This window comes from Staurois parvus, unplaced genomic scaffold, assembly GCF_062004578.1.
Source record: "Staurois parvus isolate SC_StPar_1 unplaced genomic scaffold, SC_StPar_1.0 ptg000827l, whole genome shotgun sequence".
In the NCBI taxonomy this organism is placed as follows: Eukaryota; Metazoa; Chordata; class Amphibia; order Anura; family Ranidae; genus Staurois; species Staurois parvus.
The window spans coordinates 8,146,803-8,218,891 of record NW_028318623.1 but is presented as its reverse complement, the minus strand read 5'-3'; the positions used below and the strand labels follow the sequence as shown (position 1 = coordinate 8,218,891).

Sequence of the window (72,089 nt, the reverse complement as noted above, 5' to 3'; positions counted from 1 at the left end):
TAATGAAAGGTGGTGTCCTGGTCTGATGAATTGCAGAATGGTTTGAGGAACACAACGAGTTCAAGTTGTTGACTTGGCCTCCAAATTCTCTATATCTCAATCCAATTGAGTGTCTGTGCTGGAAAAATAAGTCCTATCCATGGAGGCCCCACCTCACAACCTACAGGACTTAAAGGATCTGCTACTGATGGCTCGGTGCCAGATACCACAGCATAGCTTCAGAGGTCTGGTGGCATCCATGCCTCAACGGGTTGTGGTGGGTAGTCATAATGGTATGGCTGATTGGTGTATGTATTTATTATTATGTTTGCTATTCTCCATATGACCATGGAGTGGCTGCTCATATCCTTAAGTACATTAAGCCCTTCTGCTATAGTTCCTTTCTGTCTGAAGCAATTAAAATGAAAAAACACAAGCCCATTTCAGGTAAATTTGTCTGAAGATTTTCTGATGCATTACTCACCATAGATGTTTAAGTGTGCATGTGTATCGATGACTTTATCTGCTTGTATCCTCACTATGTAATGTCCCTCATCAGTGATATTTAGATTGGAGATCTGTAGTGATCCGTTGGGGAAAGTTGACATCCTACTATGGAACAGAGCCCCAGGATATAGTGGGGATGTATCATCAGGGATATATGTAAGGATTGTATAATTTATGAAGGAGATTGGTCCTTTATACCAAACAAAATAATTCATTATCCCGGTATCCCCAGAAACTCTCAGAGTGACAGATCCCCCGATGACCGGATACGGAGGGATCACCTCAATACTTATCATTCCACTAGACACATCCACCAACACACCGAGGAGAACTGCAAGAGAAAGTGACAGATAAGAAAGTCAGTAATCTTATGTTTAAAAAATAACTTTTTAAAAAGCAAAATGTGGATACTATAGTAGTGCTAGATCTACTTAAAATAACCAATCATTTTAAGATGTCAGTTTATTGTAGGTTAGGATGACAGATCCCTTTTTTCTTTCATGCAAGTCTTTATTTATTATTTATTTACTTTGCAAGAAGATAACTGAAAAGTGCACAGAGCAAAGCTGTGGGAGGGACCCAAGTGATCCTCCCACTACAGGAGGGGGGCGGAGAAAAGACCAGTCACCACACACAAGGAGAGAGAGCTGCATTGACTGGTCTTAAAAGTGAAGTTCCAATTGATTTAAAAAAAAAATAAAAATTTAAGTCAGCAGCTACAAAAACTGTAGCTGCTGATTTTTTAAATACAGACACTTACCTGTCCCTCTGTCCAGCGGTGTCCTCACCATGGCTGGTTTCTCCAGCCATCTTCTCTCCCTTGCGCCAGCATCTTCAGTTTAGGCATCTGGTTGTGACAGCTTGCAGCTTCACAGCCGCATGCTCATTGCGCATTCACGAGTAGCACTGTGCTTTGTGAATGGTCCTGTAGTCTTCTGGGACTTGTCACTAGAGATGAGCGAAGAAATGAAAAATTCGATTCGACTGATTCGGCGAATTCGTGGACAATATTCGATTCGAGTCGAATAAATTCGCTGTGAATTTAACTTAAAAAAGGGTGTTTCTAGGCTTCAGAGAGACTTAATATTAGTGCAGAACACTGTACCTTTAATTTAAATGCCCTTGGAGTCTGCTGGGGAAGAGAAATAATACTGTCAGTCAGTATGACATGCAGATGAGTGCCGTCGATCTTAGAATCACCGCACACTTCACTCATTTGGGCAGTCACGGGGCCAAAACCAGAGTGTGGAGCCACAGTGTGGCGGTGGAGGCAGCAGCAATGGGAGGCCATACAGCACCCTATGACAAAAATGGAAACCACCAGCAGTGTGAGGAGACCTGAAAGTGGCACATGGCAGAGTGTGGCGATAGAGACAGCAGCAATGGGAGGCCGTACAGGGACCCATGACACACTCTGGACCTGGCAGCAGCATGAGGAGGCGGTACAGGGGCCCATGACAGATTACGGGCCTGGCAGCAGCATGAGGAGTCGGTACAGGGGCCCATGGCAGATTACGGGCCTGGCAGCAGCAATGGGAGGCCGTACAGGGACCCATGACACACTCTGGACCTGGCAGCAGCATGGGGAGGCGGTACAGGGGCCCATGACAGATTACGGGCCTGGCAGCAGCATGAGGAGTCGGTACGGGGGCCCATGACACACTCTGGACCTGGCAGCAGCATGAGGAGGCGGTACAGGGGCGCATGACAGATTACGAGCCTGGCAGCAGCAACTTGGACAGGAGGACGTTCAGCTTCTGCACCGTCGGGTGCGTGCTCGCAAACTGTTGTCTCTTGGAAACGGATTCCAAGAAAGACTGCTGACGGAATCCGTGAAGAGGAGTAGCAGGAGAAGGAGCATCTGAACGAGCGGAATATGCCAACAAGCGACAACAGTGGCCCATGACAGATTACGGGCCTGGCAGCAGCATGAGGAGTCGGTACGGGGGCCCATGGCAGATTACGGGCCTGGCAGCAGCTATGGGAGGCCCGTAATCTGCCAGCACCCTATGACAAAAAATGGAACCCACCAGCAGTGTGAGGAGACCTGAAAGTGGCACATGGCAGAGTGTGGCGATGGAGACAGCAGCAATGGGAGGCCGTACAGGGACCCATGAGAGACTCTGGACCTGGCAGCAGCATGAGGAGGCGGTATAGGGGCCCATGGCAGATTAGGGGCCTGGCAGCAGCTATGGGAGGCCCGTAATCTGCCAGCACCCTATGACAAAAAATGGAACACACCAGCAGTGTGAGGAGACCTGAAAGTGGCACATGGCAGAGTGTGGCGATGGAGGCAGCAGCAATGGGAGGCCGTACAGGGACCCATGAGAGACTCTGGACTTGGCAGCAGCATGAGGAGGCGGTATAGGGGCCTATGGCAGATTAGGGGCCTGGCAGCAGCTATGGGAGGCCCGTAATCTGCCAGCACCCTATGACAAAAAATGGAACACACCAGCAGTGTGAGGAGACCTGAAAGTGGCACATGTTTGGGGCATGATTCATGGCGGATTTAGTCAGTTGTGTCAGGAACTGGTGGTTTGAAATCCAGACTAATCCACGCCTGATTCATTTTCACAAACGTGAGTCTCTCCACACTTTGGGTGGACAGTCGTGTCCTCCGCGGAGTTGCAATACCTCCTGCCGCACTAAACACGCGCTCCGATGCCACGCTACTGGCCGGGCATGACAGCCTTTCAAGGGCAAATTCAGCTAGTTGGGGCCAAAGGTCAAGTTTCGTTGCCCAGTAGTCAAGGGGATTGTCTACCTCGGTTGGCAGGGTGCTGTCCAAGTAGGCCTAAGCCTGTTGTTTGAGGTCCTGCTCCAGGTCCACCTGATGCTGCTGCTGCTGCTGCGGCTGGTTAGTAGTTTCCTCACTGCGCTGGTGAAGAAAGCTACTCATCATCGACTGCAGACTGAGGCAGCCGCTGCTGGTGGAGCTGCCACTGCTCCTACCACCCCACCCCTCCCCTGCTGCCATGGCAGCGGAACACGAGCGCACAGGGCCCACAGTGTCTGAGGATGGACGTTGGCGCAGACAGGCAGAGACCAGCTGACTACATAGGTGTTTTTTATAGTACGTTATTTTGGCCTCCCTCTCAGCAGGTGTGAAAAAGGCCACCATTTTTGAACGGTAGCGAGGGTCCAACAAGGTGGACAGCCAAAAGTCATCCCTCTGTCTGATGGTTATTATTCGGCTGTCGCTACGCAAGCAACCGAGCATGCTATGGGCCATTTGTGCCAAGGAATGCGAGGGACTCCCTGCCTCCATCTCCACAGCATACTGCCACGGTGCGTCTAGGTCCTCTGTCTCCTCTTCCTCCTCCTCTACCAGATGCTCCTGCTCCTCCACTCCTGTCCGCTGAGTGGAAAAACCACCCATTTCACTCAATAATTCCTGAGCACCAATGTCCTCCTCTACCTCCTCCTCTTCTTCCAGTCCTGCCCCCACAGGGGCCATGTGGCGTTGAGATCTGTGCGCCACGTCTACCGCACCCTGACCAGCCATTGTTAACAGCATTTGTTCCAGGACGTGCAACAGAGGAATGACGTCGTTCATCCCATAGTCCTGCCGACTCACGAATAGCGTGGCCTCCTCAAAGGGCCTGAGCAAGCGCAGGTGTCACGCATGAGCTGCCAATGGCTGACATCTAAGTTACACAGGGAGTACCTTTATCTGCTTTTAACATCAGGAAATCTGTGATGGCCTTTTGCTGTTCGTAAAGGCGGTCTAACATATGTAGGGTTGAATTCCACCTTGTTGCAACGTCACAGCATGAGGAGTCGGTATAGGGGCCCATGGCAGATTAGGGGCCTGGCAGCAGTTATGGGAGGCCCATAATCTGCCAGCACCCTATGACAAAAAATGGAACACACCAGCAGTGTGAGGAGACCTGAAAGTGGCACATGGCAGAGTGTGGCGATGGAGACAGCAGCAATGGGAGGCCGTACAGGGACCATGACAGACTCTGGACTTGGCAGCAGCATGAGGAGGCGGTATATAGGGGCCCATGGCAGATTAGGGGCCTGGCAGCAGCTATGTGAGGCCCGTAATCTGCCTGCACCCTATGTCAAAAAATTTAACACACCAGCAGTGTGAAGAGACCTGAAAGTGGCACATGGCAGCAGAGTGTGGCGATGGAGACAGCAGCAATGGGAGGCCGTACAGGGACCCATGACAGACTCTGGACTTGGCAGCAGCATGAGGAGGCGGTATATAGGGGCCCATGGCAGATTAGGGGCCTGGCAGCAGCTATGGGAGGCCCGTAATCTGCCAGCACCCTATGTCAAAAAATTCTACACACCAGCAGTGTGTGAGGAGACCTGAAAGTGGCACATGGCAGAGTGTGGCGATGGAGACAGCAGCAATGGGAGGCCGTACAGGGACCCATGACAGACTCTGGACTTGGCAGCAGCATGAGGAGGCGGTATATAGGGGCCCATGGCAGATTAGGGGCCTGGCAGCAGCTATGGGAGGCCCGTAATCTGCCAGCACCCTATGTCAAAAAATTCAACACACCAGCAGTGTGTGAGGAGACCTGAAAGTGGCACATGGCAGAGTGTGGCGATGGAGAAAGCAGCAATGGGAGGCCGTACAGGGACCCATGAGAGACTCTGGACCTGGCAGCAGCATGAGGAGGCGGTATATAGGGGCCTATGGCAGATTAGGGGCCTGGCAGCAGCTATGTGAGGCCCGTAATCTGCCTGCACCCTATGTCAAAAAATTAAACACACCAGCAGTGTGAAGAGACCTGAAAGTGGCACATGGCAGAGTGTGGCGATGGAGACAGCAGCAATGGGAGGCCGTACAGGGACCATGACAGACTCTGGACTTGGCAGCAGCATGAGGAGGCGGTATATAGGGGCCCATGGCAGATTAGGGGCCTGGCAGCAGCTATGTGAGGCCCGTAATCTGCCTGCACCCTATGTCAAAAAATTTAACACACCAGCAGTGTGAAGAGACCTGAAAGTGGCACATGGCAGCAGAGTGTGGCGATGGAGACAGCAGCAATGGGAGGCCGTACAGGGACCCATGAGAGACTCTGGACTTGGCAGCAGCATGAGGAGGCGGTATATAGGGGCCCATGGCAGATTAGGGGCCTGGCAGCAGCTATGTGAGGCCCGTAATCTGCCTGCACCCTATGTCAAAAAATTAAACACACCAGCAGTGTGAAGAGACCTGAAAGTGGCACATGGCAGCAGAGTGTGGCGATGGAGACAGCAGCAATGGGAGGCCGTACAGGGACCATGACAGACTCTGGACTTGGCAGCAGCATGAGGAGGCGGTATATAGGGGCCCATGGCAGATTAGGGGCCTGGCAGCAGCTATGTGAGGCCCGTAATCTGCCTGCACCCTATGTCAAAAAATTTAACACACCAGCAGTGTGAAGAGACCTGAAAGTGGCACATGGCAGCAGAGTGTGGCGATGGAGACAGCAGCAATGGGAGGCCGTACAGGGACCCATGAGAGACTCTAGACTTGGCAGCAGCATGAGGAGGCGGTATATAGGGGCCCATGGCAGATTAGGGGCCTGGCAGCAGCTATGTGAGGCCCGTAATCTGCCTGCACCCTATGTCAAAAAATTAAACACACCAGCAGTGTGAAGAGACCTGAAAGTGGCACATGGCAGCAGAGTGTGGCGATGGAGACAGCAGCAATGGGAGGCCGTACAGGGACCATGACAGACTCTGGACTTGGCAGCAGCATGAGGAGGCGGTATATAGGGGCCCATGGCAGATTAGGGGCCTGGCAGCAGCTATGTGAGGCCCGTAATCTGCCTGCACCCTATGTCAAAAAATTTAACACACCAGCAGTGTGAAGAGACCTGAAAGTGGCACATGGCAGCAGAGTGTGGCGATGGAGACAGCAGCAATGGGAGGCCGTACAGGGACCATGACAGACTCTGGACTTGGCAGCAGCATGAGGAGGCGGTATATAGGGGCCCATGGCAGATTAGGGGCCTGGCAGCAGCTATGTGAGGCCCGTAATCTGCCTGCACCCTATGTCAAAAAATTTAACACACCAGCAGTGTGAAGAGACCTGAAAGTGGCACATGGCAGCAGAGTGTGGCGATGGAGACAGCAGCAATGGGAGGCCGTACAGGGACCCATGAGAGACTCTAGACTTGGCAGCAGCATGAGGAGGCGGTATATAGGGGCCCATGGCAGATTAGGGGCCTGGCAGCAGCTATGTGAGGCCCGTAATCTGCCTGCACCCTATGTCAAAAAATTAAACACACCAGCAGTGTGAAGAGACCTGAAAGTGGCACATGGCAGCAGAGTGTGGCGATGGAGACAGCAGCAATGGGAGGCCGTACAGGGACCATGACAGACTCTGGACTTGGCAGCAGCATGAGGAGGCGGTATATAGGGGCCCATGGCAGATTAGGGGCCTGGCAGCAGCTATGTGAGGCCCGTAATCTGCCTGCACCCTATGTCAAAAAATTTAACACACCAGCAGTGTGAAGAGACCTGAAAGTGGCACATGGCAGCAGAGTGTGGCGATGGAGACAGCAGCAATGGGAGGCCGTACAGGGACCCATGAGAGACTCTGGACTTGGCAGCAGCATGAGGAGGCGGTATATAGGGGCCCATGGCAGATTAGGGGCCTGGCAGCAGCTATGTGAGGCCCGTAATCTGCCTGCACCCTATGTCAAAAAATTAAACATACCAGCAGTGTGAAGAGACCTGAAAGTGGCACATGGCAGCAGAGTGTGGCGATGGAGACAGCAGCAATGGGAGGCCGTACAGGGACCATGACAGACTCTGGACTTGGCAGCAGCATGAGGAGGCGGTATATAGGGGCCCATGGCAGATTAGGGGCCTGGCAGCAGCTATGTGAGGCCCGTAATCTGCCTGCACCCTATGTCAAAAAATTTAACACACCAGCAGTGTGAAGAGACCTGAAAGTGGCACATGGCAGCAGAGTGTGGCGATGGAGACAGCAGCAATGGGAGGCCGTACAGGGACCCATGAGAGACTCTAGACTTGGCAGCAGCATGAGGAGGCGGTATATAGGGGCCCATGGCAGATTAGGGGCCTGGCAGCAGCTATGTGAGGCCCGTAATCTGCCTGCACCCTATGTCAAAAAATTAAACACACCAGCAGTGTGAAGAGACCTGAAAGTGGCACATGGCAGCAGAGTGTGGCGATGGAGACAGCAGCAATGGGAGGCCGTACAGGGACCATGACAGACTCTGGACTTGGCAGCAGCATGAGGAGGCGGTATATAGGGGCCCATGGCAGATTAGGGGCCTGGCAGCAGCTATGTGAGGCCCGTAATCTGCCTGCACCCTATGTCAAAAAATTTAACACACCAGCAGTGTGAAGAGACCTGAAAGTGGCACATGGCAGCAGAGTGTGGCGATGGAGACAGCAGCAATGGGAGGCCGTACAGGGACCATGACAGACTCTGGACTTGGCAGCAGCATGAGGAGGCGGTATATAGGGGCCCATGGCAGATTAGGGGCCTGGCAGCAGCTATGTGGGGCCCGTAATCTGCCTGCACCCTATGTCAAAAAATTTAACACACCAGCAGTGTGAAGAGACCTGAAAGTGGCACATGGCAGCAGAGTGTGGCGATGGAGACAGCAGCAATGGGAGGCCGTACAGGGACCCATGAGAGACTCTAGACTTGGCAGCAGCATGAGGAGGCGGTATATAGGGGCCCATGGCAGATTAGGGGCCTGGCAGCAGCTATGTGAGGCCCGTAATCTGCCTGCACCCTATGTCAAAAAATTAAACACACCAGCAGTGTGAAGAGACCTGAAAGTGGCACATGGCAGCAGAGTGTGGCGATGGAGACAGCAGCAATGGGAGGCCGTACAGGGACCCATGAGAGACTCTGGACTTGGCAGCAGCATGAGGAGGCGGTATATAGGGGCCCATGGCAGATTAGGGGCCTGGCAGCAGCTATGTGAGGCCCGTAATCTGCCTGCACCCTATGTCAAAAAATTTAACACACCAGCAGTGTGAAGAGACCTGAAAGTGGCACATGGCAGCAGAGTGTGGCGATGGAGACAGCAGCAATGGGAGGCCGTACAGGGACCCATGAGAGACTCTGGACTTGGCAGCAGCATGAGGAGGCGGTATATAGGGGCCCATGGCAGATTAGGGGCCTGGCAGCAGCTATGTGAGGCCCGTAATCTGCCTGCACCCTATGTCAAAAAATTTAACACACCAGCAGTGTGAAGAGACCTGAAAGTGGCACATGGCAGCAGAGTGTGGCGATGGAGACAGCAGCAATGGGAGGCCGTACAGGGACCCATGAGAGACTCTGGACCTGGCAGCAGCAGGAGGAGGTGGTATATAGGGGCCTATGGCAGATTAGGGGCCTGGCAGCAGCTATAGGAGGCCCGTAATCTGCCAGCACCCTATGTCAAAAAATTCAACACACCAGCAGTGTGAGGAGACCTGAAAGTGGCACATGTTTGAGGCATGATTCATGGCGGATTTAGTCAGTTGTGTCAGGAACTGGTGGTTTGAAATCCAGACTAATCCACGCCTGATTCATTTTCACAAACGTGAGTCTCTCCACACTTTGGGTGGACAGTCGTGTCCTCCGCGGAGTTACAATACCTCCTGCCGCACTAAACACGCGCTCCGATGCCACGCTACTGGCCGGGCATGACAGCCTTTCAAGGGCAAATTCAGCTAGTTGGGGCCAAAGGTCAAGTTTCGTTGCCCAGTAGTCAAGGGGATTGTCTACCTCGGTTGGCAGGGTGCTGTCCAAGTAGGCCCAAGCCTGTTGTTTGAGCTCCTGCTCCAGGTCCACCTGATGCTGCTGCTGCTGCTGCGGCTGGTTAGTAGTTTCCTCACTGCGCTGGTGAAGAAAGCTACTCATCATCGACTGCAGACTGAGGCAGCCGCTGCTGGTGGAGCTGCCACTGCTCCTACCACCCCACCCCTCCCCTGCTGCCATGCCAGCGGAACGCGAGCGCACAGGGCCCACAGTGTCTGAGGATGGACGATGGCGCACAAAGGCAGAGACCAACTGACTACATAGGTGGTTTTTATAGTACGTAATTTTGGCCTCCCTCTCAGCAGGTGTGAAAAAGGCCACCATTTTGGACCGGTAGCGAGGGTCCAACAAGGTGGACAGCCAAAAGTCATCCCTCTGTCTGATGGTTATTATTCGGCTGTCGCTACGCAAGCAACCGAGCATGCTATGGGCCATTTGTGCCAAGGAATGCGAGGGACTCCCTGCCTCCATCTCCACAGCATACTGCCACGGTGCGTCTGGGTCCTCTGTCTCCTCCTCCTCCTCCTCTACCAGATGCTCCTGCTCCTCCACTCCTGTCCGCTGAGTGGAAAAACCACCCATTTCACTCAATAATTCCTGAGCACAAATGTCCTCCTCTACCTCCTCCTCTTCTTCCTGTCCTGCCCCCACAGGGGTCATGTGGCGTTGAGATCTGTGCGCCACGTCTACCGCACCCTGACCAGCCATTGTTAACAGCATTTGTTCCAGGACGTGCAACAGAGGAATGACGTCGTTCATCCCATAGTCCTGCCGACTCACGAATAGCGTGGCCTCCTCAAAGGGCCTGAGCAAGCGGCAGGTGTCACGCATGAGCTGCCAATGGCTGACATCTAAGTTACACAGGGGAGTACCTTTATCCGCTTGTAACATCAGGAAATCGGTGATGGCCTTTCGCTGCTCGTAAAGGCGGTCTAACATGTGTAGGGTTGAATTCCACCTTGTTGCAACGTCGCAGATCAGGCGATGCTGTGGAATTCCGTTCTGCCGCTGCAGCTCAATGAGGGTGTTCTTTGCGGTGTAGGAATGGCTGAAATGCATGCACAGTTTACGTGACATTTTAAGGATGTCTTGCAGTGGGATGGTGGATTTTAGGAACCGCTTGACAACCAGATTGAACACGTGAGCCATGCATGGCGCATGGCACAACCTTCCTTGACGCAGAGCAGACACCATGTTCTTTCCGTTGTCAGTCAACATGGTTCCGATTTTTAGTTTGCGCGGAGACAGCCATCTGTCGATTTCTCTGTTCATTACACTCAGCAGTTCCTCCCCTGTGTGACTACGTTCGCCAAGGCATACCAGGTGCAGCACAGCGTGACACCGTTGCGCCCTGCACATGTGATATGCCGGTCGGGTAATGGGACTTGGCACGGGGGTGGCGGCTGAGGACACGGCGGAAAAAGAGGTGGTAGAGGCGGACATGCTTGCTGGACCAAGGACGTGCAAACGTGGAGGCAAAAGCGTCGTGACCTGTCCAAGTTGCTGGTGCGGCTGTGCCGGCACCACGTTCACCCAGTGGGCCGTAAATGACATGTACTGTCCCTGACCGTAGTTACAGCTCCACACGTCGGCGCTGCCGTGCACTTTGGCAGAGACCGACATGCTCAAAGACTGGCCCACCATCTCTTCTACATGTGAATGCAGGGCTGGCACTGCCTTTTGGGCAAAGAAATGACGGCTTGGCACTCTCCACCGCGGCGCGGCACAAGCCATCATTTCTCGGAAAGGTGCTGAGTCCACCAGTTGGAAAGGGAGGGACTGCAGCACCAGCAACTTGGACAGGAGGACGTTCAGCTTTTGCACCGTCGGGTGCGTGCTCGCAAACTGTTGTCTCTTGGATACGGATTCCAAGAAAGACTGTTGACGGAATCCGAGAAGAGGAGTAGCAGGAGAAGGAGCATCTGAACGAGCGGAAGATGCCAATGAGCGACAACTCCCCTCAGCAGAGGTGTTGGAGCCTTGACTGGCTGATAGAGGGCGATTGACGACGTCGGGTGACGGAGCAAGTAACGGAGCGGGTGATGGAGCGGGGGCTGGGGCAGGCAGAACCGCCGTATGTTTATCACGGTTTTCCCAGGCCACCGAATGGTGACGCTGCATATGCTGACGCAACGCTGTAGTCCCAACATGGGCCCCCTGGCCACGCTTGCATTTCTGGCCACATAGTCGACATACGGCTACGTTTACTTCCTCGGGCGGCTTGAGGAAAAATTGCCACACCACCGAGTAGGAAACTTTGCCCCCGCTACTCTTCACTGGCTGACTGCTACTTCCTCCGTGCGCACCGGCACCACTACTGGCCGTGGTGGTAGGCTGCAGTGGAGCTGGTGCTCTACTCCGTGGACGTTTGGCTCCACTGACACTGATGCGACCCTGCTGCTGTCTCCTGGGCAACCCACCGACTGTTTTGCTCGCTGCCAAGCTGCCACCCTCTTCTCCTGATGATGCGGAAGAAATTGCCTGATGACGACGAGGCTGCCAAGTGCGATCAACCTCCTCATCATCAAGTAGGGTCTCCGCCTCACTACTAGCCCCCTCGGCTGCGTCTGGGTCAGGAGACAGACCTGTCTCTAGACCGGCTACCGAGCCACTCTCCTCGCCAGTACTTGTTCGCTTGGCTGCTGAAAAGGCCGATGTCTCCCCCCGTTCCTGACCGCCCTCTGTTAGCTCTTCCTCACTGTACAGTGGGGCTGAGCCCACAGCATGCGATACTTCGCTTGGTGAGGGAACAGCAAAGGACAGGGGCAGGTAGAGGACACGTGATTTCAGTGGGCTTGGTCCCGGGCCATGCCAACTAACGGTTGTGTCTGACGTACCCACCGACCGTTGGCTGTAGGTGTCAGAGGTGACCTGGGAAGAGGAAGACGACCGAGCCAACCAATCAATGACGGCAGGGTTGTCGGTGGAGACACGACCGCTGGATGACACCGGGAGCACTGGCCTCTGGCTGCGAATACTGCTGCCTCGACCCCTTCCTCTGCTGCCACGTCTGCTCGCTCCTAAAACATTGCCTCCTCTGCCACTCCTCTGCATGTTGTCTGACATACTATTTAATTCAACGATTAGGTGTCCCTGAGTAACAATTCTCTGGCACTCAGTAACAATTCTGTCTGTCCCTGAGTATGAATTCTGTGGCCCTGAGTAACAATTCTGTGTCTGTGCGAGTAACAATTCTGTGTCTGTGCGAGTAACAATTCTGTGTCTGTGCAAGTAACAATTTTGTGTCTGTGCGAGTAACAATTCTCTGGCACTCAGTAACAATTCTGTCTGTCCCTGAGTAACAATTCTCTGGCACTCAGTAACAATTCTGTCTGTCCCTGAGTAACAATTCTCTGGCACTCAGTAACAATTCTGTCTGTCCCTGAGTATGAATTCTGTGGCCCTGAGTAACAATTCTGTGTCTGCGCGAGTAACAATTCTGTGTCTGTGCAAGTAACAATTTTGTGTCTGTGCGAGTAACAATTCTCTGGCACTCAGTAACAATTCTGTCTGTCCCTGAGTAACAATTCTCTGGCACTCAGTAACAATTCTGTCTGTCCCTGAGTAACAATTCTCTGGCACTCAGTAACAATTCTGTCTGTCCCTGAGTAACAATTCTCTGGCACTCAGTAACAATTCTGTCTGTCCCTGAGTAACAATTCTCTGGCGCTCAGTAACAATTCTGTCTGTCCCTGAGTATGAATTCTGTGGCCCTGAGTAACAATTCTGTGTCTGTGCGAGTAACAATTCTGTGTCTGTGCAAGTAACAATTTTGTGTCTGTGCGAGTAACAATTCTCTGGCACTCAGTAACAATTCTGTCTGTCCCTGAGTAACAATTCTCTGGCACTCAGTAACAATTCTGTCTGTCCCTGAGTAACAATTCTCTGGCACTCAGTAACAATTCTGTCTGTCCCTGAGTATGAATTCTGTGGCCCTGAGTAACAATTCTGTGTCTGCGCGAGTAACAATTCTGTGTCTGTGCAAGTAACAATTTTGTGTCTGTGCGAGTAACAATTCTCTGGCACTCAGTAACAATTCTGTCTGTCCCTGAGTAACAATTCTCTGGCACTCAGTAACAATTCTGTCTGTCCCTGAGTAACAATTCTCTGGCACTCAGTAACAATTCTGTCTGTCCCTGAGTATGAATTCTGTGGCCCTGAGTAACAATTCTGTGTCTGCGCGAGTAACAATTCTGTGTCTGTGCAAGTAACAATTTTGTGTCTGTGCGAGTAACAATTCTCTGGCACTCAGTAACAATTCTGTCTGTCCCTGAGTAACAATTCTCTGGCACTCAGTAACAATTCTGTCTGTCCCTGAGTAACAATTCTCTGGCACTCAGTAACAATTCTGTCTGTCCCTGAGTATGAATTCTGTGGCCCTGAGTAACAATTCTGTGTCTGTGCGAGTAACAATTCTGTGTCTGTGCAAGTAACAATTTTGTGTCTGTGCGAGTAACAATTCTCTGGCACTCAGTAACAATTCTGTCTGTCCCTGAGTAACAATTCTCTGGCACTCAGTAACAATTCTGTCTGTCCCTGAGTAACAATTCTCTGGCACTCAGTAACAATTCTGTCTGTCCCTGAGTAACAATTCTCTGGCACTCAGTAACAATTCTGTCTGTCCCTGAGTAACAATTCTCTGGCGCTCAGTAACAATTCTGTCTGTCCCTGAGTATGAATTCTGTGGCCCTGAGTAACAATTCTGTGTCTGTGCGAGTAACAATTCTGTGTCTGTGCAAGTAACAATTTTGTGTCTGTGCGAGTAACAATTCTCTGGCACTCAGTAACAATTCTGTCTGTCCCTGAGTAACAATTCTCTGGCACTCAGTAACAATTCTGTCTGTCCCTGAGTAACAATTCTCTGGCACTCAGTAACAATTCTGTCTGTCCCTGAGTATGAATTCTGTGGCCCTGAGTAACAATTCTGTGTCTGCGCGAGTAACAATTCTGTGTCTGTGCAAGTAACAATTTTGTGTCTGTGCGAGTAACAATTCTCTGGCACTCAGTAACAATTCTGTCTGTCCCTGAGTAACAATTCTCTGGCACTCAGTAACAATTCTGTCTGTCCCTGAGTAACAATTCTCTGGCACTCAGTAACAATTCTGTCTGTCCCTGAGTATGAATTCTGTGGCCCTGAGTAACAATTCTGTGTCTGTGCGAGTAACAATTCTGTGTCTGTGCAAGTAACAATTTTGTGTCTGTGCGAGTAACAATTCTCTGGCACTCAGTAACAATTCTGTCTGTCCCTGAGTAACAATTCTCTGGCACTCAGTAACAATTCTGTCTGTCCCTGAGTAACAATTCTCTGGCACTCAGTAACAATTCTGTCTGTCCCTGAGTAACAATTCTCTGGCACTCAGTAACAATTCTGTCTGTCCCTGAGTAACAATTCTCTGGCGCTCAGTAACAATTCTGTCTGTCCCTGAGTATGAATTCTGTGGCCCTGAGTAACAATTCTGTGTCTGTGCGAGTAACAATTCTGTGTCTGTGCAAGTAACAATTTTGTGTCTGTGCGAGTAACAATTCTCTGGCACTCAGTAACAATTCTGTCTGTCCCTGAGTAACAATTCTCTGGCACTCAGTAACAATTCTGTCTGTCCCTGAGTAACAATTCTCTGGCACTCAGTAACAATTCTGTCTGTCCCTGAGTATGAATTCTGTGGCCCTGAGTAACAATTCTGTGTCTGCGCGAGTAACAATTCTGTGTCTGTGCAAGTAACAATTTTGTGTCTGTGCGAGTAACAATTCTCTGGCACTCAGTAACAATTCTGTCTGTCCCTGAGTAACAATTCTCTGGCACTCAGTAACAATTCTGTCTGTCCCTGAGTAACAATTCTCTGGCACTCAGTAACAATTCTGTCTGTCCCTGAGTAACAATTCTCTGGCACTCAGTAACAATTCTGTCTGTCCCTGAGTAACAATTCTCTGGCACTCAGTAACAATTCTGTCTGTCCCTGAGTAACAATTCTCTGGCACTCAGTAACAATTCTGTCTGTCCCTGAGTAACAATTCTGTCTGTCCCTGAGAATGAATTCTGTGGCCCTGAGTAAGAATTCTCTGGCACTCAGTAACAATTCTGTCTGTCCCTGAGTAACAATTCTCTGGCACTCAGTAACAATTCTGTCTGTCCCTGAGTAAAAATTCTGTGGCCCTAATAACGTTTCTGTGGCCCTAAGTAACAATTCTCTGGCACTGAGTAACAATTCTGTCTGTCCCTGAGTATGAATTCTGTGGCCCTAACTAGCGTTTCTTTGTCCCTAAATAACGATTCTGTGGCCCTCATTAACAAGTCTGTGTCCCTGAGTAATGGTTCTCTGTCCCTAAGTAACTTCTCTCTGTCCCCAATTCTCGTTTCTGTGGCCCTAACTCTGTCCCTGTCCCTAGTACAGAGCGGTCTGCCTCTGTTCAATGACTGCAGGCAAATGAAGATTTCCAAAATGGCCGCTATATATACCTCGACCATTACACAGTGCTGGCTGGCTGGCTGCTGATTGGCTGATGCGATCACATGTCGTTGAGGAATGCATTATGGGGCAGCGCGCCTTGTCTGCGCGCCTTCCCCGACATCCCCGCTCCGTCGCCGCACATGTCAGCCGCCATTTTCGGAAAAATTTCGATTCGCGCGTCCGAATTAGGCTGTTTTTCGGATTCGGCACGAATCGAAATTTTTCCGATATTCGACTCGAATTCCACTTCGGATACTTCGATTCGCTCATCTCTACTTGTCACATGTCTCAGAGGACTATGGGGAGGGGGAGGACAGCTTCTGCTTATAATCGCCTTAGGCGCCAATCCTTAATGGGTAGCGGGGGGATGAGGGCTTAAAGAGGAACTTCCCCTTTTGGGTGGAACTCCGCTTTAATACAGGAAGCTCTTTCACAGAGGCCTTGAGTGGTTTCATGCTGGATTACAGCATTATCTATTTTTTTCTATTGGTTGAACTAGATGGATTTTTTTTTTTGCTTGTTTTTTATTCAACCTTACTATTTCGTTATATACTGCACATACATGGAAGAACTACAAAATCACACTAACATTTCTCAAAATTATAACAGAACTTTACTTATTTTAGGAAGGTTCTCATCCCTTCCCTCTTCCTTCTTACACATTTGGCCATTAAATTTATTTAAAAAGTATAAAGGTATTCTTTTTTTTTTTTCCTTGCTAAATCCTGGCCAGGCCAGGTTAACATCTCTGGGCCAGACATACATGCAGACAAGAGCCAGATCTCTTGCACATTCTTGCCACTGCCTTCTGGGATGTGTGAAATAGACATTACTCTAGATATACACTATATTGCCAAAAGTATTGGGATACCCCTCCAAATCATTGGATTCAGGTGTATACAATCAAGCCCCTAGGCATGCAGACTGCTTCTACAAACATTTGTGAAAGAATGGGTCGCTCTCAGGAGCTCAGTGACTCCAAGCGTGGTCCCGTGATAGGTTGCCACTAGAGATGAGCGAATTTCTCAAAAATTCGATTCGGCTGATTCGGCGAATTCCAGTGTGAAATTCGATTCGATGCGAATTTCTTCGCTACGAAGATGACATATAAAAAGGGTTTCTAGGCTTCAGAGAGCCTTTAAATTAGTGCAGAACACTGTACCTTTAATTTAAATGCCCTTGGAGATGAGGAAAGAGAAGGAGAAGGAGAAGGATGAGAAGAAGGAGAAGGAGAAGGATGAGAAGAAGGAGAAGGAGAAGGATGAGAAGAAGGAGAAGGAGAAGGATGAGAAGAAGGAGAAGGAGAAGGATGAGAAGAAGGAGAAGGAGAAGGATGAGGAGAAGGAGAAGGATGAGAAGAAGAAGGATGAGAAGGAGAAGGAGAAGGATGAGAAGAAGGAGAAGGATGAGAAGAAGGAGAAGGAGAAGGATGAGAAGATGGAGAAGGAGAAGGATGAGAAGAAGGAGAAGGAGAAGGATGAGAAGAAGGAGAAGGAGAAGGATGAGAAGAAGGAGAAGGATGAGGAGAAGGAGAAGGATGAGAAGAAGGAGAAGGATGAGAAGAAGGAGAAGGATGAGAAGAAGGAGAAGGATGAGAAGAAGGAGAAGGATGAGAAGAAGGAGAAGGAGAAGGAGAAGCAGAAGGAGAAGGATGAGAAGAAGGAAAAGGAGAAGGATGAGAAGATGGAGAAGGAGAAGGATGAGAAGAAGGAGAAGGATGAGAAGAAGGAGAAGGAGAAGGATGAGAAGATGGAGAAGGAGAAGGATGAGAAGAAGGAGAAGGAGAAGGATGAGAAGAAGGAGAAGGAGAAGGATGAGAAGAAGGAGAAGGAGAAGGATGAGAAGAAGGAGAAGGATGAGAAGAAGGAGAAGGAGAAGGATGAGAAGAAGGAGAAGGAGAAGGATGAGAAGAAGGAGAAGGAGAAGGATGAGAAGAAGGAGAAGGAGAAGGATGAGAAGAAGGAGAAGGATGAGAAGAAGGAGAAGGATGAGGAGAAGGAGAAGGATGAGGAGAAGGAGAAGGATGAGAAGAAGGAGAAGGATGAGAAGAAGGAGAAGGATGAGAAGAAGGAGAAGGAGAAGGATGAGAAGAAGGAGAAGGATGAGAAGAAGGAGAAGGAGAAGGATGAGAAGATGGAGAAGGAGAAGGATGAGAAGAAGGAGAAGGAGAAGGATGAGAAGAAGGAGAAGGAGAAGGATGAGAAGAAGGAGAAGGATGAGGAGAAGGAGAAGGATGAGAAGAAGGAGAAGGATGAGAAGAAGGAGAAGGATGAGAAGAAGGAGAAGGATGAGAAGAAGGAGAAGGATGAGAAGAAGGAGAAGGATGAGAAGAAGGAAAAGGAGAAGGATGAGAAGATGGAGAAGGAGAAGGATGAGAAGAAGGAGAAGGAGAAGGATGAGAAGAAGGAGAAGGAGAAGGATGAGAAGATGGAGAAGGAGAAGGATGAGAAGAAGGAGAAGGAGAAGGATGAGAAGAAGGAGAAGGAGAAGGATGAGAAGAAGGAGAAGGAGAAGGATGAGAAGAAGGAGAAGGAGAAGGATGAGAAGAAGGAGAAGGAGAAGGATGAGAAGAAGGAGAAGGATGAGAAGAAGGAGAAGGAGAAGGATGAGAAGAAGGAGAAGGAGAAGGATGAGAAGAAGGAGAAGGATGAGAAGAAGGAGAAGGATGAGAAGAAGGATGAGAAGAAGGATGAGAAGAAGGATGAGAAGAAGGAGAAGGATGAGAAGAAGGACAGTTCTGTGACAGTTTCTGTCTATTTCTGACAGTTCTGGGACATTCACTCCATACAGCTGTTTCAACCGCTGTATGGAGGGAATGTCATGGAACTGTCAGAAATAGTCTATTTCTGACAGTTCTGGGACATTCACTCCATACAGCTGTTTCAACCGCTGTATGGAGGGAATGTCATGGAACTGTCAGAAATAGACTATTAATGACAGTTCTGGGACTCTGACAGTTCCATGACATTCCCTTCATACAGCGGTTGAAACAGCTGTATGGAGTGAATGTCCCAGAACTGTCATTAATAGTCTATTTCTGACAGTTCCATGACATTCCCTCCATACAGCGGTTGAAACAGCTGTATGGAGTGATTGTCCCAGAACTGTCAGAAATAGTCTATTTCTGACAGTTCTGGGACATTCACTCCATACAGCTGTTTCAACCGCTGTATGGAGGGAATGTCATGGAACTGTCAGAGTCCCAGAACTGTCATTAATAGTCTATTTCTGACAGTTCCATGACATTCCCTCCATACAGCGGTTGAAACAGCTGTATGGAGTGAATGTCCCAGAACTGTCAGAAATAGACTATTTATGACAGTTCTGGGACATTCACTCCATACAGCGGTTGAAACATTGTATCTATTTTTTTCCATAAATGACATTCTGCAGATACACTTAGAGGAGCGCTGCAGATACACTTTTTGCCGGCTTGGAATTATTCTTATTTTCATCCTACTTCTTCTTTTTCTTCTTATGAGGATGAGGATGAGGATGAAGAAGAAGAAGTAGGATGAAAATAAGATTAATTCCAAGCCGGCAAAAAGTGTATCTGCAGCGCTCCTCTAAGTGTATTTGCAGAATGTCATTTATGGAAAAAAATAGATACAACGTTTCAACCGCTGTATGGAGTGAATGTCCCAGAACTGCCATAAATAGTCTATTTCTGACAGTTCTGGGACATTCACTCCATACAGCTGTTTCAACCGCTGTATGGAGGGAATGTCATAGAACTGTCAGAAATAGACTATTAATGACAGTTCTGGGACTGTCCTTCCATACAGCGGTTGAAACATTGTATCTATTTGTTTCCATAAATGGATCCATTTATGGAAACAAATAGATACAATGTTTCAACCGCTGTATGGAAGGACAGTCCCAGAACTGTCATTAATAGTCTATTTCTGACAGTTCTATGACATTCCCTCCATACAGCGGTTGAAACAGCTGTATGGAGTGAATGTCCCAGAACTGTCAGAAATAGACTATTTCTGACAGTTCTGGGACTGTCCTTCCATACAGCGGTTGAAACATTGTATGTATTTGTTTCCATAAATGGATCCATTTATGGAAACAAATACATACAATGTTTCAACCGCTGTATGGAAGGACAGTCCCAGAACTGTCAGAAATAGTCTATTTCTGACAGTTCTGGGACATTCACTCCATACAGCTGTTGAAACATTGTATCTATTTTTTTCCATAAATGACATTCTGCAAATACACTTAGAGGAGCGCTGCAGATACACTTTTTGCCGGCTTGGAATTAATCTTATTTTCATCCTACTTCTTCTTCTTCATCCTCATCCTCATAAGAAGAAAAAGAAGAAGTAGGATGAAAATAAGAATAATTCCAAGCCGGCAAAAAGTGTATCTGCAGCGCTCCTCTAAGTGTATCTGCAGAATGTCATTTATGGAAAAAAATAGATACAATGTTTCAACCGCTGTATGGAGTGAATGTCCCAGAACTGTCATAAATAGTCTATTTCTGACAGTTCTGGGACATTCACTCCATACAGCTGTTTCAACCGCTGTATGGAGGGAATGTCATAGAACTGTCAGAAATAGAATGTTTCAACCGCTGTATGGAAGGACAGTCCCAGAACTGTCATTAATAGTCTATTTCTGACAGTTCTATGACATTCCCTCCATACAGCGGTTGAAACAGCTGTATGGAGTGAATGTCCCAGAACTGTCAGAAATAGACTATTTATGACAGTTCTGGGACATTCCCTCCATACAGCGGTTTCCGGCAAAAAGTGTATGTGCAGAGTTCCTCTATTCTGCAGATACACTTAGAGGAGCTCTGCAGATACACTTAGAGGAGCTCTGCACATACACTTTTTGCCGGCTTGGAATTATTCTTATTTTCATCCTACTTCTTCTTCTTCTTCTTCTTCATCCTCATCCTCATCCTCTTCTTCTTCTTCTGAGGATGAGGATGAAGAAGAAGAAGAAGAAGAAGAAGAAGAAGTAGGATGAAAATAAGATTAATTCCAAGCCGGCAAAAAGTGTATGTGCAGAGCTCCTCTAAGTGTATCTGCAGAATAGAGGAACTCTGCACATACACTTTTTGCCGGCTTGCAATTATTCTTATTTTCATCCTACTTCTTCTTCTTCTTCTTCTTCTTCTTCATCCTCTTCTTCTTCTTCTGAGGATGAGGATAAAGAAGAAGAAGAAGAAGAAGAAGTAGGATGAAAATAAGATTAATTCCAAACAGGCAAAAAGTGTTGTAATAGAGGAACTCTGCAATACACTTTTTGCCGGCTTTTCATCCTACTGCTTCTTCTTCTTCTTCATCCTCATCCTCATCCTCAGAAGAAGAGGATGAGGATGAGGATGAAGAAGAAGAAGAAGAAGAAGAAGTAGGATGAAAAGAAGAATAATTCCAAGCCGGCAAAAAGTGTATGTGCAGAGTTCCTCTATTTCTGACAGTTCTCTCACAGCTTCTTCACATGAACAGTGGTTGAAACATCTGTATCCTAAATGTAACTAATAGATACAATGTTTCAACCGCTAAACATGTGTTCCTTCTGTCAGAGAACTGTCAGAAATAGCGGAGCTCACTGCAGGGACACTTTTGCCGGCTGATCGGGAAATGTTCGATTCGCGCACCCGAAGTAGGCAACCGGCTGATCGGGAAATGTTCGATTCGCGCACCCGAAGTAGGCAAAATTTCGGTTTCGCCGCGAATCGAATATTTCCTGAAATTCGACTCGAATTCCGGTTCGCCTGGTTCGATTCGCTCATCTCTAGTTGCCACCTGTGCAATAAGTCTATCCGTGACATTTCCTGGCTACTAAATATTCCACGCTCAACTGTTAGTGGGATTATAACAAAGTGGAAGCAACTGGGAACAACAGCAACTCAGCCATGAAGTGGTAGGCCACGTAAAATGACAGAGCGGGGTCAGCGCATGCTGAAGCGCATAGTGCTCAGAAGTTGCCAATTATCTACAAAGTCAATAGCGAAAGACCTCCAAACTTGGTGTGGCATTCAGATTAGCACAACAATGTGTAGAGGGCTTCATGGAATGGGTTTCAATGGCCGAGCATCTGCATCCAAGCTTTATGTCACCAAATGCAATGCAAAGCGTCGGATGCAGTGGTGTAAAGCACACTGCCACTGGACTCTGGAAGCAGTGGGGACATGTTCTTTGGAGTAATGAATCACGCTGCCCTGTCTGGCAATCCGATGGAAATGTCTGGGTTTGGCAGTTGCCAGGAGAACAGTACTTGCCTGACTACATTGTGCCAAGTGTAAAGTTTGGTGGAGGGGGATTATGGGGTTGTTTTTCAGGGGTTGGGCTTGGCCCCCTAGTTCCAGTGAAGGGAACTCTTAATGCGTCAGCATACCAAGATATTTTGGACAATTTCATGCTCCCAACTTTGTGGGAACAGTTTGGGGGTGGCCCCCTCCTGTTTCAACATGACTGCGCACCAGTGCACAAAGAAAGGTCCATAAAGACATGAAGGAGCCAGTTTAGGATGGAGGAACTTGACTGGCCTGCACAGAGTCCTGACCTCAACTCGATAGAACACCTTTGGGAAGAATTAGAGCGGAGACTGTGAGCCAGGCCTTCTTGTCCGACATCAGTGCCTGACCTCATAAATGCACTTCTGGAAGAATGGTCAAACCTTCCCATAGACACCCTCCTAAACCTTGTGGACGGCCTTCCCAGGGGAGTTGAAGCTGTTATAGCTGCAAAGGGTGGGGCCAACTCAATATTGAATACTAACGGACTAAGACTGGGATGTCATTAAAGTTCATGTGCGCATAAAGGCAGGCGGCCCAATACATTTGGCAATATAGTGCATTTTATACATTAATTTGGGCTAGCTAATGGACTAAAATACACAAAAAAAAAGGTATGTGCTGTGGGGGTGTAATACCATGCGTTTTGGTGCAACGCAATCAATATCCATTGGCATGGTGCACTGTGGTGTCTTTAAGAATATATGACAACCTAGCACACAAGATGCAAAATATAAATTTAATGCAGCACAGCCGTATGAACCCAGTGTAAAGTGGCCAGCCATGGCCAAACATGAGCATACTATACACTCAGTTAGAGCATCCCATGCCAGGAACAGTACTGGAGATAGGGTTTCCCAAGGGGATGATAATAACGCCTTTGTACAGTTGTTAGGAAAAAAATGTAGAAGGGTGCTAATCATTTTTTTTTAAATGAAGAAGTAAATATGTCACAGGGAATGAGCTGGATTCAAGGAAAAAATTAAACCCCAGTGGTTAGCACTGTTTCCTTGAAGCTGTAGTGCCTTCTTCTGGTTAGACAGCTAGGTATATTTATTTTTTGGCTCCATTGTAGGAAATGGAGCAGTGACTGATTGTGTAATGCAGGCCATAGATGGGTCGAAAATTGGCCGATTTTTCTTTTAAAAAAAACGAACAATCGGTCGTTCAAGCGGCCGACGTTACCAGCAACGGTAAAAAAAAAAATCGGTCGATTTTCATCCCGTCTACAGCCGGCAAAAAGTGTCCCTGCAGAGAGCTCCGCTATTTCTTTGACAGTTCCTTGACATTTATAGCGGTTGCAACAATGTATCTATTTGTATCCATTTAGGATACAGATGTTTTTATTTTCGAAACAAATAGATACATTGTTGCAACCCCTATAAATGTCAAGGAACTGTCAAAGAAGAAGAGGAAGAAGAGGAAGGAGGAAGAAGGAAGGAGGAAGGAGGAGGAGGAGAGAGAGATACATTGTTGCAACCGCTATAAATGTCAAGGAACTGTCAAAGAAATAGTGGAGCTCTCTGCAGGGACCCTTTTTGCTGGCTGTAGACGGGATGAAAGTCGGCCGATTTTTTTTATCGTTGCTGGTAACGTCTGCCGCTTGAACGACCGATTTTTCGTTTTTTTAAAAGAAAAATCGGCCGATTTTCGACCCATCTATGGCCTGCATTAGTCTGTTTAGGGTTGAGAGTTTGATTAGTCCCACCTGCCTCTGAAAGAAGTTTCCAGAATATAGGGCTGGGAGATTCGAATGTTCAGTTGAATATATATCATACCCCAACCAATCTCTAGAAGGAGGTGTCCAGAAGGAGGCTGAGGAGGTGATAAATGTGCAGGATGCCTTAATAGGTTTTCTTTCCCTCAAGGGATGATTTCAGGTTTTCCTGGGGCTGCTGCCCCTTGAAGCAGTACTACTGAGACAAAAAACTGCAGTCTGGGCCTGAGGAAGATTGCCTGAGCAATAAATTTGCTGGAGGGCACTGTGCTAAAGTCCTGGGTTTGGAGAAGGTTGAAGGATCTATTAATCTCCCCCACTTATGAACTATCTGTGGATGTTTGATGCTCCTGGCAGCTCCTGGACCTTTCTAGGGACTGTTAGTTGTGGAAGTGCCAGAAGGGAACAAAGAGCTAGAGTTTTCTGTGTGGACTGCTGCTGTGGAGTCGTAGATATACTGGCTATTCCCTGCTACCTCCACAAAGTCTGCTTTGGAAAAATAAAGTGAGAAGTTTGTCCTCCTGCAGTTGTTACTGATTGTTTTGCAGCATCCTGTGACCATAAACTGCTCCCCTGTTAAAGTTCTTTAGCAATAAATACTAAAAAGACATCCTTAGACATAACCCAAATTGTTGGTGTGCGTGGCACTGTCCTTGTGTTACTGACAGACTACTGTAGGAGACCTGAGTATATTTACAGTGGTCCCTCCAGGGGTATGCACCACACAGCACTAGGGTTATCCGTATGAATCCCAACCAAGATACTAGTTGCATGCGGTTTGCGTGTTCTCAGTAGGCTTCCTCCAGGTACTCTGGTTTCCTCCCACGCTCCACAGACACACAGGTAGGTTCATTGGCTGTCTAAATTGGCCCATGTATGTATTCATGCATATGAGATAGGGACAGGGGCGGACTGACCATTTGGAACCTCGGGCACTGCCCGAGGGCCTGGGGTCAGTAGGGGGCCCCATGAGATGCCCCTGGTACCTTTTTCATAGGCTTTTTTGAGTTTGGGCAAGGTCGCAGGGCCCCATGATCCCCTATTGTCCAGGGGCCCCATGAGTTGTCAGTCCGCCCCTGGATAGGGATCTTAGATTGTAAACTCCTTGAGGTCACGGACTGATGTGACTGTATAATATATGTAAAGTGCCCCTACTATGTAAATGTCTTTAATAAACAGCATTGCAGCCAGGCAATCAAGAATAAGCACATCTGCCATTCTCAGTGTCAGTTGTTAGTCTTACCTAACACATCAACGCAGCAGCCAAACTGGTGTTGCCTGAAGACCATTTTTTTCCCGTTGACAAGCAGTCGTTATATAAAAAAAGTATTCCTGGCACCTTCTTCGTGTGAATGATTCTTCGGATCTTCAGGCTTCTCAGATTCGTTCTGTTGAACTGTTGCATTTACTAGATCTGTAAATTTCCAGTTACCTTCTAATGTATCTCTCAGTCTTCTGTGTCTGTTTGTGTCTGTCTGTGTACTCGGCAGCACAATAAATGAACCTTACAATTGGGGAAGTCATGTAATCCCTCACAGACCTCTACAATCCCTCAGCATTCTGCTATTTTAGAGAAAAGAGGAACTGGCACCTCCAATGACCTCAATAGAAACATTGTATATTTTGTATTTATATATATATATATATATATATATAATATTGTATATTTTGTATTTATATATATATATATATATATAAAAAATATAATATATATATACATACACACACACACACACTGTATATATATCGGGTATATTAAGTATTGGACACATCACCATTTTTCTCAGTAAATATATTTCAAAAGGTGATACTGACATGAAATTTTCATCACATGTTGTTAACAACCCATGCAGTTGATACATACTAAGAAACCAAAACATACAGTATAAGTTCAGAAATAAAGTTATGTGAAATAAAATTAAATGACACAGGGAAAAAGAATTGAACACATGAAGAAAGGGAGGTTCAAAAAGGTATGGAAAGCCAAGACACCAGCTGAAATCTATCAGTGATTAGAAAGCAATCCTGTCCCTTGTCAGTGCAAATTAATATCAGCTGGTTCAGTCTCAACTGATGGCCTATAAAAAGATGTTTCATTACCAAGGTGTCACATAAAAACATCTCTTGATGGCAAAGAGCTCTCTCAAGACCTTTGCAACCTTATTGTTGCAAAACATACTGATGACATTGGTTAGAGAAGGATTTTTAAACATCTGAATGTTCAAGTGAGCACTGTTGGGGCCATAATCTGGAAGTAGAAAGAACATCATTTCACCATAAACCGGCCACGACCAGGTGCTCCTAGCAATATTTCTGACAGAGGAGTGAAAATAATTATCAGAAGAGTTGTCCAAGAGCCAAGGACCATTTGTGGAGAGCTTCAGAAAGACCTGGAATTAACAGGTACAATTGTTGCAAAGAAAACAATAAGTAATGCACTCAACCACCATGGCCTGTATATACGCTCACTACGCCAGACTCCATTACTGAAGAAAAAGCATGTTGAAGGTCGTTTAAAGTTTGCTGCACAACACAAGTCTGTGCAATACTGGGAGAATATAGTCTGGTCAGGTGAGACCAAAATTGAACTCTTTGGATGTCATAACACACATAATGTTTGGAGGTCAAATGGCACATCACCCCAAAACATCATACCAATAATTTGGAGGTGGGAACATCATGGTGTGGGGCTGTATTTCACTATGCGGTACTGGCAAACTTCCTACCATTGAAGGAAGGATAAATAGAAAAATGTAGCAAAACATTTTTGATAAAAACCTGCTGCTGTCTACCAGGATGATTAAGATGAAATGAAGGTGGACATTGCAGCAAGACAATGATCCCAAACACAAAGCCAAGGAAACTCTCGACTGGTTTCAAAGAAAGAAAATAAAGCTGCTAGAATGGCCCAGTCAATCACATTACTTATTTCCATAGATTTTCTATTGGAATCAAGTCAAGATCAGAGTTCATAGAAGAGACCCACAGAACCTTCAGAATATGAAGACTCTTTGTGTGGAAGAATGAGCCAAAACCAAACCTGAGCAATGCAAAATGTTTCTCCATACAGGAGGCGTCTTGAAACTGCCATTGCCAAAAAAGGATTTTGTACGACGTATTAACCTCCCTGGCGGTATTCCCGAGTGTAGCTCGGGGTAAAGTTTCAGTACCAAAAGCGGTAACCTCGAGGTACACTCGGGCTTACCATGCATCGCTGCTCCGGGATCCCTCGATCACTTACCTTGTCCTGCGATCCCGCGATGTCCCTCCTGCAGTGTCCCCTGTAATGTCCTCCAGCGGATGCCGGCATTTGTCATCTGGGTTCCGTCCCCTGCGAGCGTCGGGACGCACGGGGGACGGAACTGGCGGGAAATTTGAAAATGACAAAAAGTGACATTCACTAAATACACTAAAATCACATAGTAAAACATTACTGTATCAAACCATTTCACATACATTTTGTCCCGAGTGCTTTGTCCTGTGCCCTGCCTGCATTATTACTGTTCTTTTTGCCTGGAAACTGAGAAATGTACATGGTGTCCAAAAAGCGTCCCTTTAGGTCAAAAGCGGTTTTAGACCGGCTAGAGAACAGCGATAGTAAATCAGAACCACTTGCAGAATTGAGTGATAATGATTTGTGGGGGAAATTCGTCATCAGACACTGAAAACGATTCTGTGACTTTGCTCAGTGATGTGCGAATTTGGCGCTATATTTCAAATTTCAGTGTTTTTGGTTTGATTATATTATTGAATTAAATGTATTATTATTATATTATTATTTTTTATGATTATTTATTATATTATAATTTATGATTTCGTGTTTCAAATTTTAACATACCCGGGATGTTTACTAGACTTTTGTTCGGACAGATTTCAGTGAGTTATTCCTAAAAATTACAGCCTACAATAAAAAAAATACATATTTCCATGCAAAAAAAGTACCGCTTTTGAGCACAGAAATATGGACATAATCAGACCGCTAGGGAGGTTAAATAAATTTCAGTTAGCGTGTTCAATACTTTTACCCTGTGTCATTCCATTTTATTACACATAACCTAATTTCTGAATGTATTTGTTTTGGTTACTTTGTATGTATGGATTGCATGGGTTATTACTGACATGGGGTGAAAATTTCATGTCAATAGCACCTTTAGAAATATATTTTCTGAGCAAAATGGTGACGTGTTCAATTATTTTACCCTCTGTAAATATATACATTATATTAAAATATTTTATATTAAAAAAAAAGTGATTCTGATGCTGATTCACAAACCAAAAAAACATGGTTGACTTCACATGCACAATCTCCCCTGACTCAAAGTTTTGTGTGCACCAAGAGGATGCATTCCTTTGCTGATATTGATTTAGTAAAGGCAAATAGGCTGTTCACTCAATGTTCCCTGAGCTGAGTGAAAGAAGTGAAGCTCTGTGGACGTCCATTATCCAATCATGTGCATCAAAAAAGTAGTTTTTAATTTTTTCCTTGCAGATGATTGGGTGTTCTTTTCAAAGGGAAATTTCGCCACATTCACTAAGTTTTTTACACAATGATGGACTTTTGAGGTACCAAATGCAACAAATCACAAAGTTTTTTTTTTTTTAGGGTTTGATCTTTAAAACAATACATTTAAAAGATAAGCCATTGTATTTTATAATCTAATGCAGCGTTTTTCAACCACTGTGCCGCGGCACACTAGTGTGCCGTGAGATATTGTCTGGTGTGCCGTGGGAAAAATTCCAATTTCATCTGTAACATGTGGCTTCGGCTCACAAATAGACCAATCATTAGAATCTAATGATTCAGTGGTCGGCAAGCCGCGGCTCGCGAGCCACATGCGGCTCTTTACCCAGTCTAATGCGGCTCTTCTGTGTGCCGGGCGCCTGCTCCCCTCCCTCCTCTCGGTCGGCCGCTCCCCTGCCTCCTCTCGGTTGGCAGCCCCAAAAGTCCGCGCGGACCTTTTAATCCGGCTTGCGGATGTGGCTGTCAGGATGTGTGTAGGCGGGGCAGCGTGCCGAACGTGAGGGGAGGGGAGCTAGGCTCCTCTCACAGTCCGCCCTGAAGACCCGAACGGCGCGGGAAGACAGCGAGAGGAACGCAAAAGGTAAGTGAATTGACACGGGGGACTTGGCTTACTAGAAGGGGGGGGGGGAATAGTACTGTGGGGGATGAAATACTATATGAGGGATGAATTACTTTATGAGGGATGAAATACTATATGGGGGGATGAAATACTATATGGGGGATGAATTACTATATCAGGGATGAATTACTATATGAGGGATGAAATACTATATGGGGGGATGAAATACTATATGGGGGGATGAAATACTATATGGGGGGATGAATTACTATATGAGGGATGAAATACTATATGGGGGGATGAAATACTATATGAGGGATGAAATACTATATGGGGGATGAATTACTATATGAGGGATGAATTACTGTATGAGGGATGAAATACTATATGGGGGGATGAAATACTATATGAGGGATGAAATACTATATGAGGGGATGAAATACTATATGGGGGGATGAAATACTATATGGGGGATGAAATACTATATGAGGGATGAAATACTATATGAGGGATGAAATACTATATGAGGGATGAATTACTATATGAGGGATGAAATACTATATGGGGGGATGAAATACTATATGGGGGGATGAAATACTATATGGGGGGATGAAATACTATATGAGGGATGAATTACTATGGGGGATGAATTACTATATGGAGGATGAATTACTATATGGGGGATTAATTACTATGCTTACTATGGGGGAATATTACTATACTTACTATGGATGACACATACACATCATTCATCTACTCTTGGTCCGGCCCCCGGGTCCAATTATAAAATACTTTATTATTTCATAATAAAGTAATTATAAAATAATTTCTTTGTGTTTGATTCCTATTCAAGAGAATTACTTTATATATAGTCAATATAGGCACAGAGGTAAATTTTTTTAACATTTTCTAATGGTGGTGTGCCTCGTGATTTTTTTCATGAAAAAAGTGTGCCTTTGCACAAAAAAGGTTGAAAAACACTGATCTAATGCATGCTTTGTAATGCTAAATTGTATATAATCCTCCATGTCATATATTGATCCCTACATGATTGGAACCACATATCATGTATCAGATAAAAAAATTAAATCTTTTATCTTTAAAATCATTGTAAAGGATGGGACAGCCAGGAGTGTTAATTAGTGTATTGATGGACCAGTAAGATACACCAGTTCTGACCAGGTGCCTTAAAGTGATTGTAAACCCTCACCTTGTAAAACCACCCATTCAGTTTAAAATAGAAATGAAAAGGCAAAACATTTGTGTGTGTATATATATAAAAAAAAATATAAATACCTTTTTTTAATATACATAATCACATTCCCTCTGTTCTCAGGTGCATAAGAGCTAGAGGAGGAGTAACAGCAGCACACTGATCTTTCCAGTGAATGACTGTGCAGTGGGTGGGTGACAGAATGGGGTTTATTTACTAATGCTGGATAGTCCAAAATCAGACTCCCTTCTGCATAGAAACCAATCAGCTTCCAGGTTTCATTGCCAAAGCTTCATTGAACAAGCTGAGGTTAGAAGCTGATTGGTTTCTATGCAGAAGGGAGTCTGATTTTAGACTCTCCAGCTTTAGTAAATAAACCCCAATAGGTCTGATCATTGGAGGAGAGTAGGCTGAGTTTGCAGCATAGCTAGAGAACTGACCAAACTGTGCTCTTGTGCTTAGAGTGATCAGTTTTTAATAGGAAAGCAGAACAACTGGAAGGAACACCAGATATTTCACACAAAGGAAGCAATATAAAGGGACCAGAATACTTTTTCATACAAGTACATGGTACAGCAGGCACATATTAGGAATATAAAATGTTGAGCTTACATTTTCTTTTATCTGGTAATGCAGCCTGATAGCCCACTGGCTGAACCAAAGAGGTCTAACAGATTCCTCCATCCATGCTAACAATGCACATGGACGATTTCCCCCAAGCTGATCTATTGTCATGGCTACAGATACTGTTCAACAATTTTCCAACAAACTTCTTCAACAAAAGTTGAACAATTGAATATTGTTGAACAGAGCTATACCAACAACACATTATACTGCTTGAATTTCAGCCAGGCCCACAGGAATCGAGCAGTGTATGACCAGGTTAAGTCACCACAAAGCAAAGCATTAGTCACAATTATCAGATCGATTCTTTATACTATCAAGATTAAAAATATTAGGACCTTCCAGCTACCAAAATTCACACATTCATGCACGAATATCTTTCTAGATCTCCAAGACATATAAGGAATAGGTGCTTGAGTCAACCTTTCAGATATAAGAGGTAGTCTTTAAAGGAAACGAACAACTATGTAGAGTAAGATTAACTATAAAGAAAAAAAATGTTTGTATGTTGTAGTTGATCTTACTGCTATATCTTTTTTTGCAGCATTATTGGAGAGCCATTCTGGCCTCCATCTTGTTCCATATAAACATTGCATCTTGTTCCTTTGATTTATCATCTGGTTGGTCTTGGTACTCACCCAATAGACAACTAGTGGTGGCAATATCCAGCACTCCAGTTCACTTCAACTCTACTTTATTTACAGTATATATGTATATTTTACTAAAGGGGCCTATGAGATTTGTATGATGTGCCCCTATGTTCATGTTTATTTAGTTATATTGTTTTGTAAAAATTCTCGATTTAATCTTCGATCATGCTTGAGGTGATTGTAGCCGTATTAGTGCACTTGCGCCAGAAACAATTGAGTACTGTCCGTGATACTTTTTTTATTTGCACTAACATATAATTTTGAGGACAAGCTTTCGGGGTATGTCCCCTTCTTCAAGGTCCAAGCAGTACTGTTACAAAGTTTTAGCAGAATGCTAGAAGATATGTGGGGATTGAGAAAAAAAAAAAGCAGAAAGAAACACAAGCCTAGGGTTAACCTAGAGATAAGAACAGCAAAGCAAAAGGAAAGACTGGGGGGGGGGGGGGGGGGACAGCACTCACAGAAGGAGTCATAAATATGTCAGATAATGATTGAGGAATCCCATGTCCAAATTCAGGCCGTTATCTCTTGTGTCAAATAGAATTATCATTCTTAGTTCAAAAGTTTTTCTTTCCTGAATGGATTTGAAATTTCCTTTAAGAACTAAAACATTGAGGTCTTCCATAATGTGGTCCGGTTGTGTGAAATGGTGCCCCACAGGTGTGCAAAAGTAGTCTTCTTTATGTTCCTTGATGGTATGTCTGTGTAAATTCATCCTTGTTTGCAACTTCTGTCCTGTTTCGCCAACATAAGATCCTTTGTTACACTTTCTGCACTGGATAAGGTACACAACATTACTGGAGGTGCAGCTGTATGATCCGGAGATATTGAAGATCCCTTTTGAGTGTCTGACACTTTTTGATGGATTGAGTTGGTTGCACAGCTTGCAGCATTTTTTATTGCAGGGTTTGCTTCCATTATTTGTGACCTCATAATCAGAAGGAAGTTTCCTACTGATTAGTTTATTTCTGAGGTTGGGGGGTTGTCTGAAGGCCAGTATTGGGGGTTGCTGGAATATTTATTTCAGAGTTCCGTCCTCTGTTATGATGGGCAGCTCACCACCAATCTTTGCGCTGCGTGCCCCAAGGGGAATCCATGTGTGGAAAAGTGAGAGGACAACATATGACACCCTCCCAGTCAGGGGTGGACTGACCATTTGGAAACTCGGGCAGTGCCCGAGGGCCCGAGGTCAGTAGGGGGCCCCGTGAGATGCCCCTGGTACCTTATTCATAGGTTTTTTTGAGTTTGGGCAAGGACACAGAGGCCCCATGATCCCCTATTGCCCGGGGGCCCCATGAGTTGTCAGTCCACCCCTGCTCCCAGTACAACAGTACAAGAGCGGTCCCGTCTTGCCATCTTTGTACAATAGGCCGGGCAGGAACCAGTTACAGTTTAGAACTCTGGTTTAGGAATTATTTAGATAGTTGGCACATAATATATACAAATTAATATTCCATTCTAGGAAATGTTTAACAATCCACTTGGTTTTTTTTTTTTTTCACTTTTTTTACTATATAATGAATTGTTTATGCAGCACCTATTCAGAATCATGTAAAATGTGTCAGATCATTCCCTATCCTCAAAAGACACTCATAGAACCAGTACAAGCAATAATCACTCTGTACAGCAAGGCAACAAAGCCAATAGGTGACTGTGAGAGCACTTTTGATACCAATCTCTGTGCATGGAATCCATTTACTTCTATTTCAGACAAAAATGAAAGGATTGATGCATTATATAAGGGGAAATAGAATGATCCTTACTGAATAGTAACTTTACTGAAGACTTGCAGCTGTACAGTCCATGTAGTCTTACAGAGAATACAACAACAGTCATGAACTCATAAAGGCTGCCCAGGTTCACACCTTCCCACTGTAAAATTCCTCAGCTCAAGTCCATTGCTGGTGGGTTCCTGGCTCCAGGTAGAATCCAACACGGATGACCTAATAGCGGTGCCACGTAATCAGTAGGGACTACATAGCACAGTCCCATGAAGGTGCGCCAGGACCAAAGAAAAGCCTGTGGAAGGCACCTCTAAGTGTAAGCTGTCATAACATTTATTACAACACAGATGAATTACAATCACATGAAAGGAGGTGAATAAAGGCACATCTGTAAGGCCGTAACCAGTGAATGGTAATCTGTCACTGCTGCTAGATGTATAGCCATCGCCCTCCTGGCTCCCTGGCCAGCTGGATGGTGAAGGGCAGGGGTAGGCAACCTTAAAGAGTTGGAGATCTACCTGAACAACATGGAAGAAGTCAAAGATCACCGGGCACAGTGTTGTCTCCTCACACCCGATTTATATCACTAATTGCCGTACTACGTTGTCGCAATTGTGTGTATTGCAAAGCAATCATGGGTTTAAATCAGGTGGTGAAGAGACAACATATCGCCTCCCCACCACCTGTCAAACACACTTGGATTGCTTTTCAGCGGAGCAGCAGTGCTTGCTGCACTCCTGAATGAGCCCTTAGTTGCATCCGGCAGCGGCACTCTTAGGGCTCATTCACACGTACAGTTGGGGGCTGCGGTTCACATGTAATTTGGAGACCGCTTCCTCTCTCTACCAGACTTGCCATGGAGGTGTAACTGTCTATTGGTCACAGTCATAAAACATTTGGATGGATTTGGTATACATCAGGTTCGCTGACCCTCCTGCACAAGACTATCCACAGCGAATCATCGGTTTTGAGCCGTGATCTCCTCTATATCCAGAACCAAGGCCTCCTCCCCTTGTGTTTTTGGGCCTATAGCAAGAGACAGGACCATGAATCCCTGGGAGAGGGTGAGAATCACCTTAAGCCTTTCCCAGCTCTGGGCAGCCTGAAACTCACTAAACCAGGAATAATACACTTAATACAGGAACCCCTCAAAGTGCAGACAGGGCAAAAGAAAGCATTCACAGATATCCTGTATGCATCCGCTTACATGCCCTGGGCACCTGACCCCAGAGCGCCAATCCAGATGCAAAAAGGATTCTGCACTTCCTGCTCTTCATAGCAAGTCAATTTCAGTCCCCCATGTCTATTTTTTTTTTTTTTTGAAGGTGAACAGCAATGGCAGCATTTGTATAACTAACGATTACCTTGAGATAATCAAAGTTTCATGCACCAAACATATGCATGCTCCCCGAACCTGGAAACATAATGTTTGTGAGATTATTTGCATCCAGTGACATATGTCATCCAGTCCATATCTGCCACCCCTCTCTGCCAATTCCTCCACTGGCTTCCCATTGCCCAACAGATAAAATTCAAAACACTAACAATAACATATAAAGCCATTTATAACTCTGCCCCAAATTACATCACCAATCTTGTCTCCAAATATCACCCAAATCGTACTCTCCGCTCCTCGCGTGACCTCCTGCTCTCTAGCTCCCTTGTCTCCTCCTCCCATGCTCATCTCCAGGACTTCTCCAGAGCTTCCCCCATCCTCTGGAATGCTCTACCCCAATTTAACAGACTATCGCCTACTCTGCTCACTTTTAGGCGATCTCTGAAAACCTATCTCTTCAGGGAAGCCTATCCTGCCCTCAGCTAATAATGGAATCTTCTATTCCTTCTACAAGTCCATCCCCCACAGTTATTACCTTTTGTACCACTAGCCCCTCACTCTTAGATTGTAAGCTCCAAGGATCAGGGCCCTCCTAACCTTCTTATATTGAACTGTATTGTTGCTGTATTGTCTCCCATTATATTGTAACGCGCTGAGCAAACTGTTGGCTCTATATAAATCCTGTATAATAATAATATGTCTGTACGCATACGTTTGTGTTTGTAAGTACCGGTATATACCCACATACAGCCTTTGATTTCTATGGTTGACTCTACACAGCTCCTGTGGCTCCCGGCAAAGAAATACACCTGAATTTTACATTATATGGCCCCATGTGCCTGACTGAAACAGACCTAAGTAACTCTACTTGGATATTGCCTTTCTTCAGTAGGTACAGTTCCACATTTCGGCTTCTCCTACTTCCCTTAGGCTGGCCAGATGATGGTGGATTGCATTGAGCATTGGTGCTCTGATTACAGCCATATGGATACACGATGGGCTTGATTCAAATGCAACACTTGCAAGTGCATTACCACTTTTTCAAATTGTTTCAGTTGATTTAATATATTTTTCTTCTGGACATTCAAGGCTGGTAAGTATTGGTAGTGAAGAAGGGGTACAATGATCTTCCAGGGTGAACGCATCTGTTTTATTATCCTGTGACATATGATAAATCATTTCTTGCAAGTTGTTTAATTTAGAAAAATCCCAAAGGAAAACCTAAAGACAAATAACAATATACATACAATTAAATACATAAAACACACACTAAATATAATATATATTGTACTTTAGCAAGCATGTGTGTACTCGTGTATAAATAGTTAATTTAGGATGAATGTTTTTTGTTCTCTAGTAATTTAACATACTTGTATGCATTACTACCCAATCTGACAGTATTTAGCTGAATATTTATTATAAGCTTAAAGTGTAACTAAAGGCAAAACTTTTTTTTAGTTTTGGATAAAGTGAAGAGGGATTAGAACCCCTGCTAGGTTTTTATTGCTGTCTGTGAGCCCATTAAGGAGATTCACACTCTATATTTGTCCTGCTTACCACTATAATTGAAAAGGAAAGTAAAAGAAAATCCAAAATTTTGTGTTTTCACCGAAAAAGTAATAGAATGGAAATTTTCCAATTGGGACACTAGTTCTGGTAACCTGAGGGTCCCAGGGGATTCCTTTAATTGATTAAGTGATTCCCTCTCACTTCCTGGTTGGCTATGGTGCAGGAAGTATAGGTATATCTCTCCAATGGGACACAGATGGCAAAAAAAAAAAAAGAAATTGAAAGAGTTTCTAACCCTCCCTTACTCTATCCAAAATAAAAAAAAAAAAAGTTTTGTCTACAGTTCTACTTTAAGTATGTTGTAGTACTAAATTTATCATTTATCTCAGGGGAGACAGAGTTCAAGCTGACCATGGATGGTGAAGATTTAGGCAGATAGAGCAGAAGATGAACATCGACCATGAGGGATGTGTAGCACTATCCTTTGAGGGTCGCTGAATTTGTTTTGAATCCCCCTATGCTCTGAACGGCCAGGCAACACGCATCTCCCACACTTGCATGTCCAGAGCTGGTTTTTAGTTGTTTTTAATAAGGGGTTAACAATTTGGATGGAATCTAGGGGTATATAGGATGCCCAATGAACTGCAAAACTTGAGGACAAACTTCTTAGCAAAAAAAACTGTACAAAATGTGGATCAAGAAAAATAGCACTGTCTCTTTAAGAAGCACTAAGTTTCCTTGCTCTACCTCCCCAGACCTCGGATGAATCCTCTTCTCCACTCAGCTGCACTCGGGATATACCTGGGCAACGGGTCTCAAGAGCTACTCCCAGCCTGTCCTGAGGTGAACTCCTGCCTCAGTACCAGGCTGACTCACCCCTCAGCCTCTATCTAAAGAAAAATTCAAAAACCTATCTAGCTAAACTGAGAGGGCATGACAAGCGTGACAGGGGGACAACACATAATAAAAGAACACGAAGAAGGGTTGAGAAGGAGGAAGAGTAGCTGACCAGAAAGGAAAGGGGCAGAGCAAAAGGGAAAAAGAGAAAGCAAAAAGTAGATGATCATGGACCAAGGAGGAAACTGCTGGTTATGCTTGTTGGGTAGGTGCAGAGTGGTGCGGTGGGAGTAAACACACAAAGGCCAGGTATTCATTAACCATTGTATTAAAGACCTTGCAACAGTACAACAGCTTAGCTGGGAAGCCATCCGACTGGGAACTTACACTCAAAGGAGTGGAGAGTTAACAGAGAGTAGGCCCAAACTAAAGACAGCACTGACGAGGAAGGTAGAATGCAGGCTGGCTGGTCCAACCCAAAAGGAAGCTCTTTCAAGTTGCGGAGTTGCAGACATAGGCCCTGAGCTTTTTCTACTCCTATGGAACCTCTCCCTGCCGCTAGTCTTGTCCCTGATAGACGGGCATGCTCTCCCTACACTAGCCACTAGGTAAAAGTGCACCAAACCCAAGGGCAGGGACCTAAGAAGACGCTGTGTGACCCAAGATTGCCGCCAGGGTCACCTGGATACAAATCAGTATGCTGTTCCAGGGAAACCCAGTTTCTCTTGACTTCCCCCTCCAACTCCACTGCCACTCTTGATGAGTGCCATCTACAGTAGAGAAAGTAGACTGCACCTGACTACATGCTCAAAGACAGGGGAGAGAGGAGACAATGTTTGACCTGACCATGGACCATTGGAAGAATAGGTAAAATTAGGCTGAATATGATTGTGGCTGGTGTAAATGAGATTGTGGAGATCATGGACATGGAGGAGAGGAGGTAGAGTCAAAGTAATTGTTGCTGAGGGGATGATGGAACAGGGGACTGAAAATGGATCATGTTCCTCTGGGAGAAGATGCAGAAGAAGATATAGTCATAGACCAGAGGGTGAAGAGAGAGTAGGCAAAGAAGAGGGGTGATCATGGATGGGGGCAAGGTACGAACGGTTATTGTTCTCTCCTACAGAGATGGTAGTTCAAATGCTTTCTGCTGATCTGTGCAGTTATTGTGCAGCTGTTTGAAATTAGGACATAACATGTATTAATTAATATAGATTATTTATATAGAGAAAATAATTATTATAGGGAAATGTATAGAAATTATAAAGCAATTCATAGAAATTTTTGAGAAATGCATTTATATTATTATTATACAGGATTTATATAGCTCAAACAGTTTGCTCAGCGCTTTACAATATAACGGGAGACAATACAGCAACAATACAGTTCAATACAAGAGGGATTTGAGGGCCCTGATCCTTGGAGCTTACAATTTAGGAGGGAGGGGTTAGTGGTACAAGAGGTAGTAACTGTGGGGGATGGACTGGTTGGAAGAGTAGAAGATTCCAGTATTACCTGAGGGCAGGATAGGCTTCCCTGAAGAGAGAGGTTTTCAGAGATCGCCTAAAAGTGATCAGAATAGTCGATAGTCTGATAAATTGGGGTACAGAGTTCCAGAGGATGGGGGAAGCTCTGGAGAAGTCCTTGAGACGAGCATGGGAGGAGGAGACAAGGGAGCTAGAGAGTAGGAGGTCTTGCGAAGAGCAGAGAGTACGGTTTGGATGATATTTAGAGACAAGATCAGTGATGTAATTTGGGGCAGAGTTAAAAATGGCTTTATATGTTATTGTTAATGTTTTGAATTTTATCCGTTGGGCAACAGGAAGCCATTGGAGGGATTGGCAGAGAGGGGTGGCAGATATAGAACGGTTAGTAAGGTGGATGAGTCTGGCAGCAGCATTAATGATAGACTGAAGAGGGGATAGCCTGCGATGAGGTAGGCCAATGAGGAGGGAGTTACAATAGTCAAGGCGAGATATAACAAGGGAGTAAATATGTTGCTTAGTGGTTTCCGGGGTTAGGAACGGGCGTATCTTGGAGATGTTACGGAGGTGAAGTCTACAAGATTTGGACAGAGATTGGATTTGGGGCTGAAAGGACAGATGGGAGTCTAGGATTACACCTAGTACCCTGGCATGAGGGGAGGGACTGATGATTGTGTTATTGATCTTGATGGAGAAGTCAGGGGAGGGGGCACGGGCTGGGGGGAATACTAAGAGCTCAGTTTTTGAAAGATTGAGTTTGAGGAAGTGGAGTGACATCCATTCCGATATGTCAGAGAGATAGAACCAAATAAGATGGCCATGTACTCATTAAACAAATATTTAAACCCCCAAACCATATAAAACTTCTAATTCCTTTTTTTTGTTAATGGTAGAGTGGAGATTGGTTGAGGCTTTATCAGCTTTCTATTGCCATCTGTGGCCCTATTTCCTATATGGGCTGCACAGGGACTGAAATAAAAAAAAAATGTCTGGCGTTAAACTTTAAAGGATATTCAGTAAACATGTTCTTACCATTATTGCTTCCCAGCCTTAGATGCAAGGGTGCTGTATATGGCTTTGTCCTTATGACTTAATTGCTGTTCGAAGACAGAAAATTGATGAGTTTACATGCCATGTAATTATAGCCCAGAGACTACGAATGTTTGGAGTCTTTCTTTTGACTAGTTGAAGAGTCGAACCACTGCTCTCACACACAACACAGCGGCCTGGCCCTCCAGCGTCCAACCCCCCCCAGCATAGCGCTCCAATCAACAGTGCTGCTTAGGGAGCATGACCTCTGTTGATTGAAGCACTGTTCCGGGGGTGGGAAGGTGGGGGGGGGGGGCCAATGCTGTATGAGCAACAGTTTGACTCTCCACCATGCTGCTAGCGCAGGGTATTTTAACTCTTGTTGCATCATTTAGTAATTAAAAAAAAAACACAAGAAGAGGATATGTAGCCTGACTGCATTACAGTAATAAATACTGAGGATTCAATTGGGCCTTAAAACAGTAATATCACATGGGGGCCAACCTCTCTGTGACATTGCTGCCCAAACAAGGAAATACTATGCTTTCTCATTAGGAAAGCACCTATTAACTGCTTCCCCTTCGCCCTATAGCACAAATACAGAAACAGGGCGGGAGGGGTGCGCAAAATCACATATACAGTATATACACATGATTTTCCATTTCCAGGTAGGAGGTGGGCGCAAGTCGCATGCACTCTCTACCTGCGCCTCCATTCACGGCCTTGGCTGTCAATCACCGGGTCCCAGACGGTGATCGTCGAGTTTTTTTTCTAAAAATTGTCGGTCTTTTTCTGTTTATAGCGCAAAAAGTAAAAACCGCACAAGCCATCAAATGCCACCAAAACACAGCTTTATTTGTGAGGAAAAAAATGACATAAATTTCATTTGGGTATGGCATTGCATGACTGCTCAACTGTCAGTTAACCACTTCAAGTCCGGGCACTTTTACCCCCTTCCTGTCCAGGCCAATTTTCAGCTTTCAGCGCTATCACACTTTGAATGAAAATTGCTCGGTCATGCAACACTGTACCCATATGAATTTTTTAGCATTTTTTTGAGACAGATAAAACTTTATTTTGGTGGTATTTATTCACCACTGGGATTTTTATTTTTATTGCTATATAAATGAAAAAGTTCAAAAATTTTGAAAACAAATGTTTTTCCTATAAAATTTTGCAAATAAATAATCGTTCTTCATAAATCTTGGCCAAAGTTTATTCAGTTATCTTTTTAGTAAAAATATTTTTATATTATTATTTATGTTTTTTTTTTACATACTGTCACCCTAGCAGTACATTGTCACCATGGTGACACTGTACTACTTGTGGTGGGTTATGAAGATTTTTCTTTTTTACACTGATTGCTTTTACACCCATAAAGGCTGTAAAATCAATAATTTCTCCTTCTCTTTGGCTGCATTCTTGCAGCCATTGAGAAATACTGTGTGAGCTTTGATTGGTCACAGCTTGTCACATGGTACAAGGCTGTTATGAATAGCCTTGTACCATGTGACCTCTGTGATCATTCACAGATTTCACTAGTAGTAAGCAATGATGTCAGAAGTGACATCATTGCTTATTACTCTTCATGTGATCACTGATTGGCCAATCAGTGATCACATGATCGGGACCTCGCACAGAGGTCCCATGCAACGATCGGTGTTCCACTGTGTCCGGAGGACACAGCGGGCACCGGATTGCGGTGTTGTGTGCTACTAGGGAGCGTGCACAAGCAGGGGGTGGGGAGGCCATTTATAAACGGCCACCCGCCCCTGCACTGCCACTCTCCGGCCATTTATATACAATGGCCGGACGGGAAGTGGTTAAAGTAACGTAGTGCTGTAATGCAAAAAATGGCCTGGTCAGGAAGAGGGGTAAAGTGGTTAAACATTTGTGCTTTGGTATAGTTGCTGCATTATTTTTTTTTCTTCTACTTTCTTTTCCTTTATTTTCACCTAGTGATCCTGTTAGTACCACGCACTAGGAGCTTCATTATAAAACATTTGCTATGCAAATGTCTACGGCTCAGCTGTCACAAATAATCCGGGTATTTTGCTTATTATGTATTTCCTATGATCATCAGCCTCATCTAGTTATAGATATCCAATGGCCATTTAACTCTTTCAAAAGTATTTGTCTTCTGTAGTTGCTCTTTAAAAGGATAAGTTCACCTTTGTTCACATTTTTTTTCTGAATTCCTCTATATACCAATATACATGTCTATATACCTATATTTATATATATATATATGTCTATGTACCCATCTATGTACAGTCAGGTCCATAAATATTGGGACATCGACACAATTCTAACATTTTTGGCTCTATACACCACCACAATGGATTTGAAATGAAACGAACAAGATGTGCTTTAACTGCAGACTGTCAGCTTTAATTTGAGGGTATTTACATCCAAATCAGGTGAACGGTGTAGGAATTACAACAGTATGCATATGTACCTCCCACTTATTAAGGGACCAAAAGTAATGGGACAGTTGGCTTCTCAGCTGTTCCATGGCCAGGTGTGTGTTATTCCCTCATTATCCCAATTACAGTGAGCAGATAAAAGGTCCAGAGTTCATTTCAAGTGTGCTATTTGCATTTGGAATCTGTTGCTGTCAACTCTCAAGATGAGATCCAAAGAGCTGTCACTATCAGTGAAGCAAGCCATCATTAGGCTGAAAAAACAAAACAAACCCATCAGAGAGATAGCAAAAACATTAGGCGTGGCCAAAACAACTGTTGGGAACATTCTTAAAAAGAAGGAACGCATCGGTGAGCTCAGCAACACCAAAAGACCCGGAAGACCACGGAAAACAACTGTGGTGGATGACCAAAGAATTCTTTCCCTGGTGAAGAAAATACCCTTCACAACAGTTGTCCAGATCAAGAACACTTGGCGTCAGAGACACCGCTCTCTCCTGGTTCTCCTCTTACCTATCCCGACGCTCCTTCAGCGTTTCCTACAATGGTGCCACCTCCCCTTCCCTCCCCCTCTCTGTTGGGGTCCCCCAGGGCTCTGTCCTTGGACCCCTTCTCTTCTCCATCTACACCTCCTCCCTTGGCAAACTCATACACTCCCACGGCTTCAACTACCATCTCTATGCTGATGACACTCAAATTTACCTCTCCACCCCTCACCTCACCTCCACTTTCTCCGCCCGCATCACTCACCTCCTAAACGACATCTCTGACTGGATGTCGCTCCATTTCCTCAAACTCAACCTCTCCAAAACCGAGCTTCTCGTCTTCCCTCCTGCCCGCGCCCCCCCCCCATCCTATCCATCACTACTAACATCACCACCATCAATCCCGCCCCGCAAGCCAAAGTCCTTGGGGTCATTCTGGACTCTAACCTCTCCTTCCAACCTCATGTCAAATCACTGACAAACACATGCAGGCTCCACCTCCGCAATATCGCCAAAATACGCACCTTCCTTACCCCAGACACCGCTAAACTACTTGTGCACTCCCTGATTATCTCACGCCTTGACTACTGCAACTCCCTCCTCACCGGCCTACCCCAGTGCAAACTCTCCCCGCTTCAGACCATCCTGAACTCAGCTGCCAGACTCATCCACCTCACCAGCCGCTCCACCTCTGCCACCCCCCTCTGCCTCTCCCTCCACTGGCTCCCTATCGCCCAACGCATCAAATTCAAACTACTCACTCTGACCTACAAAGCCATTCACAACACTGCCCCTAACTACCTCACCGACCTGATTCCCAAGTACCACCCTACCCGTACCCTTCGCTCTTCACAGGACCTCCTTCTATCTTGCTCCCTGGTCTCCTCCTCACACGCACGTCTGCAAGACTTCTCCAGGTCCTCCCCCATCCTCTGGAACTCACTACCCCAATCCATCAGACTGTCACCTTCCCTCCTCACCTTCAGGCGCTCCCTGAAAACCCACCTCTTCAGGGAAGCCTACCCCACCCTCACCTAACTGCTGCTCTCCTTCATTCCTCCTACCACTCCATCCCCCACAGCCACTTCCTCCTGTACCACTACCCCCTCCCTCCCAGATTGTAAGCTCGAAAGAGTAGGGCCCTCTTACCCCTCGTGTGCTGTTCGTAGCTGCTGTAATGTTTCATGTATTGTCCCCCCCTCTATTGTACAGCGCTGAGCAAACCCTTTGGCGCTATATAAACTCAATGTAATGTAATGTAATGTAATAAAGAACACTCTCCAGGAGGTAGGTGTATGTGTGTCAAAGTCAACAATCAAGAGAAGACTTCACCAGAGTGAATACAGAGGGTTCACCACAAGATGTAAACCATTGGTGAGCCTCAAAAACAGGAAGGCCAGATTAGAGTTTGCCAAACGACATCTAAAAAAGCCTTCACAGCTCTGGAACAACATCCTATGGACAAATGAGACCAAGATCAACTTGTACCAGAGTGATGGGAAGAGAAGAGTATGGAGAAGGAAAGGAACTGCTCATGATCCTAAGCATACCACCTCATCAGTGAAGCATGGTGGTGGTAGTGTCATGGCGTGGGCATGTATGGCTGCCAATGGAACTGCTTCTCTTGTATTTATTGATGATGTGACTGCTGACAAAAGCAGCAGGATGAATTCTGAAGTGTTTCAGGCAATATTATCTGCTCATATTCAGCCAAATGCTTCAGAACTCATTGGACGCTTCACAGTACAGATGGACAATGACCCAAAGCATACTGCAAAAGCAACCAAAGCGTTTTTTAAGGGAAAGAAGTGGAATGTTATGCAATGGCCAAGTCAATCACCTGACCTGAATCCGATTGAGCATGCATTTCACTTGCTGAAGACAAAACTGAAGGGAAAATGTCCCAAGAACAAGCAGGAACTGAAGACAGTTGCAGTAGAGGCCTGGCAGAGCATCACCAGGGATGAAACCCAGCGTCTGGTGATGTCTACGCGTTCCACACTTCAGGCTGTATTTGACTGCAAAGGATTTGCAACCAAGTATTAAAAAGTGAAAGTTTGATTTATGATTATTATTCTGTCCCATTACTTTTGGTTCCTTAACAAGTGGGAGGCACATATGCAAACTGTTGTAATTCCTACACCATTCACCTGATTTGGATGTAAATACCCTCAAATTAAAGCTGACAGTCTGCAGTTAAAGAACATCTTGTTTGTTTCATTTCAAATCCATTGTGGTGCTGTATAGAGCCAAAAATGTTAGAATTGTGTCTATGTCCCAATATTTATGGACCTAACTGTATATACTGTATATGTCAATCACAGCCAGTGAGCCAATGAGAAGAGAGACGGGGCAGTACTAAGCCACAGCTCCATGTGAATGGACACATGAAGCAGTGGGTGCCCCCATTGCAAGCTTCTTGCTATGGGGGTACCCGACAGGAAGGGATGTGCCAGGAGAGCCTGCGGGGAACCCGAGAAGAGGAGGAGCCGGGTTGCAAAACCACTACACAGAGCAGATAAGTATAGGCATGTTTGTTATTTTTAGAACAAAATGTAAACTTTAAGCATGTAAACATTTCAGTGTTATGTTAATATTTTATATATATATATATATATATATATATATATATATATATATATATATATATATATAATTTCAAATCCCCAAAAATAACAATAATAGTGATAACAATACCTCATAGTGAGATTCTTGCACCTGCATTTAAAAAACAAAGAATTATACTTAGAAAAACAAATAACAAATGTCAGAAGTCGTAGAATTCAGCACCAGATTTTTAAATGGGAAAATGGGGCAACTGCCCTGGGTCCCTCTGACAGAAGGGGCCCACTCTGTACAAAAATGATATAAAACAATCTAAAAAAAAATATATAAAAGAATAAAAAATAAATAATAAAAGAATAATAGGTATAATAAAACATTTAATTTGTTAAATAAATGTATCTTGGGAAGTCATATTTTGTTGGCCATCATCTGTAAAAGTTTTTACTCTGGATTGGTATATTGTATCGTTTTTTAAAAAGAAATTGTGGCGGCTCAAGTGAACCACACATAGAGCGCTATGACTGTATGTGTGTGCATATGAGACCGCGGTTGCACGCAGTTGCTGCTAAAAGTTAATATTTGCATACTATACACATACTGGGTTTGGGAAGCACCCAAGACTTAGACTATGTATGGGTGACATATACTGTGGGTGCTCTTGCTGGCATGACAAGACAGTACAGAAACCTTATGAAAACCATATTGTATGTTCGACTACAAAGTATAAAGACTATAAAGTAAGAATCTTAAATCATTCAGTTAAAACGTAACTTGAATATATTATTTGTAATGAACCAATACATAAACAGTTATTACCGGAATTCCTGGCAGGGTTGTTTCATTTACATTTTCATATCCTGGACCTTCTGTTGTTGTTAAAGAAACAAACAATTTTAAATTGTGAAACAAAATATTAAAAAAAAGTCATATATACAAACAATGATTTCTTTGTTGCTGCACGTTTTGAGATTTGATATTAGTACAAGCAGTCTGTAAAGTGGGGATGTTATACAGTCGAACTGTAATCTTCAAAGTGGTTGTAAACCTCAGACATGAAATATGAACAAAGCACATCCCTCTATAGTGTGTACTTGTCTTATGCAATGCTGCACCCAAACAAAACTTACATCCTTTTTTTCACACAAATAGAGCTTTCTTTTGGTGGTATTTGATCACCTGTACGCTTTTTATTTTTTGCGCTATAAACAAAAAAAGACCGAAAATTTGGAAGAAAAACAATATTTTTTACTTTCGGCTATAAAAAATATACAGTAAACTCAAAGTTAGTTATAAATTTAGGCCAAAATGTATTCTGCTCCATGTTTTTGGTAAAATAAATTCCCAATAAGTGTATATTGATTGCTTTGTGTGAAAGTTATAGCGTCTACAAACTATGGTATAGATACTGCAATTTACCCGATTGTTTGCTATACAGCGCTGTGCTAGTTTAACGGACAATTACGTGGTCATGCAATACAGTACATAAATGAAATTTATGTCCTTTTTTCACACAAATAGAGCATTCTTTTGGTGGTATTTGATCACCTGTGCGCTTTTTATTTTTGGCGCTATAAACAAAAAAAGACCGAAAATTTGGAAAAAAAACCCCAATATTTTCTGTCATAAAAAATATTGAAAAAACTCAAATATCGTCATAAATTTAGGCCAAAATGTATTCTGCTCCATGTTTTTGGTTAAGAAAATCCCAATAAGTGTATATTGATTGCTTTGTGTTAAAGTTATAGCGTCTACAAACTATGGTATAGATTGGAAGATTTATTTTTTTTCCACAAGTTTTTGGAAAATAACAAAAACTTTTTTTTTTTTTTTACACAAAGTTGTCATTTAAATGATATATTTCTCACAGGAGTCAGGAGTGCGTCAGGGACCACATGTAACGTAGGTGGGAAGGGAACACACACAGTCTTGGGGCATGGGAGTTAAACACCCCACACCTGTGAGCATGTAGCCAACACAGGTAGGCCCTGGACAGGGCAGGAGGCTGGTTGGAGGAGCAGGAGGAGCCGACTGTAGCCATTCCGTCCCTTATGGAGGTGGGGGCTAGGGCGAAATACAAAAGGCCAATTAGTCCAGGCTGGAGATCCCTGGGTGAGACTGCTTCCCTTGATTGTCAATGGGAAAGGCGTACCCAGCTAGGAGGTGTCTACAGAGCGCACAGTCCTGTAAAGTACCGATTAGCCATGTGCGATTTGTTTTAATACGATTCATTTTTCAGATAATAATGTCATTTTTGGATATTTGGATGTTTACAAATCTCGGAATGTACATAACAAATGTCAATAAATCCAAAAAAAAGTTATAACAAAATTTAATAAATTCATTCAGATGACATCACATGATGTAATAGTAGATCAGGCCCATGGAGATTAATTCAATTGTTAAATGTGTTTGAAAATTCAGATAACAAATGGATCTGAATTTCATTCCATTCATTAATTTGGATGCACATGACGCCAGTCCATGTTGTCCAATCAGCTCGTGCCATTTCTCTTAGTGGGTTGAACAAGCGTCTGAAAATCCTTCCAGTTCAAATCCGTCAGATTCAATATTACAATATATCAAATCTATAACAATCTTCTGGAAAGACTGCAAAATGTTTAAAATCTACCTGGACCACCAAATATACAAAACAAATCTGACTTAGCCCCTGTGAGCAGGGCGAAACATGTCAGGGAGGTGTGGTTTGAGCTGCGCTGGCCACATGCATACTAATGCACTGGGTTGGTAAAATAGATCCCCAGTAAGCAGCAGCAACAGACCACCCAGCAACAATGGGCCTGGGCAACAAAATAAAACTCCAGCAACAATAGACCCCCCAGCAGCAACAAAAGATCTCCCAGCAACCAGCATCAATAGATTCTCCAGCAGCCAGCAACAATAGACCCCCTTCCTTAACAGTAGATTCCATACAGAAATAATAGATCCCCCACCAGCAACAATAGACCTCCCCAGCAGCAATAGACCACCATGCAAAAATAGACCCCTTCCATTGACAATAGATCCCCAACAGCCAGCATCAATAGACCCTCCAACACACCCAAGCACCCCTTGTCATTACATACATTCAGTACTGGATGTGTCCCGCTGAAAAATCCTGCTGAAGTCTTGGATTGGTCTGAGCACAGATATTAGCTTTTTAGGTCAGTAGGAACTTACCATTGTTTGTTCTGTCTGGTTGCCTGAAAATAAAAGAGGCTGTGAGTTTCTAATATGGTGAATTACATTTGTAGCATACAGAGACATATTTTACAAAGATGTTAAAGTGGAACTACATGGCATCTGTGTACCACAAACCAAAAACGCTATTTCATTCATTTTTAATATTTAAAGCAAACTCATCCATGTCTTTGTGCTTTATTTTGTTCAGAAAACATTTTGGTAAAAAAAACCCTAGTGGCCATCTTGAGTCAGGGCAAATGGTTCATGTAGCATTTACTTCCTGGATTCCATCTGCCCTTAGCTCAGGCATACAGACAGGAGGGTGTGTTTAGATGAGAAAACCCCTGCTTCCCTCCTGAAGACTCCAAGGATGTATGATGTCATTTGCCTAGGCATGGAAAGCAAGAAGTAGCTAATGAATTGTGAAAAAAGCTTTAACAAAAAAGTGGAGACTCAGTTCCTGGCAAAGATTGAACGGACTGCAAGGGCTGGGACAGTGATAATAATGGGGGATTTTAACTACCTGGAAACTGACTGGAGTAATGGCACTGCAGGAACAGTTAAAGGGCAAAAAAGCTATCAACCTACTACAGGACAATTTATGGTACAGTTCATAGTGGCCCCAACTAGGAATGATGCTCTGCTGGACCTGGTAATCTCAAACCATGCAAAGTTTATTCCTAATGTCCATATAAAAGAACATCTGGGTATCAGTGACCATAACATGATTTCACTTATTGATAGCTGTAAACAGCAAGCAAATACCGGAAAAAATTAAAATGCTCGACTTTAAGAGAGCATATTTTCCAAGGAACCCTGAAGGAGGAGGCTCCCTCCCCAAAATGCATTCATAGTATTAACCATTAAGCCTGGGTTCATACCAATGCAGTGCGGGAAATGCTGCGAATCCTGTGCATTTCCCACGCCTCATTGCAATCGCATCACGTTCATGCGATCTGGTTTGGGTGTCAATGATAAATTAATGACACCCCAAACAGATCGCAAAACGCGATATGATTACTAGAAATTGCATCGCAAGGGTGAGAACACCCATGTGATGTAATTTGGGTGCAGATTTAAAAAAGGATCCTGCACCTTTTCAGTACGGATGTGATGCGATGCGAGCCACAGATACTGTGTTTCTCCGAAAATAAGACACTGTCTTATATTTTTTTTGGCTCAAAATAAAACACACTAGGTCTCATTTTTGAGGTAGGTCTTATTTTTTTAATGTACAGGTGTGGACAGGGGGCGCAGAGATGAGCTGCAAGCAGTTGTGGATGAGGGTTACTAAAGAGAAGGCCGGCTGATGATAGATGACAGTTGTGAGCTGTAGTCAGGTGTTGCAGAGGTGAATTGACAGGTGAGTTTCAAACAGGGTGCAGAGATGAGCCACAGACAGGGTGCAGGGATGAGTTGCAGACAGGGGATGCAGAAGTGAGTTTCAGGTCCGATCTTCCCACACAGTGCACCAAGCGCACTCACTCACCACTCCGCCTCTTCCCCACTGGCCGGTGATCACCCCTGGGGCATTGGCTTCCATGCATTACGTTGCAGGATGAGATTCCCCACCCCACCCCTAAACACACTGCACCCTCAGATATCTGTTCCTTCCCTGTCCCACAGTGAGTACAGAGGTAGGGGGTTCTGTGGGAGTGGATGGTGCTATTACTTACAAGAAGGATTGTCACTTGGAAACACAAAAGCCGAACTTCTGTGTTTATAGGAGACAGTAGATATTGGTGTACACAGGGCCAGTGCCAGAGGTGGTGGAAGAGCTGACCACAACTAGGTCTTATTTTCAGGGTAGGTCTTATACTGCAGCAATTCCCCAAAACAGTACTAGGTCTTATTTTTGGGGTAGGTCTTATTTTCGGGGGAAACACAGTATCTGCATGTTGTTTGCACTGGAATGTGGTGCAATTCCTGTGCGAATTACATGCCGTGTCCCACACCGCATAGTGTGAACCTGGGCTAAATGTTTAAAAAAAACCTCAAACAATCGAATGAACTTTTGTATCAGGCGCTCTTGCGTACTCATTCAAGGCTTTTTTTAGCTGGAACTGGAAAGATGTAGGATAATTGTACTTACATTGGAGCTTTATCCTGTGTATCCTGCCGCCTGTGTCTTACAAAAAGGTAACCTAACACACCGACAAGAACCAGCAGTAACACAACTCCAGTTAGAATTCCAATGATAGTTCCAGTGGCTGATGTCTCATGATTGAGGTTGTCATTCATGTCTTTAGCTTCTGAAGAGAGAAAACAGTTTGTATGTCAGTGACACAAAATACATTTCTTTTTGTTCGTTCAAGAAATTAGTCAAAGTGTATGTAAAGTACTGTTTTTTGGATAGAATATGGAAGGCAGGGGCTAACTGACAACTTATGGTCCAGGGGGCAAGTACAACCCAGAGGCCCATGGTGCAGTGACTCAGCCCCCCCCCCCTTCCCTGCCTCCTCTCAACCCCCATCCCAGCTGAAGACACACTCCAGATACTCTCTGCTCCCCAGATGTGTCGGGCTGGACAGCACCTGCTGAACTGACTTTGGGTTCCTGAACTGGCCAGCAGGGAGCAGCCGGGGCTGCAGGGGGGAGCTGGGGCGGCTTGGTTGGGGCTGGCCAGAAGAGGAGAGCGTCCGGTGGGGTGTGGAGCTAGCCCGTGCACGAACGTATACCATCCATGCTGGAGGAGCCAGCCTTGCCCTTTGTCCTCGTCCTCATCCCACACTTGGTAGGACACCGGCATGGACCTTTTAATCCTCTTCACCAGGAAGCATTTTAGGCATGTCTGCGGTGGAAGTGGTGTAGCCTTTTTACAGGGCATCAGAGTGGCCCACGGGGTAATTGCCCCCCCCAGCTCAGTTGTCCCCTGGGGGAAGGTTAGAACCTCTGTCAGGTTTATATTGCTGTCCCTGTTAGGGACATCCCCCCTTGATGTTGGTCCTGGTGTCTATTGTATGGAAAGTCATGAAAAAACTACAAAGTTTTTTTTTTTTTTTCATAATTACTAAAGACTGTAATGTTTTAGATTTTTATTTCATTAAAGAGTAAGAGATTCCTGCCTTTTGCTATTCTGATGAAAGAACTGTTTGTGTCCATATGCAAAGTGAATCTAATGGGAGTGGTTTTATAATTATCAATCAGCGCTTAGTATCATGGATCACCACCATCAGCCTTCTTCTTGGGCCAGCTGCACTCTTTCCTTTTAAATGTCTCACACAACATGTAGGGAGAGATAGAGGAAGACTACCATAGTGTGTAATCTTGAGAACGTTATACCCTTACACCAGGGTAAAAACACCATAAGCATAGGGATAACATGGATCTGGCTCTAGGCTCTCTCACCGCCACCTTCTCCTGTATTGACCATTTCCGGTGTCGCTTGACATCCCTTCCTGCCATGCCCAGAAGTGACGTTTCCTCTTCCTGACGTTCTCAAGATTTCATGTTATGGTAGTCTCCCTCCATCTCTCCCTACATGTTGTGTGAGACATTTAAAAAGGGGAGAGTGCAGCTGGCCCAAGAAGAAGAAGGCTGATGGTGGTGATTAGAGATGAGCGAATTATTCAAAAATTCGGTTCGGCTGATTCGCCGAATTCGCCGAATAAATTTGCTTCGAGCCGAATATATTCGCTGCAAATTTAACTTATAAAAAGGGTGTTTCTAGGCTTCAGAGAGCCTTTATATTAGTGCAGAACACTGTACCTTTAATTTAAATGCCCTTGGAGTCTGCTGGGGAAGAGAACTAATACTGTCAGTCAGTATGACATGCAGATGAGTGCCGTCGATCTTAGAATCACCGCACACTTCACTCATTTGGGCAGTCACGGGGCCAAAACCAGAGTGTGGAGCCACAGTGTGGCGGTGGAGGCAGCAGCAATGGGAGGCCATACAGCACCCTATGACAAAATGGAACCCACCAGCAGTGTGAGGAGACCTGAAAGTGGCACATGGCAGAGTGTGGCGATGGAGACAGCAGCAATGGGAGGCCGTACAGGGACCCATGACACACTCTGGACCTGGCAGCAGCATGAGGAGGCGGTACAGGGGCCCATGACAGATTACGGGCCTGGCAGCAGCATGAGGAGTCGGTACGGGGGCCCATGGCAGATTACGGGCCTGGCAGCAGCATGAGGAGGCGGTACAGGGGCCCATGGCAGAGTGGCGGAGCGTAAGCAGCTAAAATTGAAGGCCATACAGAGGCCTATGTTAAAAAGTCCCCCCAGCAGCAGCGTGGGGAGACGACTATCAAGAGTCCAATGGCAGAGTGGCGGAGCAGAAGCAGCTTCAGTTGAAGGCCATACACAGGCCTAGGTTTAAAAGTCCCTCACAGTTAATTCCAATAATGAACTCTACTCCTCCGTGAAATCTACTTACGAGACCCTGGGCAGGTCTGGGTCCAATTTGTGGTAGAGACTGGTTTTGTTCAGCCATGCTTGAGCGAGTAATAACAGGTCTGTGCTGCCCTTTGGTGTCTGGCTTAATGCGCACAACACTGAACGTCCCAGCGTTTGTCAACGATTTGCCGTTAAGTGATGCAAACCCGCTGAACCACGTTCATGAGGAGCCGGTACAGGGGGCCATGAATCAGTATAGACCTGGCAGCAGCGTGAGCAGACGACAGAGGCACATGGCGCAGGGTGGCGGTGTAGGCAGCATTATTCTGAAGCCATACACAGGCCTAGGTTAAAAAGCGGAAGCCGTCAGCAGCGTGAGCACAATCGGCAAACTGCAGCACCAACTGTGCACGACAGCCACCAAAAAAAAAAAGGGTGTATGTCACTTTAAATTTTCGATTCTTTGATAGCTGTGGCCCTAAGTAACGATTCTGTGTCCCTGAGTAACGATTCTGTGTCCCTGAGTAATGATTCTGTGGCCCTAAGTAACGATTCTGTGTCCCTGAGTAACGATTCTGTGTCCCTGAGTAACGATTCTGTGGCCCTAAAGTCTCTGTGGCCCTAACTCTGTCCCTTAATACACACAGGTCTGTCTCTCTTGAATGACCGGAGGCTAATGGAGAATTCTAAGATGGCCGCGATTTATAGCTCCACCATTACGCAGTGCTGGCTGGCTGCTGATTGGCTAATGCGATCACATGTCATGAATGCATTATGGGCCTTGTCTGCGCGCCTTCCCAGAGATCCCCGCCCCATCTTCTCTGTCCATTTTCTCCGTCGCCACACATGTCGCCGCCATTTTTGGGAAAATTCGATTCGTGCATCCGAAGTTTGCTAATCTTCGGATTCGTCGCGAATAGAATTTTTCCAAATCTTCGGAACGAATTCCACTTCGTCATGTTCGATTCGCTCATCTCTAGTGGTGATCCATGATACCAAGCCCTGTATGACTCACCTGTGATAGGTAATCATATAAGTCTGGTGAGTGTTCTGTGCAGGGGCGGACTGACCATTTGGAAACTCGGGCACTGCCCGAGGGCCCAGGGTCAGTAGGGGGCCCCATGAGATGCCCCTGGTACCTTTTTCATAGGCGTTTTTGAGTTTGGGCAAGGACACAGGGGCCCCATGATCCCCTATTGCCCGGGGGCCCCATGAGTTGTCAGTCTGCCCCTGGTCCTGTGTTCATGGTGGAGGATTTCGGGAACTCGATGGCACTGATTGTTGGGAATGGAGCACTTTTTTGAGCACGGACACTTGAATAAGTTTGAAGGCTTTGTGCATTATACTGTGAATAACTGAAAGCACATGGACACTATATATGCACAGAGAGACTTTACTTCAGCACAAAGGACACTCCATTGAATCATGTTTAATTGTTATTTCAGGATATGAGGGTTGTAGAGAATAGGATTGTTTATTACACGTTTAAGTAAAAAACAATAGTGCTGTATAAAAGAGAGTATATATAACCCCAGGTTCACACCTAAGCGTTTTCCGCAACGTTTTCCTGAAACGCAGTACAGTCCATTTAACATGATTTCCTATGGGACGTGTTCACATCTCTGCACTTTCACATGGTGTTTTGGAGCGCAAAAGTTGCGTTTTTGGTTCTATTGACATCAATGGAAATGCTGCAGAAAAGCATGTAGTGCCTTTTTGATGCGTTTTGAGTTTTAAAGCTGCCTAGCAAGAAGAAAAATTATAACACAAAATTGCAGGTACAAAAAACAGTTTAAAGGCAAACTGCATAGGTGTGAACCCAGCCTTATGCAGGCCATAGATGGGTCAAAAATCGGCCGATTTTTCGGCTGAAAATAAAATTGGCCGATTTTCGGATCATTAGTGGGCTAATTGTTTGGCCGTTTTTCGGTATTTTGGCAGATTTTTTTTATCGGTAAAGTTGGAAAAAAAATGTCCGATTTTGCCGATCGGCCGATTTTCGCGGCAATGATGGGCAAATCGGCCCGATTTTTTTACCGATAAAAAAATCTGCGCATGAGCAGTGACCTGCAAGAGGAAGACAAAAAGAAGAAGAAAAAGAAGAAGAGGATGAAGAAGAGGAAGAAGAAGAGGATGATGAAGAAGAAGAGGAGGATGATGAAGAAGAAGAAGAGGAGGATGATGAAGAAGAAGAGGATGATGAAGAAGAAGAGGATGATGAAGAAGAAGAGGAGGAGGATGATGAAGAAGAAGAGGAGGAGGATGATGAAGAAGAAGAGGAGGAGGATGAAAAAGAAGAGGATGAAGAAGAAGAGGATGAAGAAGAAGAGGATGAAGAAGAAGAGGAAGAGGATGAAGAAGAAGATGAAGAGGAAGATGAAGAGGAAGAAGAAGAGGATGAAAAAGAAGAGTAATTCCAGTCCGGCAAAAAGTGTCCCTGCAGAGAGCTCCTTGACATTTATAGCAGTTGCAACAATGTATCTATTTGTATTCCGAATAAAAACATCTGTATCCTAAATGGATACAAATAGATACATTGTTGCAACTGCTATAAATGTCAAGGAACTGTCAAAGAAATAGCGGAGCTCTCTGCAGGGACACTTTTTGCCGGCTGTAGACGGGATGAAAATCGGCCGATTTTTTTTTTTTTTTTTTTTTTTACCGTTGCTGGTAAAGTCGGCCGCTTGAATGACCGATTTTTCGTTTTTTAAAAAGAAAAATCGGCCTATTTTACCCGTCTATGGCCTGCATTAGGGCTGATACGATTAGCATAGCACTTGGTACAGCAGCTGTTGTGAATTAGGGGATCACATCCAAAGTGCTGCTTCACATTATTTAAATAGCATTTCGTCTGATCTCTACAATATTAAAATCTTGGTTTTCTTTTGCAGCTGCAGGATATTGTAGAATGTGTATGTGAAGCTGCTGTGAAAATTGTTAAAAAAAAACTCTTTAAAAACAAATCAGTTTCTAGGTGAAATGAAACTTCAGTGACATTTAGACAAAACTATGTTGTGCAACTCTTGGTGGTGTAAAGCAGCATTTCGCAACACTGTGATAGAGCAATACCATCTTAATCATGCGATTTCCCACAGAAACTAATATCACAACTTTCATATATTATTTACCACAATAAAAAATCCCTAATGTTGAAAGTAATAGAGAACTGGAAACTTTTGGTTCACGGAGCAAATATGACCATTTGGGCCTTTCATAGCAAGAATAGATTGCTGTGGGCTACCACATAAAGTGTGATGCTATGTTGCCATAATCAGTGCACATAGTGTAAGGTGTCTTAAAGCCCATATACCCTACTACCCCTCCCTTCTGTCCCCTGATCACCCATTTAGGTTTTTTCATCCCTTGCCAGGGCTGCTTCTGGGAGCCACAACCTGTTGATCCAGTGCTGCAGTAGACTGGTTGTATCTTGCCGATGTCATCTCAAAATTTTACTCTCGGTGATCACAATAAACAGGACAAATAGAGAGGGTGAATCACCCTAACGGGCAGAGACAGCAATAAAAACCTGACAGGGCTTCTAATCCATCTCCACTCTATCCAAGACTAAAAAATACATTTTGCCTTTACAATAGAGAACTTAACCTCTTGCCGTCCGCCTGCTGTTTATAAACGGCAGGGCGGTGGCAGTCCAGGGGCGGGTTGCCAATTCGCATTCAGTGTGACTGGGGTCTTACTCCAAGACCAGGCCTATTTTGACACTTTTTATTTACCTGTAAAAAATTTTTATTTATTTTTTTTTGTTAGAAAATTACCTAGAAACCTCAAACATTACATATATTTTCAGCAGAGACCCTAGAGAATAAAATGATGGTTGTTTATGTCACGTGATATTTGCGCAGCAGTTTTCAAACGCATTTTTTTTTCAAATACACCTCTATGGAATTTTAAATGCTCAAAAACACAATATAATACCCAATTGTTTGATCCTCCAGACACAGTGAAACACCGATCGTCGGACGGGACCTCTGTACGAGATCCCAATCATGTGATCACTGATTGGCGAATCAGTGATCACATGCAAAGTAGTAAGCAAGATGTCACTTGTGACATCATTGCTTACTACGTGTGAAATCGGTGAATGATCACAGAGGTCACATGGTACAAGGCTATTCACAACAGCCTTGTACCATGTGACAAGCTGTGACCAATCACAGCTCACTCAGTATTTCTCAATGACTGCAAGAATGCAGACAGAGAGAAAGAGAAATGATTGCTTTTACATCCTATATGGGTGTAAAAGCAATCAGTGTAAAAGAAAAAAAAAAAATCTTCATCACCCCCACAAGTAGTACAGTGTCACCAAGATGTGACTTTTGAGAGTTTACATTGCAGTCTATGGCACTCAAGTCGCATGAAAGTCACATCAAAGTAGTGCAGGGACCTTTTTAAAGTCGCTGTGATTTTAAGTCACATACATCCAAATGACTTCCAGTGCAATACATGGGCTGAGACTTGTCATGCAATTTTATGTGTTCTAAGTCGCATGACAAGTCGCACAAGTGTGAAATGGAGCCTTGGGGAGATTTGTCTTCAGTTCCTGTCCTGCTGACAGTGGTTTCAACAGACATGAAGGGTGGTGGTGGGGGATTGGTAACAGGGACACAAATGAGGGTAAATCTCCCAAACAGAGCCATGAATAGCAGGAAAGATGGGTTTTTGGCTCAGCATTCCCCTATACTAAGCTTGATTACAGGCAGGATACTTTGTATTTTACTGTTAGCATGACAGTCCCGGCTACTTACAGGCCACGGTCATTGTGACGGGATCACTGTTCTCCGTACTGACAGGGTTACTAGCCTGGCATCTATAATCTCCGGAGTCCGAACGGTGAATCCTGGAGAAGGAGACAGTCCTGTTATCTTGAGATAGAGTGGCCCCAGAAGGGAGAGGGGCTCCTGAGGGGACCCTGCTCCATAATATTCTCTCTGCATTAGTAGAGGTACAGGTGAAGGTGACTGAAACATTTTCTTTAGGAAGCGAGGAGGAAATTGTGATTGTAGGTTTACCAACCATGTCTGTAGGGGGAGAAAAATGGGAACAGTTCTACTACAGGAAGGTCTGTCTGGTTCAACTACACAATTGTAACAAAAATATAAAACTGCACTTGGTGCAAAATAAACATGAAAAACAAGCATGCGATCTTAACCCCCCCGGTCACATCAAACTTACTTTGATATTGTGCGACTTACAGTGAAGTCGCACGATTTCATAGATGACATGCTGATTTCAGGTGCGATTTGCAAGACATTTGATACAGATATCTATGAAAATTGCACCAAAAGTACTGCATGTACTACTTTAGAAATCGCTGCGGTTCTGACCAAATCGGATCGTTATGACCGCTCTAATTGTGGACAATAGGCTGCGATTTTCAAGTCGCATGGCATGAAAATCGCATGCCAATTCGCATTCAGTGTGACTGGGGTCTTACTCCAAGACCAGGCCTATTTTGACACTTTTAATTTACCTGTAAAAATTTTTTAGTTATTTTTTTTTGTTAGAAAATTACCTAGAAACCCCAAACATTACATATATTTTCAGCAGAGACCCTAGAGAATAAAATGATGGTTGTTTATGTCACGTGATATTTGCGCAGCAGTTTTCAAACGCATTTTTTTTCAAATACACCTCTATGGAATTTTAAATGCTCAAAAACACAATATAATACCCAATTGTTTCGTAAAATATAAAAGATGATGTTAGGTCGGGTCAAAAAATGTGTAACATGTCATGCTTTAAGATTGGAATGGCGCCAACCTACAGTACTTTAAATTGGTAACCTGTAAAATCTTTTCAAGTGTCACCTAAGGAGATTTGTGAGTTACACAGGAGGTCTGATGCTAGAAGTATTGCTGTTGATCTGACATATCTCACATGTGTGGTGCGATCGCTGTTTACATACAGACAAGCAACACTTGCATTCGCTTGAGCACGGAACGATGGGGGGGGGGGGGGTGCATAACATTTTCTATTTATTTTATTTGAATGTATTTATTTTTACACTGTCACTTTAATTTTTTTTATCAGAAAGACCCCAGATCCCTCCTCTGCACTTAAAAGCGTTCAAAACACCAAGCTCCATGATTTTAGTTTTTGATAATGGCGCTGTTGACATCCGTATAAACCGAAAGTGACGTCAGGTCATTGCTTCCGGGTTACCATAGTGGAGACCCTGATCAAAGTCGATTTTTTTTTTTTTCTGTTTGGGTGTCCAACCAGCCAATGAATGCACCGGCTGATAGCTTGGGTCTCCTGGAGGGACAGGAGAGCCAGAGCGAGCAGCGGAAGGCGGCGGGGGACGTCCTATTAGCGATCGAGCGGCTAGTTAACCACTACTAGGTAAAAAGATCAGTGAGAGCTTAAATTTAATTAGCAACCCCTTCTGAAGAAGTGCGTGGCACGAAACGTGTTAAGGAGGAGCCTCGTGAAGGTCCGGTGGCCATCTTGCTTGGTGGATGGTCAGTCCCTCTCCACAATACTACACATGATTACTTTTACTCCTGTTTTTAAATGCTTTACCACGTGGATTTCTCAAGAAATTTGTTAATGCAATACTGAACTATGGGCTACTCTTTGTCTAGCTCCGTATCGAGCTGAATTAATTTGCAGAGCCCACCCTGGAAGGCAGCTGCAGTATCCCACAGAACCCAGAGGAGGGAGTTTTCTACTACAGGATGTAAAACTCCCATCCATCCTTTAAGGCAGTGGTTCTCAACCTTCCTAATGCCGTGACCCTTTAATACAGTTCCTCATGTTGTGGTGACCCCCAACCATAAAATTATTTACCCAGTAATTATAATTCATGAGTGCCGTTTTACCTCCAATACTGCTGCTTTCAACACAGTAGCTGCTTTTAACAGAGTAGCTGCTTTTAACAGAGTAGCTGCTTTTAACAGAGTAGCTGCTTTCAACACAGCAGCTGCTTTCTACACAGCAGCTGCTTTCTACACAGCAGCTGCTTTCTACACAGTAGCTGCTTTCAGCACAGTAGCTGCTTTCTACACAGTAGCTTCTTTCTACACAGTAGCTGCTTTCAGCACAGTAGCTGCTTTCAGCACAGTAGCTGCTTTCTATACAGTAGCTGCTTTCTATACAGTAGCTGCTTTTAACAGAGTAGCTGCTTTTAACAGAGTAGCTGCTTTCAACACAGCAGCTGCTTTCTACACAGTAGCTGCTCTTTACACATCGGAAATATGTGTTTTCTGATGGTATTAGGGGACCCCTGTGAAAGGGTCGTTCAACCCCCAAAGGGGTCGCGACCCACAGGTTGTGAACCACTGCTTTAAGGGGACCTCTGGCTGGATCCAATCCTTGCACACCCAGGAGACATCCGCAGGGCTGTATACCGGTAGAGAATCCGTACTCGGCTTATCTCATCCATTCCATCCTTAAAGGGAACCCCCGGCTATATTATTTACATATGTATTTAAAATGCTAATCTGGTAAATGCGTATTTTTACTACACCTGCACTGAATTTTGGAGTAATTATCAGTCCTTGACTGGCACCTTAGCACGAACTGTCACTTTATGAACATTATATTTTATTCCTTTTATGACCTACATATTACGATTTATTATTTGGATTACCATTTGGTCTAATATTATTTTAGCGCTGCACCTTTCTTAGGGCTCGTTCACACTTGACTGTTTTACCAACGCTTGCCAAACACCCCTATAGCGTTTGGCAAGCATTGGTCCAGCGTTTGCAGAGCGTTTTTTTAACGCTCCGCAAACGCCGCATGTGCGGTTCAGCGGCAGTTGCTAAGCGTTTGCCGAGCATTAAAAACACCCCACAAACGCCTATAATGATGTTTGAATGGTGTTACCGCTCCACAAACTCCCCGCAACCACGTCACAACCGCACCACAAACGCCAGCCGGGCATTTGCAGAGCGGCACCATAGACTAGAATAGGAGGCTTCAACGCCTCCTGAATCGACCAGAGGTGTCCGTTTTGCCGCGACGAGACACTAACGCTCCCGTTAGAACAGCACCAAGAGCTGCAATGTGCAGAATTGTCAGAGGTGTTTGGGAAGCGGTAAAAACGCTTCCCAAACGCCTCTCTGCCATCTGCACACAACGCTAGTGTGAACGTAGCCTTAATTATTAGTTAACCACTACGATCGCTTTTACAAAAGAGCAGACTGCTGGCTCTAACAGATAGTACTGGGATGATGCCTGTGGCTGCAAGCGTCATCCTGGTATAACGGCTCAAACTCCAGTGACGTACGGCTACATTGCTGGAGCTGAAGAGGTACTTTAGGTTATATAGGGGGGTGCTAGAACCCCTGTGTTTTTTTTTTTTTTTATGTTCTCGGGTTTCACCCTTAATGCTGAGTAACACATGCACTGGCCCTTAAAAAAAAAAAATATCACTTGGCATTGGACTGGCTGTGGCGCCGGCAGTCTCTGATTGGCTGTACACCGAAGATCCTGAACTGCAGGGATGGAGCTGATGCTGGAATAAGGCGATGTCTGCTATAACCCCCGAAACTATTACATGAAAACACGAGTCCATTATGGATAAATCTGACAATCTTCTGATGGATTACTCACCATAGATTTTCAGGTGTACATTGGTATCAATTATTTTATCTGTTTGTATCCACACTCGGTAATTTCCCTCATCAGAGATATTTAGGTTGGAGATCTGTAGAGATCCATTGGGGAAAGCTGTCATCCTATCACGGATTAACAGAGGTCCAGGAAATATTCGATTATCACCAGTGATATATAGAACGGCTTCATATTCTCTGCGTGTGGTCGGTCCTTTATACCAAACAACAGCCTGAATTTTCCCAGTAATCCCAGTAACACTCAGAGTGACAGATCTCCCGATGACCGGATATGGAGGGATCACCTCAATACTCATCATCCCACTGGACACATCCACCAACACACCGAGGAGAACTGCAAGAGAAAGTGACAGATAAGAAGATCAGGGATCATATCAATATATCGCCAGCAATCCCCTTTGTTCTCATGTTAAAAATGCAAATAGAATACTGCTGGAGCTGCATATAACAACCAATCAATGTTCAGCCATCATCTAGTTGTAGGTCAGGATGGCACATACTATTTTCTTTCATGCAGATGAAATCAGACAACAAAATAAAATCCTAATTTGATACTAATTGCATGGATTGGTCAGGTGTATCCTCCAAGTATGTTTGGTAAAGCTAAAGGCATATATAAATGGCATACATTTGAAATCAAAGCTGAACTCCAGACAAATACATTTTCATTGAAAGAATATGTAAACCCAACATTTCATATTCCTGATACTGTATGTGCCTGCTGTACCATGTACTTATGTGAAAACATATCCTGTTCTCTTTTGTGTGAAATCCCTGGTGTTCCTGCCAGTCTCTCTGCTTTCCTATTAAAAACTGACCATACTAGGTATGAGAGCACAGTGTGGTCAGTTTTCTGGTTGTGATGGGAATTCAACCTGCTCTCCTCCAATGATCAACCCCCCCCCCCCCATACAGCCATTTACTGGGAAGACCAATGTGATGCTGCTTCTCCCCCCCCCCCCCAGCTCTCTAAGCTCCTTAGGCAACTTTTTTTTCATGTATACATAAATGTTTTACCTTTCATTTCTTTTTTAGCCCTGGTTCACACCTAAACAACTTCAGGTGCAACATACGATTTACAAATCACACCTGAAGTCGCATCTAATGTATTTCTATACCACTGTCTCAAAGTAGAAGTAATCTCCCACTGGACACCTGGAACTACAGGAAATCTTATAATAAAGCTTCCTGTAAGTACAAGGAATATCTCCTACATGTGCGCCATTTGGAGATATTCAGTGTCTCTGCAGCTGATGACGTCACCGCGCATGCATTACCTTCAGAGCTCTGTGCCGTGGCCCAGACTCCCGCGCGCCTGCTCCAGTTTCCTCCAACACCCCAAAGATATGCTGGTAGGTTAACCGCTTCCTGTCCGGCCCATACCGATAAACGGCCGAGCGGGAATTATTATTATTATTATACAGGATTTATATAGTGCCAACAGTTTGCTCAGCGCTTTACAATATAACGGGAGACAATACAGCAACAATACAGTTCAATACAAGAGGGATTTGAGGGCCCTGCTCCTTGGAGCTTACAATCTAGGAGGGAGGGGCTAGTGGTACAAAAGGTAGTAACTGTGGGGGATGGACTGGTTGGAAGAGTAGAAGATTCCATTATTAGCTGAGGGCAGGATAGGCTTCCCTGAAGAGATAGGTTTTCAGAGATCGCCTAAAAGTGAGCAGAGTAGGCAATAGTCTGATAAATCGGGGTAGAGAGTTCCAGAGGATGGGGGAAGCTCTAGAAAAGGAGGAGGAGACAAGGGAGCTAGAGAGGAGGAGGAGAGTACGGTTTGGGTGATATTTGGAGACAAGATTGGTGATGTAATTTGGGGCAGAGTTATAAATGGCTTTATACGTTATTGTTAATGTTTTGAATTTTATCCGTTGGGCAATGGGAAGCCAGTGGAGGGATTGGCAGAGAGGGGTGGAGGCCAGTGGAGGATTGGCAGAGAGGGGTGGAGGACACTGAGTGGAGGCCAGTGGAGGGATTGGCAGAGAGGGGTGGAGGCCAGTGGAGGGATTAGCAGAGAGGGGTGGCAGATACAGAACGGTTAGTAAGGTGGATAAGTCTGGCAGCAGCATTCATGATAGATTGAAGAGGGGATAGCCTGCGATGAGGTCGGCCAATGAGGAGGGAGTTACAATAGTCAAGGTGAGATATAACAAGGGAGTGAATGAGTTGCTTAGTGGTTTCCGAGGTTAGGAATGAGCGTATCTTGGAGATGTTGCGGAGGTGAAGTCTACAAGATTTGGACAGTGATTGGATTTGGGGGTGAAAGGAACATTGCCAATGTGGGGGGGGACGTTTCTAAACATCCCCCTGCAACCATTGCCTGGGAGCTCACAGCACCGCGATCTGTGCCCGCTACGTCCACCGGACACAGTGGAACACAGATCGATGTATGGGACCTCTGTGTGAGGTCCTGATTCGTGTGATCAGTGATTGGCCAATCAGTGATCACATGAACAGTAGTAAACAAGATGTCACTTCCTGACATCATTGTTTACTACTTGAAAATTCTGTGAATGATCACAGAGGTCACATGGTACAAGGCCATTCACAACAGCCTTGTACCATGTGAGAAGCTGTGACCAATCACAGCTCTCACTGTATTTCTCAGAGGCTGCAGGAATGCAGCCAGAGAGCACTAGAAATTATTGCTTTTCCAGCCTTTATGGGTGTAAAAAAAAAGACTGTACTGCTAGGGCGACGGTATGTAAAAAAAAAAAAAAAAAAAAAAAAAAAAATATATATATATATATATATATATATATATACATATATGAGTTAAAAAAAATTTAAAATTATAATAATTTTTTATACACTGATTTGGGTTATTTATGAAGATTTAGATCTATGAAGAAAGATTGTTTATTTGCAAAATTTTATAAGAAAAACACTTTTAAAATCATCTTTTTTCATTTTTATAGCAAAAAAATAAAAATCCCAGTGGTGAATAAATACTACCAAAAGAAAGTTTTATCTGTCTCAAAAAAATAACAATTTCATTTTGGGTACAGTGTTGCATGACTGCGCAATTGCCATTCAAAGTGTGACAGCACTGAAAGCTGAAAATTGGCCTGGGCAGGAAGAGGGTGAAAGTGGCTGGACCTGAAGTGGTTAATTGGCTCCAATCTAAATTGGCCCTAGTATGTGTGTAGCACTACCCCCTTAGGAGTTATTATTATTATTATACAGTATTTATAAAGCGTCAAGAGTTCGCTCAGCGCTGTACATTACAATGGGGGACAGAACAATAACAATACAATAAAAAACATGAGGGGATCGAGTTGCGGAACCTTTCGGTCCCCCTATAGTCCTGCACAGCCAGGCAACATGAATTTCCACACCGATTTGCATTCAGTAGTCAGTAACCATTGCTTCAACTTGTTTTTGGATTTTTATTAGAGGGATTTCATCTTGGATAGGGTAAGGGGTGTACAGGATACCCAATGGAACTGAGAAAATCTTCCTGAACTATGTACAAGTAGTTACAGCAAAACAGTTTCTCCTTGAAAGCTAGTCAGCATCTGCTGTAGTACCACCCCAGACCCTTGATTCTCCTTATCCAGCTGTTATCGCCTGTTACCTTGGCTCCTACTGCTGTCAATCAAATGTAGTGAGGAGGAAGTGGGGGCGGGACTAAGCCCTGCTGTGTAAGTCCATGGAGCGCGGCTCCATAGGTACACAACTCAGGAGCATGCAGCCCCATAGCAAGTGGCTTGCCCATGAAGAGGAGCCAGGATTGCCAGCGGGGGACCCAAGAAAAGGAGGATCTGGGCCACTCCAATACCATTACACAGAGCAGATAAGTATAATATGTTTGGTATTTTATTTCAAAACATTTTTTTTTACTTTAGTAACACTTTAAATATTTAAAAGATTGTGTTTTACCTGTTTGATAAATACAAAAAAAACCCAGAGCTGTCCTGTGGTCAGTGTCCATATCCTGTGTTGGACCAAGTCCCAGTCCTTATCCCGGGACTACGGAATAATTAGTCCTTATGTTGTGTAGATGGTGGTGTGGGTGGTTCTGAGCAGTTTGCCAAGAGATGCACTCAATCCTTTTTTTTTTCTTTCAAGTGTTGTCCTAATGTAAACTTTAAGCGGTCGATATTTTTAAACCACTTTCTCCAAGGTTTCCCATATTTTTCAGAATAAATTCAACTAGAAAAATTGAATACAAAATAATGGAAGAAATACTAAATAATTATCAATCGCCCTCAGTTTGGAGCTCCGTGCAAGATTTCTCCTCATGGGGTAAGGATGATCATGAGAAAAGTGAGGCATCAGCCCAGAAATACACGGTAGGAGCTTGTGAATGATATCAAGGCAGTTGGGACCACAGTTACCAAACAAACCATTGGTAACACCATACACTGCCATAGATTGAAATCCTGCAGCATCCACAAGGTCACCCTCCTCAAGAAGGCTCATGTACAGGCCTGTCTGAAGTTTGCCAATGAACATCTAAATGATTCAGAGAAGGACTAGGAGAAAGTGTTGTGGTCAGATGAGAAAAAAAAATTGAGCTCTTTGGCATTAACTTGACTCGCCATATTTGGAGGTAGAAAATGCTGACTATGGCCCTAAGAACACCATCACTACAGTCAAGGACGGAGGTGGAAACATTAGGCTTTGAGGCTGTTATTTATTATTTAAAGGTACAGGCCAACTTTGACGCATTTACAGACCGATTTGTAAAATCTTGGATGAGAACCTTCTTCCCTCAGCCAAAACACTGAAGATGGGTCGTGGATGGGTCTTCCAACATGACAATGACCCAAAACATACCGCCAAGGCAACACAGGAGTGGCTCAAGAAGAAGCACATTAAGGTCATGGAGTGGTCTAGCCCGTCTCCATACCTTAATCCTATTAAAAAAAATGTATGGAGGGAGCTGAAACTTTGCGACAGCCAAGAAAGCTTAAGGATTTAGAGAAGATCTATAAAGTAGAGTGGACCAAAATCCCTCCCGAGATGTGTGCAGACCTGGTAACCAACTACAAGAAACATCTTACCTCTGTGCTCGCCAACAACAGTTTCTCCACCAAGTACTAAATCATGTTTTGCTTGGGGACCAAATACTTATTTTACTCACTGAACTGCAACTCAATTCATAACATTTGTATCGTGTTTTTCCTGGATTTTTGTTTGATATTCTGTCTATCTTTTAAAATGCACCCATGATAAGAATTATAGTCCCTTCACTTCTTTGTAAGTGGGCAAATTTACAAAATCTGCAGGGGATCAAATTATTATTTTCCCCACTGTATGGCTGATCTATCAATTGACTTTACATGAAATGCCTTGTTGGAAAATTTGCTTTAATCAGCACATGCGGCCAATCAGCTGCAGCACTGCTCAGTGTATTCTAAAGGCATGGGAATCCAGAATACAATGACACAGTGGGAGGATCCCATACATAGTTCAGTGAAAACAACTGAACTATGTATGGCCAGTTTTAGATTGTAAGCTCCTTGAGGCCAGGTACTGGGATAAATGCAATATACACTCACCGGCCACTTTATTTCCTAGTACTGGGTTGGACCCCATTTTGCCTTCAAAATTGCCTTTGCATTCTTTGTGGCATAGATTCAACAAGGTGTTGGAAACATTCCTAAGAGACATGGGTCCATATTGACATGAGTTACTGTTACTTTTCAATCATCTTGAATCAGTCTGCCCATTCCCATCTGACCTCTGACATCAAAAAGGCATTTTCATCCACACAACTGCTGCTCAGTGGATATTATCTCTTTTTCGGACCATTCTCTGTAAACCCTAGAGATGGTTGTGCGTGAAAATCTCAGTAGATCAGCAGTTTTTGAAATACTCCGACCAGCCCAGCTGGCACTAACAGCCATACCATATTCAAAGTCACCTAAATCCCCTTTCTTCCCCATTCTGATGCTCGATTTGAACTTCAGCAAATCGTCTTTACCACATCTAGATGCCTAAATGCATTGAGTTGCTGCCATGTGATTGGACGATTAGCAATTTCTGTTACCAGGCAATTGAACAGGTGTACCTAATAAAGTGGCCGGTGAGTTACATAGCTACATAGTTAGTCTGGCTGAAAAAAAAAAGACAAAAGTCCATCCAGTTCAACCATTAAACAAAACAAAAAAAAAGTTATAATCCTCTACCCACAGTTGATCCAGAGGAAGGCAAAAAAACCCAACAAAGCATGATCCAATTTGCTCCTGCAGGGGACAAAATCCCTTCCTGATCCCCCGAGAGGCAATTGGATATTCCCTGGATCAGCTTCACCTATAAATGTTAGTATCCAGTTATATTCTGTGTATCTAAGAAAGAATCCAGGACTTTTTTAAAGCAATCCACTGAGCTGGCCAGAACCAACTCTTAAGGGAATCTATTCCACATTTTCACAGCTCTCACTGTGAAGAAACCTTTCCATGTTTGGAGATTAAATTTATTTTTCTCCATATGTAAAGAGTGCCCCCTTGTCCTCTGTGATGATCTCAGGGTGAATAGCTCTACACCGAGTTCACTATATGAACCACTGATGTATTTATACATGGAGATCATATCCCCCCTTATGTATTATACATGGAGATCATATCCCCCTTATGTATTATACATGGAGAAGATCATATTCCCCTTATGTATTATACATGGTGATCATATCCCCCCTTATGTATTATACATGGAGATCATATCCCCCCTTATGTATTATACATGGTGATCATATCCCCCCTTATGTATTATACATGGAGATCATATCCCCCCTTATGTATTATACATGGAGATCATATCCCCCCTTATGTATTATACATGGAGATCATATCCCCCCTTAATCTCCTCTTCTCAAGAGAGAATAAATTCAGTTCCTCTAATCTTTCCTCATAGCTGAGCTCCTCCATGCCTCTTATCAGTTTGGTTGCCCTTCTCTATACTTTCTCCAGTTCCCCAATGTTCTTTTTGTGAATTGGTGCCCAAAACTGAACTGCATATTCCAGATGAGGTATAACTAATGATTTGTACCGGGGGAAATGATATCTCTCTCTCTGGAGTCTATACCTCTTTTAATACAAGAGAGGATTTTGCTCGCTTTAGAAGCCACAGCTTGGCATTGCTGCCATTATTAAGCTTGTGATCTACAAGAACCCCCAAATCCTTCTCCACTATTGATTCCCCCAGTTGTACCCCCCCTAGTATGTATGATGCATGCATATTCTTAGCCCCCAAGTGCAGAACCTTACATTTATCAGCATTAAGCCTCATTTGCCACATAGTTGCCCAATTACACAGAGTATTGAGGTCGGCTTGTAAATTGGAGACATCCTGTAAGGACGTTATTTCACGGCATAGCTTGGTGTGATCTGCAAAGACTGAAATGGGATTTATAATCCCAGACCCATTATTGTTTATAAATATATTACAAATTAAGGGTCCCAACACTGAACCTTAGGGTACACTACTGACACCCCTAGACCATTCAGAGTATGAATCATTAACCACTACTCTGAATACGATCTTTTAGCCAGTTTTCTATCCATTTACATACAGATTTTTCCAAGCCTGTAGACTTTACCTTACACATTAGCCATGTGTGAGGAACGCTGTGCTGCTGTGTCAAACGCTTTTGCAAAATCCAAGTATACCACGTCCACCGCCACCCCACTGTCCAAGTATACCACATCCACAGCTACCCCTCTGTCCAAGTACACCACGTCCACCGACACCCCTCTGTCCAAGTACACCACGTCCACCGACACCCCTCTGTCCAAGTATACCACGTCCACCGACACCCCTCTGTCCAAATATACCACGTCCACCGACACCCCTCTGTCCAAGTATACCACGTCCACCGCCACCCCTCTGTCCAGGTATACCACGTCCACCGCCACCCCTCTGTCCAAGTATACCACATCCACTGCCACCCCTCTGTCCAAGTATACCACGTCCACCGCCACCCCTCTGTCCAAGTATACCACGTCCACCGCCACCCCTCTGTCCAAGTATACCACATCCACAGCTACCCCTCTGTCCAAGTATACCACGTCCACCGACACCCCTCTGTCCAAGGTTTTGCTCACCTCCTCATAAAAAGAAATCAGATTTGTTGACAACTGTGTGTTGCTTAAAATATTTTTTCCCAGCAAGAACTCATCTATGTGGTCCTTTATTAAACTCTCCAGTATCTTCCCAACTATAGAAGTTAAACTAACAGGTTTCCTATGGCACATGTTTCCATCCATGCTTTTTTTAGCTGCTGTGTTTTTGGAAAGGGCCAGCGACTTTTTTTAAAAGCAAAAATAAGCATTTTTGTTTTCAGTGGAGAAACTTCTAAAATGCATGGTAGTGCATTTTTTGCCGTGTTTTGCATTCTGCCAAGAAACAACAAAAAATTCCACCGTAACAAAAAAAAGAGCTGAGCAAAAACACAAAACATGGTAAAAATTTGTCAAAAATGAATAAAAAATGCATGTAGAAAAATGCAAAAACAAACTGCAAAAAGCACTGGAGAAAGCATCAAAGGCAAATGCATATATGTGAAAAAAGCCTTACCTGACACAGCAGCCCAGGAGGCCAACTGGTGTTGCTTGAAGATCATTTTCTTCAAACTGATAGTAAATAACGTTTCCTTCACTCTAGTCCTGGCACCTCCTTGATCTGAAGGATTCTCTGATTCCTCAGACTTCCTAGATTCCTTTTTTGGAATCCTGGAATTTGCTAGATCTGTAAATATCCAATTGTGTTTAGTGAATCTCTCGGTCTCCAGTGTCTATGTGCCAGTCTGTGTATTGGGCAGCGCAATATATGAATCATGCAATAGGGGAAGTCATCTAATATCACGCAATCAGCAGTTTCTCCACACCAGTAAACTTTTTGAAGAAAGAGGGAACCGACACAACCGCAATTTCTATGTTTTCTCTCTCGTTCTCTCTCTTTGTTATACATATACAGTTGCAAGAAAAAGTATGTGAACCCCATGGGATTACGTGGAGTTTTGCATGAATTGGGCATAAAATGTGCTCTGAACGTCATCTAAGTCACAACAATAGAAGAACACAGTCTGCTGAACATATTACTATACAAACATTAGATGTTGCCATGGTTTAATTGCACATAACATGTAAACATTCACAGTGCAGGGAGGAAAAAGTATGTGAACCTTTGGACTTAATAACTGGTTGACCCTTCTTTGGCAGCAATAACCTCAACCTGTAGTTTCCTGTAGTTGCAGATCAGACCTGCACAACGATCTGGAGTAATTTTGAACCACTTCTCTTCACAAAACTGTTTCAGTGTAGCAATATTCTTGGGATGTCTGGTGTGAATCGCTCTCTTAAGGTCATGCCACAGCATTTCAATCGGGTTGAGGTCAGGACTCTGACTGGGCCACTCCAGAAGGTGTATTCTGTGCTGTTGCAGCCATTGTTTTGTTGAATTACTTGTATGCTTTGGGTCATTGTCCTGTTGCGTCACCCATCCTCTGTGGAGCTTCAGTTGGCGGACAGATGGTCATACGTTTTCCTGCAAAATGTCTTGATAAACTCTGGAATTAATTTCCCCACCAATGACAACAATCCATCGAGGCCCTGAGGCAGCAAAGCAGCCCCAAACCTTGATGCTCCCTCCGCCATGTTTTACAGTGGGGATGAGGTTTTGATGTTGGTGTGCTGTGCCTTTTTTTCTCCACACATAGTGTTGTGTGTTCTTCCCAAACAACTCAATCTTGGTTTCATCTGTCCACAGTATATTTTGCCAGTAGCGCTGTGGAACATCCAGTTGCTCTTTTTCAAACTTCAAACGTGCTGCAATATTTTTTTGGACAGCAATGGCTTCTTCTGTGGTGTCCTCCCATGTACTCCATTCTTGTTTACTGTTTTCCTTATTGTAAATGTGTCAACAAAAATGTTAGCATGTGCCAGAGATTTCTGTAGGTCTTTAGCTGACACTCTGGGATTCTTCTTTACCTCATGCAGCATTCTGCGCTGTGCTCTTGGAGTCATATTTACAGGACGACCAAGCCTAGGGAGAGTAGCAACAGTGCTAAGCTTTCTCCATTTGTAGACAGTCTGTCTTACCGTGGACACATGAACATCAAGGCTTTTGGAGATACTTTTGTAACCCTTTCCAGCTTCATGCAAGTCAACAATTCTTGATCGTAGGTCTTCTGAGAGCTCTTTTCTGCGAGGCATGGTTCACATCCGACAGTGCTTCTTGAAACCAGTAAACCCAAAATAGGTGTGTGTTTTTTAAGGGCAGGACAGCTGTCAGCAACACATCCAATATCATCACACTGATTGGAGTCAAGGTTGGCTCACTCCTGGCTCCAATTAGCTCTGGGAGAAGTCATTAAGCTAGGGCCTCACATACTTTTTCCTCCCTGCACTGTGAATGTTTACATGTTATGTGCAATTAAACCATGGCAACATCTAATGTTTGTGTAGTATTATGTTCAGCAGACTGTGTTCTTCTATTGTTGTGACTTAGATGATGTTCAGAGCACATTTTATGCCCAATTCATGCAAAACTCCACGTAATCCCAAGGGGTTCACATACTTTTTCTTGCAACTGTATAATAGAAAAAAAAAAACACAAACAATGCTTGACTTCACCTGCAACTGACAGAGAACATTTTTGTGTGCATAGTGTGAGCTGGGGACAGGCAGTTGGGATATACAGTCATGGCCGAAATTGTTGGCACCCTTGATATTTCTCCAGGAAATCATGTATTTCTCACGAAACGTATTGCATTAACACATGTTTTGCTATACACATGTTTATTCCCTTTGTGTGTATTGGGACAAAACAAAAAAAGGGAGGAAAGAAAGCAAATTCGACATAATGTCACACAAACCTCCAAAAATGGGCTGGACAAAAGTATTGGCACCCTTTCACAACTGCGGATAAATAAGAATGTTACAAGCATGTGATGCTCCTGTAAACTCACCTGGGGCAAGTAACAGGTGTGGGCAATATAGAAATCACACCTGAAAGCAGATAAAAAGGAGAGACGTTCACTTAACCTTTGCATTGTGTGTCTGTCTGTGCCACACTAAGCATGGACAACAGAAAGAGGAGACGAGAACTGTCTGAGGACCTGAGAACCAAAATTGTGGCAAAATATCAACAATCTCAAGGTTACAAGTCCATCTCCAGAGAACTAGATTTGCCTTTGTCCACAGTGCGCAACATTATCAAGAAGTTTGCAACCCATGGCACTGTAGCTAATCTCCCTGGTCGTGGACGGATGAGGAAAATTGATGAAAGATTGCAACGCAGAATAGTCCGGATGGTGGATAAGCAGCCCCAAACATGTTCCAAAGACATTCAAGCTGTCCTGCAGGCTCAGGGAGCATCAGTGTCAGCGCGAACTATCCGTCGACATTT

The 72,089-nt window shown here is 44.5% G+C and overlaps 2 protein-coding genes across 2 annotated transcripts in view; both read right to left on the bottom strand.

Moving 5' to 3' along the window:
• The window catches only part of LOC149443910 (cell adhesion molecule CEACAM16-like), a 40,743-nt gene extending 15,812 nt beyond the window's left edge, over positions 1–24,931 (bottom strand). The window contains exons 1-2 of the mRNA XM_089655237.1: positions 24,886–24,931; positions 464–817 (exon numbers count right to left, since the gene is read on the bottom strand). Of these exons, the coding sequence (XP_089511363.1) occupies positions 464–817; positions 24,886–24,931 (400 nt within the window). The remainder of the gene's footprint in view (positions 1–463; positions 818–24,885) is intronic.
• A 7,956-nt stretch (positions 24,932–32,887) lies between these two features.
• Positions 32,888–69,424, bottom strand: LOC149443909 (cell adhesion molecule CEACAM4-like). The gene is made up of 8 exons (XM_089655229.1): positions 69,258–69,424; positions 60,700–61,053; positions 49,875–50,034; positions 47,780–47,802; positions 45,419–45,468; positions 44,735–44,755; positions 39,133–39,197; positions 32,888–35,491 (listed from the first exon to the last, which is right to left on the bottom strand). The coding sequence occupies exons 1-7, from the start codon at positions 69,301–69,303 to the stop codon at positions 39,135–39,137; spliced, it is 717 nt and encodes a 238-aa protein (XP_089511355.1). The 5' UTR covers positions 69,304–69,424; the 3' UTR covers positions 32,888–35,491; positions 39,133–39,134.
• Positions 69,425–72,089: the final 2,665 nt, after the last annotated feature.

Bases quoted from the DNA above. Each gene is read 5' to 3' on its own strand.
- LOC149443909 (XM_089655229.1), bottom strand. From the start codon at position 69,303: ATGATCTTCAAGCAACACCAGTTGGCCTCCTGGGCTGCTGTGTCAG. The intron at 61,054-69,257 runs GTAAGGCTTTTT...TTTCTCTTGCAG, and splicing joins CTCCTGGGCTGCTGTGTCAG to TTCTCCTCGGTGTGTTGGTG. The intron at 44,756-45,418 runs GTAATAACTGTT...TTTTAAATGCAG, and splicing joins CAACCCTGCCAGGAATTCCG to GTGCAAGAATCTCACTATGA.